This window comes from Ptychodera flava, chromosome 4, assembly GCF_041260155.1.
Source record: "Ptychodera flava strain L36383 chromosome 4, AS_Pfla_20210202, whole genome shotgun sequence".
In the NCBI taxonomy this organism is placed as follows: domain Eukaryota; kingdom Metazoa; phylum Hemichordata; class Enteropneusta; family Ptychoderidae; genus Ptychodera; species Ptychodera flava.
Window position 1 is genome coordinate 8,880,531 of NC_091931.1, and position 72,089 is coordinate 8,952,619.

Consider the following 72,089-nt stretch of genomic DNA (forward strand, 5'->3'; position numbering starts at 1 on the left):
CTGTTGGGTGCATAGCCCCCTTAATTCTCACTGGTGAGCAACGAGAAATGCAATCCATGGTGAGAATCAAGAATGGTAACAGATTCTCACCAGTGAGACTCTAAATTCTCACCAAGCACAGTGAGAATCGTTATTTTCACGGTGTCACACTCACCATTCACTGGTGAGAATCAACCAGGCTGGCCATTCATCGTTGAGAAACAGCCAGACTTGTTCGTTCACTTGTGAGAATTGACCAAACTGATCTCACCAGTGAACAAGATGTTTGGCTGATTCTCACCAATGAATGGCCATGCCAGTCTGGTTGATTCTCACCAGTGAATAATGAGTATGATATACTATCAAAATTACCATTATCACTGTGCTTGGTGAGAATTCTCAGTCTTTTAGGTGAGAATCAGTTACCATACTTGATTCTAACCAAGGTATGCATTTCTCACTCCCCACCAGTGAGGGCAGTGAGAATAACAATGGGCGCTCCAGTCTCGCATTTTTCCTATGGTGTATAAAGTCAGAGTAGTACATGTCTGCACAGTATTGGGAGGCTCAGCGAAGCATAAATTTACAAACAAGTTGACTGTAAAGTGCCGCAGACGCCAATATTTTGGGCCCCTGCCGACTGTTTTGGACAAAGGCGATATCACTACGGTTGATGAGAGCAGTGAGAATTTTGCGGTAGGTTGCAGTATGTTTTGGACATTGATTTCTCAAAACCTCCAAGCGCTGTGAGGTGTTGATCTCTAGCTAGGTGGTCATATCCAGATGGCAGTGAGACTCCACGTGCATTGATATTTGAACACCCTATTAAACTTGGTTTGAATTAGTAGTTGGCCATTTTGTGGGTAATCCAACTCTTAAGGCGTAATTAGATTTGACCGCTGGCTTGGTGACAGTAGACGGTATAACTTACAGCGTGGTGTGTCTCAGCCTGTAAGTCGCCATCAAAATTTTATTTTACACATTGCTTCTTGTTTGTTTCATATGGTAATAATTCATGGCAAGACATGAAATTGGTCATCTAATTATACTTTAATAAAGTGGAAGTGAAGATTTCCGTATTTGTTGTATAGTCAAGGATTAATTTCATATGACAACAAATTTATAAGAAGTAATGTGTGCCGGATAACCTGTGAAGACGACTGACAACCTTGGACATCATCTTACCAAAGATTGAACTCGAGAATACCACAAAAGCAGGTTATTATCAAAAGAAAGAAAATAAGCTGTGTGATGGCCTACAATGTGACCTTTAGAAAAGGAGGCTGAACATTTGACCTCAGTGGCCACAATAAATGCTGACTTCGAGGATCTTAGAATTCAGTTTCTATTGATACCCTGGAATATCTTAGATACCCTTGAGGTCGAAAATTGCCTACATATTTTCAAAGCCATAAAAAGATAGCGTACCTACGTTCAGAGTTTACTCACTTACATATCCACAATGGCATGCGACAGATATGATCATTTTACTACGCGAGAAAGGTAAAGCTCGTCCTCGTTTTGAACGTAGGGGTAAGCGTTGTGAATAAACACAAATTTCATATCTGCGCGCTCAATTTAAAGACCTACAATGCGCTGTCTACGCAAAGTTTATTTATCCAGGAGTCGATTGCTCAACTCTGTGTTACAACGATTCTGAATATTCGACAACAGATTACAATGCTGAAATTTTTCGCAGCTATTTTCGGAACATACTGTACGGATTGAAATTCTACCAACGTTCCACCTAGTCACATTTTCAAAGGCTATTCGTAATTTACATTTCAAAGTCGATGGTTTTCTAAGGCATTGAAGGCGGTTGATTGTAACAAGACATGTGGCCCAGATAAAATTCAGGCTACAATTTTTCTACATGGTGCAGATGAGTAAATATTTTACCCACTTTCTATTATCTTTAATAAGTCTGTCAGTTACGGCTATTTCCCGTCAATGTCGTACCAATTTCAAGGTCTGGGTCAAGGAATGATGTTACAATTATCGGCCGACCTATTGTCACACTTTTTAGCAAAATCTTTGAGGGCACAGTTCTTAAATTCATTTAAAATCATGCAAAGTGTTCCATTTGTGGTTATCAGCATGGGTTTCTTCCGCGCAGATCAACAGCCGCAGATTGTGTCTCCTACTCAAATTTTTTACTGATATTGTTTCGTCAGGTACCCACGTTGATCGTTGACAGCATTAATTATTTGCACTGATTTCTCCAAAGCTTTTGATTCAGTCAACCATAAACTTCTGGTTCATAAATTGCAAGTTTATGCTATACATGGCAAACCAATCTCATGGTTTAACTCGTACCTCGAGGGCAGAAGACAGACGGTTGTCATCGGAGGACACGGGTTTGATTATTGTGTGTTCCCTCCGGTGTTCCAGTAGGTTAATTACTAGGTACGCTGTTGTTTATTTTATACATCAATGATCTACCTACGCCCATCAATCATTCCACCATGTTTCTCTGTGCTGATGACGCGAATTTTGTCGGGTCACCAACACCGAATCAGATTGCACATTACTACAATACGATCATTCTCTAGTGGGTAAATGGTGCAGAACTTGGAAAATCAATCTGAATCTCATAAAATATGATGTCATCTCCTGTTCTAATAAGCGGAACATTGTTAATTTCATTTATAAGTTTCATAAGCAATTAATCATACGTGTTGATGTCATCAAGGATCTTGGCGTTTTTTCTCTAGTAATTTGAGTTTCGCTCACCACAACAACCAGATTATTAAAAAGGCACATCAACTGGTTGGTTTCATTAAGCAGCCATTTTCTGATTTTACTAATACAATTGCCATCAGAAGTCTTTACATTTCTATTGTCAGGAGTATCCTTGAGTACTGTTTTCTATATTCACAAAATTAATCGGGTTCAATAGAAATTTATAAAACTTCTTTGTTTTAAGGAGGGACTGGAGTATAATGTTCATATCTATTTTCATTTATTTTTTTAATTTTAATTTTTTGCCACTCTACATACGTCGTCAAATTTTAGATCTTTGTTCACAAGTGTGCCAAATTGTTTTGGCCGATTGTCCAGATACGTTCCTCCGGGGTGTCTCAGTTCTTCTAACATATTCGGAATACCCAATCATCGTGTACATCTCACAAAGTTTTCATCTCGGGCAATGAACCTTTTAAATAGTGTCCTTTTTGTGCTTTTAAAACCAATGTGTACACATTTCTTTTATTTTGCTGATATGCCTTTCAGTGTTAAACGTATTAGATGTTTGTCGGTCACGTTTTTGATTTGCTGTGTTTTCCTTTGCTTTGTCTTGTCCTAAAGTTTGCTTTGTTATGTACATTTTTTGTTGACTGCATCTAATTATTAGGCTTTGCCTGTTGGATGTCAGTATTAATCAATCAATCAATAAATCAAACAAACAGGCAAACAATCAATCAAACAAACAAACAAACAAATAAATAAATAAATAAATAAATAAATAAATAAATAAATAAATAAATAAATAAATAAATAAATAAATAAATAAACTCCTATCAGAGAGATATGAGGGAACTGGATGGAACAAATGCCTCCAAAATGTGAACTTTAATTGCGCAAATTTGTCAAAGATGAGACAATAGCAGACTGATACAATACAAAATCAATATGTCAAAATCTGTATTCAAACTAGGAAGATTCATGCACATACCCATAGAATGACAGATATAATTTTAAATTATTGTCATTTCCATTATTTCATTTATCGGTACCTATCCTCTGCAGTGATGGAAAATTGTCTTTATTGCTAATATTTTTAATACAAGGTCGTTGTTTCCTCAATTGAATTATCTCCTATAAATACCTTTAAGCTGGAGAATTTCATTTCTGTAGTCTGCAAAAAGCAGAGAATTCAACCACGGTCACTAGACTTACAGTGGCTTGCACATAGAGAAATGCTGGGCCGGCCAGTGCATTGCTTATCTCGACTAGGAGTGTACAGCGCTAACAATATATAGGAGAACCGAGGGAAGGGAAAACAATTGTCTGGTTTCCTCCCCGTATGACTACCTGTTGCTGCACTTTGGTAGCGAAATAGGGTCAGTGCTTTGTAAGCAAGGCGGTCATCAGTCCATAGTATTGAATGAACAAGTCATCGTTGATGACACAGTCCCCACATTATTAATGGGTACTTTAACTACAAGTCCTTGGAGTGGATACTCATGTTAATTAATTGGGTGTGAGATTAAGAATTAGTTCCACGGTGGTGAAAACGTAAAACCAATGTGGGCTGCCACCCTAATTACTAAAGTTCATTAAATAAGTCAATTAGTAATTAATTGACTGGATTTTGCCAAACATTTTTTATCGTATTATAACACTGGCAGATTATCACCCGTACCACATTTCATGCACGATACCGCTATGTATCTATGAATTGTATTACAGCACTGTTAGATCATGGAGGTAGTCTCTACTACCTCCATGGTTAGATCAACATCTGTGCCAAGTTTCATCAAATTGGATGTATTTCTGGACATATCACTAAATTAGGAAAGATTATTAAATATGTTAATTAAAAATTAATTGACATGATACTACTAAGTGTCTTTATTCAATGTTAAAACAATGTGAGCTCACATCACACAAAGTTTCATGAAATTTGATGAACCATTTCTTGACATATTAACCTAATTACAAAAATTCATTAAATATGCAAATCACCGGTTAATTAACATGATATTTCTACATATTTATGCAAGCCATAACACTTCCAAAAGATAAACATCTGTGCCACGTTTCATTAAATTTGATGTAGCATTTCTAGACATATCACACAAATTATGAAAGTGCATCAAATATGCAAATCAGTAAATAACTGACATGATACTGCTTAATGTCTTATGTCTTTAAACAGTATTACAGTACTGAATGATCAACATCTGTACCACGTTTCATCAAATTTGATGCAGTAATTCTTGAGATAGCCCACTAATTAGGAAAGTTCGTTAAATATGCAAATTAGCAATTCGAATGACACTGCTAAGTGTCTGTGTACACTATTATGAGATTGTGTGCTTAAGATCTGTACCAAGCTTCATCAAATTTGCTACAGGATTTCTAGACTTATCACCCTAATTATAAAAGTTCATCAAATATGCAAATGAGCCATTAATTTGTGCAATCCTGACTGTGTGCCATCAGAACTTTGTGTGATGAACATCCTTACAAAGTTTTATTAAATTTAGTGAAGTCGCTCTTGAAATTGAGCTTTTCTTCAAAAAGTCATCGTCAATGACATAGTCCCCGCTCTTTAAATAAAATGTCCGTCACACGGCAATATTGGATCAGATTACAAAACAAATCGACGTGCATATCCTTGTACCAAATTTGAATGAAATCGGTCCAGGCATCTCTGAGGTATCTGCATGCCACGGACGCATGCACGCACGGACATGACCAAACCTATAAGTCCCCCGGTCGATGTCCGTGGGGACTAAAACACTCAAGTAGTACTCAGATTACATACCGAACATATTTGATCGCCTAATAGCTTCCTTAATTGCAAGGGAACTGTATTGGTTTACTACCAAATGGTTACGGAAGAGGGCTCATTTCGTGGTCTCTAAAATGTATGCAAAAGAACAGATTGCCGAACAAAAATTGATAATCGTCTTTTCACTACTGAATGTTATGAATATTATGATATAATAATAGAGCTGGAGGCTTAAGTTTGTAGCAACTTTATGTTTAGTCGTCAAATTTTGAGGCTTGTCATTTTATGTGCGTGCTGTCCCTTGCTGAACACTCCTAAAACATGACACATTTCATGTATGCGCTGGGAATGTGTCCAATGAAGAGTCTCATATCGTTTTCGACGAAGCCCTTGTTATAAGCGACGGGAGGGGGTGGGGATTGAGGTGCATAATGTCAGTCCACAATTTAAAAATTTGAAAGATACATCATAACGAACGTGTTAGCTCTCACTACTAGTACCTACTATCGAGCACACGCAAGCTGGGATTATAGAACAGCCTTCGCTACATCATCCTACAACAGTATCAGCCGATATTGGCCTTCCTAATTAATACGATTTTATGTTAGGAAGAGATTTCAAAGCAAAACAGGATAAAATACAAGTTGTCCTGTCAACTAATGCTAGCATAAATCCCCGTGTAATGTAACATCATAACGAACTTAAAAAAAGAAATTATATGACAATTATTTTTCATGGCATTATTTCACCAAATCTTGTAAAGCAATACTAGTCACACTCTTGACTCTTTTTTGACAGCTTTTCCCACATTCCTTCGTCTGTTGTGTACAAAGGCCATACAAAGCCTCAAATTTATGAATATCCCAAAAGTGGAATTAGAGGCCACTGCGTTGGCGTAAAATTCCCTAGGATGTTGTTTGTTGAGACTCATAGGTGCTGTTTTTTTTCTAAAGCTACAAGAGTCTTATGGACTGCATTCACAACTGAGTCATTTTACCATTGTCAAAAACGAAAGGGCAATAAAGCAGTGAATTCGTTGCTAGGATGGCTCACAAAGACGGCATTATACCAGTCAACAAGTGATGCTTACACACCCTAACTTTAAATGAAATAAACAAATACAAAATACAAACGCGAAAAGCTTGTAAAGAAACAAACAAAGTAAAAATCAGGGCTTGCGCGAGAGATAATGTGGCGCCAGAAGAGCAGTTCAGGGCGTATACTATTGACACATTCTCTTCAACAGAAAATGTCGAGTAAAGATGATAATCATACCAGGGATGCGTTAAAACTAGAAATATTCATTCATGATCATTTATTTGAAAGAACGACATATATCTTTCAACCATTGTCATTTCCATTGCGACAAAGATTTCATCTTCATACATTGTTGGCAGTAATTGGAAAAGTTTTCGTTGATGCACTGAACCTACTGCTAATAATTTAAGTGCATGCTCGTTGTTCGCTCAATTGAACAACCTCATCCGAATGACTTTCAACTATATAGTTTCCCGTCTACAATATGAAAAATTAGAGTAATCAAATCGTGTTTATTAATATGTAGTTATTTCAATTACCGTCAGCTGAGGCAAAGTAGCTCGCATTACCAGCCAGATATAAGCTTGGCCGACCAGTGCTGAGCAAGGCATTCTGCACCACATTACAAGAATAAGAAAGGAAGATCAAAGTCTGGTCCCCCGTCTTATTACTACCGATGGCTGCGCTGCGGAGGCGAAATGCCGTTAGTGATTTGCTTTGTAAGCACGGTCGTCAATGGTTGGTTCATAGTTACGAGAACAGTGGTCAAAGTTACATTTCATTTACCGAACAAAATTGTTGGGTAAAATTATATGAAAATTACTCCTAAGCCGAAAGCTACTCGACTGCCTAAAAGCATCCTTGCAAGGGATTTTTATCGATGTACTACCTACTGGGTATGTAAAATCATTAATTTGGGTTCCTCCTTATATGGGAAAGAATAGATTGCCTGCACAAAGAGTTATAACCGTCATTTCACCACTGAATTTATCATGGAAGAAGAGCCTGAGGCTCAAATGTGAAGCTACTAGGTATTTCATTATCTAATTTATAGGCTTGTCATTATACATGCGTGCTGTCCCATGCAGAGTACACAACAAAACATAACATATTTCGTAAAACACGTAGTGATATGTGTCCAATGAAGGTATTTCATATTGCTTTCGACAAAGCCCTTGTTTTAAGCATTCGGGGAAGGGGTGGCTGAGGGGAATAATATTAGTCCCGAATTTAATAAATTTGAAAGACACAACAAAGTGAACGCGTTGGCTCTCACAACTAGTGCTTTCTATCAAGTGCACAGAAGATGAAATTAAAAAACGGCTTTCGTGATATCCTCCTACAATAGTATTAACCGATATTGACCACCCTAATTGATAAGATTTTATGTAAGGAAGATATTTCAAAACACAGGAAGCTAAAATTAAAGTTTTCTTGTCAACTAATGCTAGCATGAATTCATTTGTACTCTAGGATCGATTGAACTTAAAGAATATGTAGAAATTATTCGTCATGGCATTATATGATCCAGTCTTGTAAAGCATTACTTGTCAATATCCTGACTCTCATTTGACAGCTTTTGATGTCAAGCGAGAGTCATGGTCGTCCGTTGTGCACCAAGGTGATACAAAGCCCCAAATTTATGAATATCCGTTAACTGAGATAAGAGGCTACTGCGTTGGCGTAAAATGCTATAGAAGGTGTTGTTTGTCAAGAAGCACGGGTGCTACTTTCAATAGCCATGAAACCCTGATCGATTGCATTCACAACTGAAACGTTTTACTATTGACAAAAACGAAAGAGCGTTGAAACAGTGAATTGGTTGCTAGGAGGGCTCACAAAGACGGCATGATACCAGTCAACATTTCAAATTAAATGAAATAAACACGGAATATTTAAAAATCACAACACGTCTCCCAAATACAAAAGTGGAAAGCATGTTAAGAACACTAACAGGGTAAGAATCTGGGCATGCACGAGAGATAGTGTGGTACCAGAAGAGGAGTCAATGACAAAGTGTTTCGCATTTTGAGAGTATACTATTGACATTTTCTCTTCTACAGAAAATGTCGAGTAAAGATGATAATTATACTAGGGTGTGTAAAAATAGAAATATCCATTCATATATTTGAAAATACGACATCTATCTTTTAACCATTGTCATTTCCATTATAGCATAGATTTCATATTCATATATTGTCGGCAATAATGGGAAAACTTTTCGTTGATATATTGAATCTACTTCTAATAGTCTATATGCACTCTAGTTCGCTCAATTTAACTACCTCCCGTGAATCCCTTTTAACTACGGAATTTTCTGTCTGTGGTCTGAAAAAGCAGAGTAATCAGTCTTGTTTGATATTTAATAATAGCAATACAGTCATGTGAGGTAAAGTGGCTCGTATAATACTAGCCAGTTAAACGCTTGGGGCTTGGCCGGTCAGTGCCTTATAAGGCGAGTCCGCCAGAGTACATCACCACCAGCAAGAGTATTGGGAAGAGATAACAAAGTCTATCAGGTCCCTTGCCCCATAACTATCGCTGGCTGCGCTGCGGTAGGGAAATACGGTTAGTGATGGGCTTTGCAAGCACGGTCGTCTTTGGTTCATAGTGACTGGGACGGTCACGTGGTCAAAGTTACATTTCATTTACCGAACAAATGGTCTGGTGAAATTAAATGAAAATTACTCATCGTCGTACTCTGATTATGAACCGAAAGCTACCTTACTGCTTAAACCATCCTTGCGAGTGATCTTAACCTGTTTACTACCAACTGGTCGCGGAAAGTCTGGACAATGGACAAACAGTCATCAATGCTGTGGCAATGTATTAATTTTAGAAGTTAGAATCCATCACCGCCTTCCCCGTTTTTCACCGCCATGCCAAATGTAATCTGCGCCATGCCTTCGAGGTGAATATTTACACAGACCGCCACCTTAACATGCCTCATGGTAGTCATAGCGTCTTCTATCAGATACGATATCAAGGGTAAGGTTTGGATTCTGGTGCAGTTTCAGATTTGAATTATAGCTTTAGTCCAGTAGTTTTATTCATTCTCAGCAGCAGTCTAGGGGGCAGTCTTGCCTGATTATGTGTGTAATGTTCGATTAATTGTACTTGCTCTATCATACTTCCTGAAGTGTGTTTTTATGCAATAAAGTTCTTATTATTGTCGTATTCACGATTTTCATCACGGGAAAATAAAGAAAACTTCGAAAAACAGATGCATTACTTTTAGGGTTGGAAAAAATGATGACATTTTACTTATATCCAAATTTCAATTTTGGATCCAAAATTCAATTCTGTTCCGCTCCAAAATCCAGTTGGCGAAAAAAGAAACGAAGAGAAATTAATGCTTTATTTGGTGCGGCTATTTGTTCCGTTCCGTTCCGAAAATCCGTGTAAGCCTTATAGAGGTGCTTTACTGTGAAAAGTTTTATGAGGAGCAGCACTAAACAGTCAAATTACCAACAGGGGAAGCATTTTAGGTGCACAGTTAGCATGCTGACAAGCATTTACTTTGATCATCTTTGCCTTTACAAACAACAATGTGATTCTCTACGAAGAACTGATCCCAAAGTCATTTTTGATGAGCTTAAGACGCAGTTAAAAGTGTTAAAATGGGTTGTGACTCACAATGGAATCTAATTAATCCTCTACAATATATTTTCTGTTCTTCCCACAGGGAGACACCAGACCTGCAGTTGCCAGAATGCAGACCAACTGTTACAGCTCCTGTAACGCTCTCAACAAACGAATCCAAAGATTAAGATAAAATTCAAAGAAAAGACTGTGGGAACCATCGGTGGTTCCAGCGAAGGAGTCAGTGTCCGTTTAAGAATAGGAAAATGGGAAACAGAAATATCAAAAAGAGGGAAGAGGAATCATGACACTTGTGCCACTGCAAATCATCTTTTATCTTGTCATCCCCATCATTCATTGGAGATGTCCAACCTTGCAAAAGAAGACAATGGGACTATACCAATGTCTTATGCTAAAAGGGTTAGGTTGCAGACACTGCGAACAAAATAATTGTGTTGCTTTATGCGAATAAAATACCCATAAGTCTGCGTCTTAAGCTCATCATAAAAGTGGCAGACATTGTCATGGCACAGTGGGCCTCCTATGATTGAATGTCTACCATAAAATTCTGAGAAGCAGTGATACTGCTACAGCTGTACAAGTTTGTCTTGTACAGAGTACAATCAAATAAGCTTATGTGTATGCCGTCAGAGTGTAACATATTATAACAGATATAAGGTGCCATGCACTGGTTCAGTTGCCGAAAAAATCTTGTTGATTACATTGTATTCGTTTTCAGCCTCATAATGATATCACATTGTGCAGGATTGAATAGGGGTGCAGTGAAAGCCTAACAGTAATTTGAACGTTCTTTTCATTCTTTCCCCATTAATTTACTCAGTTGTTTGTGAGAGAGATACACTCTCTGTTTTATTGTTGATGAGACGTTTTCAATACTGGTATCTGTTATTCATAAATTTGATGTCATATATTCGTAAGAATGGAAGCAACTGTCATGTGTATTAATTTGGTTTTCTCAAAAGATTCCCAAACTTTTATAATACCTCTTTGTAAAAGAGATGCACTAAATCAAGACTACGCGACTTTACTATTTCACCCCAACTCAAGGTGAACAGGTCAAAAATCAACATTTATGGCAATGGGTTTTAGCCACACCATTGTGTTGAAAGGGTTAACATGCTAGGAGGGGTGATCAAAATAAGGTTATGCAAAATTGGATACATTTTCATAGGGACTATAATTCCAAACTTTATGCAGTGTTTCATCAATTGACAATCACATATATACCTAGTATTTTGTCATTTGGAAATGTTTTAAATAATTCTCACCCTACTTATTTTCTTTTCCACTTTTCAAGATCTGATTGTCAATCTTGTGAGCTGTCACTATTTACTCCATGCCCTTACAGGGCACAATGTAATTGATTTATTGGTTTTTGAATAAAATCTACCAAAAGCCAAAGAATGTAGTTATCAGTTATTTCAGCGTTTATTCTCATTTCCCTTCGAGGTCATCAACCATAACTTGTGAAAATAACGTGGTAACAAAAGACGTTTCTTGTATTCAGTGTATGCTCACTTTAGAGACTCCTGCAAGTGTCAGGTGACAATGATTTAGAGGACATAAAATTCAACATTTTGCATTTTTGGACGTTTACCATTTAATCTGTGGAGGATGGCTAATAAGCATATCAATGGCAGTAACAGTGACAATGACAACAATAGTGGCTAAAGGCTACTACAAAATTTAAACCATCACTGTTCAAATCTATGAAGTAGTCTAGGCGTCACTGCAAATAAATCTACAGCTACCGGTATTACCTTTTATTTATTTATTTATTTACACTTTTAATGAGCGGCCGAGTTACTAAATGAGTAATTTTCGTCGGGGCTCACTAAATACAACAATGTTAATAATGGCAGAAGAACCTGTAAGATAACAAAGTCGTCAGTTTGATAAACTCTTAGCTTCACCTTAAACTGTATAATATTAGGCGCATGTCTTATGTCGTTCGGCAGAGAATTCCAGAGTTTTGTAGCACGATAATTAAAACTCCGTTGACCAGAATTTAAAACCGACTTTGGAATACAACAATCTTGACGAGAAACAGAACGTGTTTGATAAGGATGAACAACACTCTGAAATACAAAAAACTTACACAGATATTTTGGTGCATTTCCAGTCATACACTTCAATGTTAATACTCCCATGAAATAAAAATTCTTTGTCTAATGGACAGAACATTTAACCGAGAAAATAACTCAAGAGAAGGATAGTCGTAAGGTAATTCAAACAGATTACGTAAAGCTCTCTTTTATAAAATGAAAACTTTGTTGAGATTTGTTTCTGTTGTGTTTCCCCACACAACACAACAGTAGTCAAGAGTACTCTGTATAAGACCGTTATATAAAATGATGCGGTGGCTTATTGGAATAAATGTGCGTAATCTTAACAACAGACAAATTCTCCTACTCAATATTACAAAGGATATCTATGTGTTCATTCCATGATAAACATTCATCAACACTTTTCTCAAGTTTTCATCACAAAAGTAGAGTCTAGTCACTTTCACCAAACATTTAAATGTTTAAAAATATAGCCATGCCCTGTGCCACTTTCAGTCCATCCTTTCTACTTGACCCCTCCCCACTGCTTCTGCTTTGACCCATCCATGTACTTGTACATTGGTCCCTCCCCTTACCGCTACTTTTGTCCATCCCCCTGCTTCTACTTTGACCTTTTCATCAACCTGTACTTCAGCCCAGCCCTCTGCTTGTACTTTGGTCTTTCCCTCTGCCTCTACTTTGACCCTTCTCTGCTTTGGCTTCAACTGCTGTAAAGTGGCAGAAAATACAATGGAGAAACAATTCAAATTCTGATATCCCAGGGGGGATTTTGTGAATTGCAAAATTGCAAGATTATAACAACAGTGTGAATATATTCTTTCAAACAGACCTTGCATGCATTTCTCCAAGTTTCCCAGAACTCCACATTCTTGGGTTTTCTCTTTTCTGGAGAGGTAACAATGCATATATACACACAATTTAATGATACATTAGACTACATTCATAAGCGGCCATTCTTCTATCATTAGTATAAATATTGTAGCCTTTCATGATCTTTGTCTTTGAAAACTGTTTCCCCCTCCTCCCAAAAGTATGTTGTAATACAAAGAATTAGTCTTATCATCTGCTCAGGACTGAACGTGTGGTCAGCAATCACAAAAAGGCTATGGTGACAAATTTTACACGGGGCATTTCAACCATGATATAACTGAACAAATAGCCATTTAGCAACAAACAGAACAACAAGTTACTATATACTGGATCAATACTGGATCGAAAATTAGTTAATAATGGAGCTTTATCAGATATTTATCAAACCTGTGAGAGTAAATTGTATGTGAATATCCATCGCTTCAGACGAATAGAAAAAAACAAATAATGTTTTAAAAATAAAAATTTTGGACATTTTGTCAGCGTGCTGTTCACTGCAGCTATTGCAGAAACAGCGCCCTCAAGTCACAAACACACGTCTGATGATATTCATATTGTATATGGTTTATTCACAAACACCTGAGGGGATGGGGTTGAGAATAGGGGTAAGAGGTCGGATTTAAAAATATCACAGGTATGTGAGGGGAATTTGAAAATAATTTAGGACGTGTAGGGGGACTCGAAACTAAACTCTCTCTGATTGATATGAAATATGTGAGCCTTACTGGGTTGTCTCTTAAATAAAAAGTCGAAAAAAATATTGTATGGAAAATTATTATCTGTATGTTCATTGTTAAGAATACATACAAGCATGCAGGTACTATACACATAGGTATTAACCCAGATCTCTTTGTTCCGTGTGTCAACAGAAACATTAATTTTGTGTTTATAGAGCAGTGCAAGAATTAAAGTTAGCCGCTTGTTGCACAATATTTAGGATTTCTGAACAAGCCCGTCCATAACTTTTGCACCATTCTCGAGCAGAGACTGGAATCCAAACGTTTTAGCTTGAAGTTGTAAAGTTAAATGGCAGCTGTTGATAAGCGTATTCACAACAGCTTGTGATACCCCGTTTCAGGACATTGGCATTGGAACAGTGGAAAAACCACACTGCCTCACTTTTAGTAGGTCACAAATGAAAAAGTATACGCACTCTGACAGGCCTTTCAGAAAGTAACTCAGATTTATGGGTGAGAATCTGCATTTATCGTGACCAAAGGGTGACCTTATTCCATTTATGACTGTGTATCTACTGCAGTTTCCTGTTCTACTCCATTGAGAGTCATGAAAAGTCCAGTTTTCAGCTTATCAACACATCAGTATGTGTACACTCAGCATTGTTATTGTTTAAAATTGAATTCAAGTCCGGACTAGAATTCATTTGTCATCAATGACGATGATTACAGTCTTTACACATATACAAATTATATTGTCAACAAAATGTTTATTATTGTAGCGTGCTGTGGGGAGTAGAACAAAAAACTGTATTCGATAAACAGAACGAAAAATCTGCCACAAGGTATGGCTAATTTCCCTTTTATCCAAGTATATTTATTATATTCAGTTTATCTTGGCAGGTGAGAGAGGTCACCCTGTTTCCAAACCTTTTTTTAAGTGATCGCTGTTTCTCTGTTTTACAAGATGAAATTTTTCTGTGAGAGAAAATATGTCAAAACGGCATCCTCCTTCCCAGGGAAGGGGTTGGTACTAACTAAGTAATTAAAAGATGTGTGTATTTGAGAGATAAACGTCCTTGTCATGGGGTGTAAAATAAATAAAGAGTCAAGAGGCTAGGTTAGGCTATGTAGTCATTTATTTTATTTACTACGATCAGTCAGAGCATGAAGAAAAGGAGAGGAACTGATAGAGAAAACTGAGAAAAACTCAATAATAAGCTTATTATAATAGTGTTTGGGCCGCCTGTGTCAGAAATTGACAGGCATACACAGAGATCACAGTTATGACCATAAATTCGAAGATTACCCTTCAGATGTTGCTTACCTAATTTGACGCGAAGTTTGCTTCAGAGAAGCAGGTCTAAATTCAAAATTCCACTGTACTCAGCGTCAACCATACTTGGCGAAATTAAATATCCGATTTACAAACAAAGACAGGACTACGAAAACTCCTTTGGTTCACAGATTTGAAAATGAGTACACGTGAACAGCAGATCAGAATAGTACATTGAGTGTAAGGAAGACTATCACCCAGTTATAAAATTTTCGCCTTTTGAATGATGGGGCGAATTAATACCGACGTCAACAATGAGAAACGCCTTCTTAGAACCGAAACGTCATGTGAACTCGTAAGTTTTAGGGAGCCTTCAGTAATTACAGGGGGGGGGGTGGGCCGGGGGAATTTCGCGAACACCTGTACCGTAAAATGTGACCCTCCCCCCTATCCTCCTGTCTAAAATGTGACCCTCCCCCTTGTCCGACATTCTAAAACTTGACCCTCCCCCCCCACCCCCTGCGGTATTCTCCCCGGGAATAACTAAAACAGTATCAGCTAATTTACATAACAATTGGTTCAATTGTTAGGGACAAATTACAGAGGGGAGGGCAGTCGCAATTTATCACGCAAGAATTTTTGAAGAGATATGGTATTTCATACAGTGTAGGGAGGGTCACCATATTTTGTGCAACTATAAGAAGGCAAGATGTAGCTGATTTAGTGCTTCATCCAAAAATATCAAATCATAATACATGGAGTCTATACGGCAAATTATTGACAATTTACCCCCACAAAACATGCTATATCTGTATTTTATATATGTTTGATAATGTATTTAAATGTACTTTGCTTGAATTGGGAAGTAAAATGAACATTTGTGTACAAGAAATTGATTTCTGAATTTCATCTAAAAAGTTGGTTCACTATCCATGGTTTATGATGAAATTATGAATAGTTTTCCAATGCAAAAATAGGTAAATCTTTGCATTTGTGTACTCTTGATTATTGACATTAATTTTCTTGATTAGACTAGAGTGATTACAAGTCTATGGTTGTGTAAGAAATTTGATTTTGGAATTTCACCAAAATGTCATTCAATACACTATGTATTGGGGTCTATGATGAAACTATGAATAATTTTTTTTCAGTACAAAATTAGATAAATCTGTGCATTTACGCATGCTTGATTATTTAGATTATTGTTCTTGATTAGACTACAGTGGTACCAAGTCTATGGTTGTGCAAGAAATATGCTTTCGGAATTTCACCAAAATGTCCATACACTATGCATTGGGGTCTATGATGAAACTATGAACAATTTTTTTTCGGTACACAATTAGATAAATCTGTGCATTTATGTATGCTTGATTATTAAGATTATTGTTCTTGATTAGACTAGAGTGGTTACAAGTCCATGGTTGTGCAAGAAATTTGATTTTGGAATTTCACCAAAATGTCGATTCACTATGCATTGGGGTCTATGATGAAACTATGAATAATTTTTTTTCAGTACAAAATTAGATAAATCTGTGCATTTATGTATGCTTGATTATTCACATTGTTGTTCTTGATAAGACTAGAGTGGTTACAAGTCCATGGTTGTGCAAGAAATTTGATTTTGGAATTTCATCAAAATGTTGATTCACTATGCATTTGGGTCTATGATGAAACTATGAATAATTTTTTTTCAGTACAAAATTAGATAAATCTGTGCATTTATGTATGCTTAATTATTAAGATTATTGTTCTTGATTAGACTAGAGTGGTTACAAGTCTATGGTTGTGCAAGAAATTTGATTTTGGAATTTCACCAAAATGTCAATTCACTATGCATTTGGGTCTATGATGAAACCATGAATATTTTTTTTTCAGTACAAAATTAGATAAATCTGTGCATTTATGTATGCTTGATTATTAAGATTATTGTTCTTGATTAGACTTGAGTGGTTACAAGTCTATGGTTGTGTAAGAAATTTGATTTTGGAATCTCACCAAAATGTCAATTCACTATGCATGGCGGTCTATAAGTGTGTGCGTATTTTGTTGGTGATTTCCTATTTAGGAAATATCACCCGGACAATCAAAGTTTTGGCCATAATATCAGCTTCTGTCAAAAGTGACCCTCCCCCCCAAGATAGGTTTATAAAAAGTGACCCTCCCCCTTGAACTGTTTTCTAAAAAGTGACCCTCCCCCCAATTCCCCCGGCCCACCCCCCTTTGTAATTACTGAAGGCTCCCTTATTCCTATCCCAAGACGTAGTGTTTTCCCTGACAGGGTGAATGTGTTTTAAGTTTGTTACGGGGGAGGGGGGGGGGCACTTGAAAAATCTGGAGAACTTTTTGTTGGATTCTCCCGCGCAGTGTTTGTGAATGCGGCCTTTTTAAGCGAACGCAAAAAAAGAAGAATTGGATGGTTTGCCAGGAAAGACCCTTCTCCTGTTTCGGACTAGCATTGAACCGTAGTGGCGACTGTCATTCATTTTTCCCTTTCCCCATTATTAAACTAGACGTTTCCGAGTGTGGCTATCAAGCATACCCGTGTAACGTAATCCTGCATATCTTTAGTCTTCTTCTGCTTACAAAGTCCAAGAGATGTGCACAGTTTTGTTAATTGCAATGGCAGGCCAAGGAAGAATGAATCAGCTTGAATAAGAAAGGCCTAACACACAAAACATAATGATTAAGTAATTTTTATTAATTGATGATTTACCTGTTACAGGCAATGCTAGTATGAGAAAGATATAAATTTTTGAAGTAAGGATGAGTACATGAACAATTCCTTATTCTTTGTGTATATGTATTAGTATACGTGAACCATGACACCGTGGTTAATAGAATTTAGAACTGATGGGTTTTGTCTTGATTGATTTCTATAATATCTTTTCGGAAACTAAATCTGAGCTACATAGTATAGTTCAACCCAATCCGTACGTGACAAAGTTCATTTGTATCGAAAAGTGATAAAATGTAATCGAAACCGAAGGAGACAGAGAAGCCGGTTTGAATTTTTATAAAGTGTTGATGACAAGTGTGTCTTCTTTCTACAATATTGCTAGCAGTTCTTTGGCTGCCACTTCTGCAAATATGACAAACAAATAAACTGCATATCTCCACGGCTGCAGAAGGTAATTTTCAGGAAGTTGTTAAGATTCGTCTGCCAACCTCTTATATGTTCTAGGATAGTTCAAAAAATGTAATAGGGAATAATATAAACCAACATCGGACCAAAACCACTGCCTCTTTCGACAATTTCATTCAGCAGCTACTTAAGAGGCACAGTTTGCTAAATAAAGTACAGGGCTTTCCTGATGTTTGAAAAAAGCTTATAAAGTTACAACTTGCTAAATAAAATAGTAAATACAAGGAAGTTTATGTCTTTTCATTGATAAAAAATGAGAATGCATACACTGTACTGCTTTAACTCATCTTTCAGGCTTATCTGAGTGTTGTTATAGTTACCATGACACTGACTCGTTTCTTTAAAAGCAATAGTTAAGGTAGAATGAGCCTCAAGGAGTTATTCGGACTCTTACATTTTACATTCTTTTCTGATCTACCGCTTGTGGGGTGTATTTTAAAGTCCATGGATGAAGAAAAATTTTGACAGTCTTAGCTCTTTAAAAATCGGAAATTTAATTCTTCTCCCTAGAGTTAACACATGGGTCGCACCCATTTTGATATCAAATATCCATATAAATGTCAGCCAATTTGTTTCTCTTGCCCCAAACTTTGCAAGGTGGGCTCTGACTTTTATTCTCGAACTGGTGAGACAAAGGTTGAAAGTTTCATTGCAGTGTGGAAAGTTTTAGCAACATTTTAAGTCTTTTACTTTCAAGGCACATACTACCTCAAATAGAGCAGGTATAAAAATAACAAAGTAAAGTCACATTAACTTCACATACGCACTATCATAACATGTCATTTAGTGATAATAAAGTTTGATTTTCCGTAACCATCTTGGAACGATAAAATAAGATGGTAGGATCACTAGGAACTATATCTACATGAGAGGATTGGAAGGACTTCATGAGTACTATAAAGCCAATTTCTAAAACTTAGGACAAGGCATTGATACGAAGCTAATGAAAGTCATAGAATGTGTTCCTGTGGAATATTTTTTAGTGTTTCGATCTTTAATAAATTTAACAATCTTTGAATCAATCACATTTGGATGATGATCGAGTTATTTGCTCGGGTACTTTCTCTCTTGTTTTGGCTATGTATGATAAGTTGGGATGCATGCTCTAAACGATTCTGTATGTTACAATTTCTTATTAGTCCTCTTTTTCTGCTGCATATTCTCACTAGTAATGCTGTTTGCTCGTTTAATCTTTCAAATGTCAAATCATTACTGTTTCACTTCCAGCGATGAGTATTTTATCAAGGACATAAATGTTACGTCGCATGTCTGAAATGTGGTCGTTTACATCATCCAGGTCCCAGTCCATTTCACGTGTCGCTCTTCCCACGGGATTGGACATTCGCCAGGTGCATGTCTCACCTTTGCCAACGAGATATACGGAGGGCGCTTCTAAAGTGAATGTCAAGAAGTAGTCAGTGCCCGGAACCAACATCATCTCAATTGGATCACTCTGTAAGCCGACTTCTGGAACGTGTGCCGAAGTCTCCCCACCATTGAAAGTGACTTCATGGAAATCACCTTTTACGTTCAAAGAGCGATCTTTTCGTTTTGCCAGGGTGATCTTGGTGACTTGATATTCGCCATGACCAGATCCTCGACCCTGTTGGGATGTAAAACGATATGACGATCGTTAAGTTTCCATTTAACGAAATCATTTCACTATACACTAAGATTGTGTATGACGATGTGCTCATTCAGTGTCACTATTTTCAACGATGAAACCGAGTGTCAATATGAAACAAGCATGAAGATATTGTTACCTTGAATGCTCTTGTCTTCAAGAGACAAGGAAGTCGTTGTTATTAACAAATTTTAGACGGAGAATTTTCTACATGAACATAGATGCACAAGTTGGAAGATGGAGAAGTATTATGTATAAGCCATTTAACTTACCTGCAATTGTATTTTGACGTAACCCTTGTCACCAAATACATTGGTCGCCAGGAACGAATTACCATCAATCAGAACTCGGAATCGCCCGGTCCATTTACTCTGGCGATAACCCTCACTTCCACTGAGTTTCAATTGTCTATGTGATCGCCATCCGACCACATAGTCTTGGCTTTGCGGGATCGGATATGGTGGTGCAATTGGCTTCTGTTCCTCACCAAACCGATGATCTGTGTTTCTTATCATGAAGGAAGTTATAGCAAAGTTGTTTAGTTGCTTAGCAGCATCAGTAATCGTTGTATCCTCACCATTTATCGTAGGAGGCGTCGCAAAGGGATACCCCATTTGGCGGCGGTCTGGATAACTACTGTCACGTGCTCCACAGTAACTCAGACTTCCACATGATGATCGGATCCGGAGAGAATCGATCGAATTGTCAGATATGAACACTGCAAGGCGGTATGGCTCACCCTGTCGGGTACCCCGTGGAAGTAACATGTTATATGGCCAACCACATTCACAGAAACCGCTCACAGTACGTGCAAGGGGAATTTCAAGGTCGTCCTGAACTGCTGCGTCACGTGGGTCTCTGCGAATTACTGAAGAATGCTTGTCTCGTCTGGTGATGACATCATGTGTTTCATTTGCCGCTAAAATGTACCTGAATTTATCCATTTCTATCCAGCGCCGGTAATCGTTCTGATGTTTGGCAGGACAAATGAATATGCGTATTGTTAATCGCAGTTCCTTTCCCGGCAGTCCGAACCGTTTGATGCGAATGTGATAGTAGAACTGCTCATGGTCTAGCTTGCCGAATTCAAACTGTCGCTGAGGTAACTCTAACACAGTATTAACTGTTTCGCCTGGGAAATCTTTCTTCTCCCAATCACTTCCGGACCACTTAGAAAAGCCCTCTGGAACCTTCTCCGATGTACTTATCAAGATGTCACTTTCAGCTATTCCTACGTCTGGAGCGTCAACTGCAATATCTGTTCTTCTACTGCCATGGTACTCTTCTATGAGATTATCTACGAACTTATGCCACCTGAAGAAAATGTGATCTCTTACAGCATGGTCAGGTGTTGACATATAAGTTCTGTTTCTGCCTTTCTGGCCCAGTCTACCAAATACCACATGACCCATGTTGTGAATGCTTCCATACACATCTTCGAAAGTTCGTGATGTAGCCTCCACAATGTGACCGACCCAGTTTGCTGAACTCTGTGCAGGATTTTCCAGGTCATTATTCTCTTCTAGCCGAATGGGGAAAACATTTGCATTATTGGTGGATCTTAAGATTCCCTGTCGAAAGGCTCTGCGAATGTTTGCTCTCCAGCGTGTAAACCTGGCCACCTCAGATCTTGGCCATCTCACTCCTGCTGGACGTGGTCGTACCCCGCGATGTTGTGGATGGTTGTGAAATTCTTCACCAGCATCACTACCAAGCTCATCGACCTCATCGAATCTCCACGGTTCAACAGGTTCTAACCCCCATGCTTCTCTATCTGCATCGTACCTGGCCAGCATCTGCTTGTGCATGTATGCAAACAACTCTCCCTGTCGATCTAGGTGGTAGGCGTCTGTACCTGGAAGACCATGCGCCCTATATGTTTCGTGCCAGTGGCGATGATGGTCGACGAAGTCTGCGTCGTGTCTCCAATAATTCATCCAGTGTTCTTCAGGTTGACCTATTGGTGGAGCCAAGGCATGGGCAGATGTATCCATCCCAGATGGTTCATCAATGAATTCTGGCACTTTGAGCCCATTGCTTCGAGCTAGAACATGATGAGTAAGGAATATCTTAAATGCGTACTTGATCAGGGTATGATTGTATCGACTGCTGAGCTGTAGAGAATGGATAAATTCTAGTGTTTCAACAATATCTTGGGATTCGTCAGCCTTGCTGAATATTTGCTCAATGACTTCATCAGATGCGAGGAGATGCTGGTCGTCAAATGCCGAAAATTCTGTAATATGTCCAAGGCCACTCTCATCTTCGTCATCATCATCTTCACTATCTGTATCTCCACCCATCCATTGCATAATTTCCTTAACCCATTGTTGAAGCTCCTTAGGTGTGGGTTTGATGTGCCTCCATGTTTCCCTGCTCTGTGCGTCTCTGCCAGACGGAAGGGTACTGATGTCACCACGTCTTATCTTCCATTCCATTTCAATTTCCTTAATGACATACTCTTTAACATTTCGAGATTTTAGGTCTTCGATCATGCGACTGACCTCCTCGTCTGCTCTACTGTGTTGGCCTTTTCTCAGTTTACTCTCGGCTCGAAGAAAGGCCAGACGCCGATACAGAATGTTGCCAGCAGGCTTTCCTCTGTTGTGCAGGTGATCAATTGCTTCCTGTGTTGATTCAAGGACTTCATCTGCAAGCAATGCTGGATCCTCCGTCTCGACAGTGATGGTTTTTGTCTGTGTTGGCATCACTTTCCTGGAGGAATAAGCAATATTTTGGCCACAAATTGCTGCAATCTCTCCGGCCCATTCTTTACTTCCATCGGAAGTTGCGAGTGTCTTAATGAAACGTTTTGTTGCCTCAAATCTTCGTGCACTTGAACCACCCAATGCTATGTACTCCCCTACTTCGTCGGTGAAGAATCTATCGAGCAGGCTGTCATCACCAGAATATTTGTGAATTGTAATTTTCACTGGTTTGGTGACAACATTGTAATTACCAAAAGTGTAGACAGCTTTGATGCGATAATCCCCTGGATGCTTGAAATAGAATCCATCCTTCCCATAAACTAAAGGCACAACTTCACTTACTCTGTCTGTCCCGTCTGTTGAACCAGTTGGATAAAGCGGTTTGATGTAACCAGCGATCGATCCACTTGCGAAAGAATCAACCTCCATTACAGTACCGTTTGGGTCTCTTATGTATATTTTAACCCAGTTCTCAGAAGGATCCAACTTACTTTCGACATAGATTGTCTTTGTATGATTATTCTTCAGTTTCAGTTCAAGTCTAACCACTTCCATTTGCGTGTAAGACACCTTACTCGATTTAATGGTGAACTGCAGTCTCTTCGAGAAGTGGTCATCGTCATCAGCATCTGCTGGCAAGCTGCTTGGTGGCAGATCCTTCAGAAATGGTGACACTCCAGGCTGCACCCAGTTTGACCGGCCATGGCGAAGGAACAGAATCTCCTCCTCGTCGAAGGAAAAGGTGAAATTCTTGAAGTAGGAACCCTCTCCATTTCTCCAGTTATATCGATAGTCGTTGTTCATGAAAGATAGGGAATCTGGGTTACCCTTGTCCCAGGAATGCTGCAAGTTGAATGTATGGCCCATCTCGTGCACAAAAGTATGGATGAATTTTCTCAGAGCAGTAGCCTTGATTTTATTCTTGATCTTATCACGACTTTCCGGGATGGTCATACCATGAAACCACTTGTGACCTGTGAAAAGAGCAAACCCTTTACGGTTCTTGCGATCGAACATTAACCCTGCTGTGCGAGGATCCCTGTAATGAGGAGCCAGCAGAATCCAGATGTTCCACTTGGAGGGGTCCTTGTCATGGTGTGTCTCCATAGCTTCATAAAGTTCAGCCAGAGTCCACGCCGTAGATGGGTCTTGGTCATGAACCTAGAAGGATAACGATGTTCAAAAGTTTTTATTTGCAAATGAAAGAAACAAGATAGATTTTGTGCCCCGTGTTAGCGATGACTCTTGTTATCTCAAACTGACAACCCGGTTGCGATGTGAAATGGACGAAGAGAGCTTATGCACCATTAGAGGAAACATTTGTATTGCATTCAAGACTTGATTTTTCTGGCATTGTTAAAAGGATCAACTGAAAACCCTAACATTAGGAACACCATCATGAACTGTTTGCAGAATTCGTGCAAATTAATTATGATGGGCATTGATCCTTTTAGCCTCTACAGTAATTTATATGTAAGAGAAGAAATTCATGATTACTGATCGCTGTATTTGAACAAAAGTAAGTAAATAGCAAGGTGATCTCTCAGTTTATATTGTTATAAAAGAGAACAATGTATCGAATGGAAAGCATAAGGCAAATTTTTAAGAGTGTAACTTTTTTCGGAATGTTTGTTTGTGTACAATAATTTGCGTTTTCACTAACCCTATTACAGTTAGCGTCGTCAACGGTGATTTTGATGCCAGCATCATCAAGGGCACTGAATACTGTGATTTCACGATCATCTTCGAGGTCCAAGGCCCTTTCAGGGTGGCTCGACGTATTGTATGTTGGTAAAAGCAACTGGTCACTCCCACTGTAGTCTATATCTACTTCAACATGCCTGAAATACTGGAAAAAAATCCCGTACGAAACAGCTGTATTTAATGTCCATGTTGGAATATCATAAGTAAGTGCAGGTTTAGGATTGTTTGGGTCATTAAGGCTTCCATGTACGTCAACATTTATTTTAATATGAGGCGTCTGACTGAATCTTGATTACAATACGTAAGACGAAGAATATTTACCTGGCTATATTTAATGCACTCATAACTAATATCAAGCTGGGGCAATATGATTTCTGCCTTCCAGACACCGTCTTCCTTGTGTGTCTTGACAGACAATTGTGTTGGTACCTTCTTGCCGTCCTCTGCGATAGCGATACCATAGCCCTGGAATAGATTGTCATACTCCTTCCTGAAAAGAAAACAATTGGTTGCATAATGATATTTAGTCTCGTATACATCATATATTTACATGCATGAATCAACGTCACCTAAATAATAACATCTCTCGAAATACAAACTGATGGGAGCTTTTGACTGAGAAAGTCTGTATAAATCAACCAAACAATTACAACTACAAGGAGAAGATATACGTTACCAAATTCCGTGATTTGACGGAACATTTTGATTTGGATACAGGGGCTCCTGGAGCCTGCGCTCATTATGAACATATGTAAATCATATGTCAACATAAGTAATACATATCTACCCGACACCTTCGCGTTTCCTAGGGCTATACTGTGATATGGACGAAAAGTATTAATCTGGAGATACTTGAGTCGTACTTGGACAAAAGTGCGTCTTTTGGTTCAATAGGAAATGGGATCGAAATTGAACGTTGAACATTTTAGAAACCGGCTAGGAGTGATTAGATTTTGGTGTCTGCAGCATATGGCTCAATGCATTACAATGAAGTGGTGGAAAGTGAATGATTATTTATGGTCGCACAAAGAAGCCGAATTGCAGACAATTTGCTACTCATGTACACACCAAGCTGTAGTCCAGTCTAATTATGCTCACAATTTGTGGTATTATCAAACGTGGTTGCCGGAAGCCATTTGTAATCAGAGTTTCAGTGTTCAATGTCTTATAGCCAGATCCTTTCGTTTAAAGACAATTTTTGAACTCAGCAATCTGGGTTCAAAGTTGGCATATGCACGTCAATTAGTTTTGCTGCGTGATCCTATATGACTACCATTATAGTATGACATATGATTAGGTCCTTTCATCAACTTGGAAAGAAATCAGGCCATGCAGGCTTGTCTGAGTTGCAGCTCTAGACATGAAACTATTGAAAGAAAATTGCCGCATGGTGGCCATACCTGATTGAATCACGACACATCTCGACATTCATGTGTACAGGCAGCATAGGGGGATATGTCCCTCTACCAACTTTAAACAAATATCCATTTAGGCATGTCTATAGGCCCTAGACGTGAAAAATGAGGCAAAATGTCCGCCTTTTGATATTAAATCATGTTGCAAAACAAATCGACGTGCATAATTATGCGTGACGTTTAGGGTTTTGCCTTGAAACCATAGACAGTAAAGAAACTATGTTGAAACCAACGTTGAAAGATATTGCGTATAGAGGTATATCTGAGGATGGGTGGAGGCAGATTAGACGCAGACGGACATGAACAAAGCATTCATTGACCGGACTCGACCGCGGGGACTAAAAACATTGATGGAAAAATGAACCCTTCACACGACAAAAGATGTGCGCAACTACCTGTTCCTATCAATTGCCAAGTATCGTGGGCCTGCCGTTCCTGTCGTAAATTTTGATAGGTTTTACGGTCAGATGTCCATGGCTAAGCTGTAAGTGTTGAAAACTAAGGTACTTATCCCTTGCAGTCACGCCTACTGGGTTAATGGGCTTCTGTAACTGCTTTTGGATCACTTTTTGTTGGTCTCGGAGTTCTGGACGAATGACATCTATATATATCTCAGAGCAAGAAGCTAAGTTCTAACTTTATTATCCCTCGCTTTTGTTATCCACTCAATGGCGTAAACGGAATTCTACTTGGGAACATGAGTGGTGATAAAATTGGTGGCGTTAATTACCCTGTACCATTCACTACGCTCACTGGCGAGTGGGAGGTGTTCCTTGCCAGGTTGTCATAGACCCTGGAAGGAGATTGTTTAAACGATAGAAGTGGGACTCCGCACGGTTCATGTTTAAACTATTCTCGATACTTTCACTGTCAACTATCTATTTATAGATGTTTAATGCTGAAAGTAAACAAAAAGTCAATAATATGTCAATGCTTCCATCGAACATTATTCTGTCGCGTCATCAAGCAAGTGCGAATTCGATAGAAAGTTGTTGCTTACTAAAAAAATAAACAAAAAAACCCAAAAAAACCCCCAGCACTTACGTGAGTTTTGATGACTGGAAATGAACTTTGACGTTACTATGTTGTATTAACTCCCCGCTGATGACATTCAGAACTGGAGAATACTTCCTGGGTTTGTCGACATCAACACGGAGTTCGAAAGTTTTTCCGTCAGTCTCAACACTCCGGTAGCTACCGCTGACAGGGTCACTCGTGACATCTGAATGTCGAGGAAAGACTACAGTGAAATAACCTTTACACTACGGACTTTAATTCATATCAAACTTTTCTTATCGACGGAACCATCTGTCAGACAATCAGTAATTATTGCAGTGTCACACTCCCATTTGTATTTATTGAATAGTTTTTATATTAAAGAATTATTATAGTTTTTATAGGAAAGTTTGTGACACGTAAATGTAATGTAAGCCTATAAGGCTTTACTCCTCAACATGGAAAACTGTGAATGTACGAGGCTAAATAAAATCCAAGCTGAACACTTGAATATGGTAAATAATGTAGCTCAAAATTTTGGGCTATTCGTGAACACCAAACCACCGCCAACATAGACTGGACAAACGTACCGATTCTGGACAATTCGAAAATAACAATGCCGACAAAAAGTTTCAAGGTCATAAATGAATATTCAATGCAGGCTTATAGAAAATAAACCCAAAACAGTACAATAAACTGGTATTCCGTGATAATATAAAAGTTGGATATAAAGTTTGTTGTTTTACATGTAAGAAGTGTTTGAGACAACATATGGTTGATGTGATAATGGTGGTACAGAGAAATGCTGATGGACTTTTAATTCCCGGATGTTCACAATGCTCGGACATATGTGAACACCCTTATGCTAGAATGCACAGCAGGTTCAAGCACTCAAGTTTACAGAATACTTTTCTAGTATGCCGCCTGGGCCTGAAGCCTATGAAGTGACTAAAACTGTAGTCTTATTTTTTTGGTGAATCAGAAAATATAAGTTTTATTCCGATAGACTTAGCACAAAAGATATCGGCCATTTAAAATGTCAAATATCGGTAAATCTGTAAATTTTAGATAATGTGTTTTTATATAATAGAATTTCCAGGGGATTCGCTGATTTTCATGCCTTGGTTGTAGAAGATAATGTTTCTTTGAGGGAAGTTTGAACTAAAAATTAAAACCTTCAGTTTGTAAACCTGTATCACCTTAAATACACAATGTAACTGGAGGAAGGGAGAGTGTCTCATTGCATCTCATGACATGACAAAGCAAAACGACACCTTTACCGGTTCGGTATAATAAAGCACGAAAATGATCGAGAAGATGATTAAAGTTATATGATTTGATCTGACGAGTCAGAATCACGCCTGTCTTCGAGAGATCGCTTGCACGTATGCTAAGTTAAATGCACGAAAAAGAAACTCCCATGCCGAAAACTAAAATCACACTTACCTTTTACGCGAGTCTTAATACTTCTTGGTGCAGCTGTCGAAAGTTAAAAAAAAAAAGATGAAAAATGAAGTTCAGATTTTAAAGGAAAATTGAACAGTCAGCCATTAATGCGTCCATAAAAACGAGGTATAATTTGTCGTGTTTCCATAGTGTTTGTGTTAAGTATGCGAAATGTTTGAGAAAAAGACATCGATCAAAGAAGTGGGAATACTGTAAAACCTCAGTGTCTTTGTGAAAGCAATTGGCCCTTCTGCAAATATGTAAAAATTAAAATTTGAATTCAATGTTTTTCAGATTGATTTTTTAATTGATATCAGTGAAGAACTTGGCTATTTTCTTCAACAGATTAAGACAATAGAAATAAATATCTTAATTTTACACTTTAACACGATTGCAACTAATTTGGGATAATTAGAGTTTTATATTTTGCATATTTCTCAAAAAGTATAAGGTGCCATATAGCTGAATGTTACAGTATCGCAAATCACTTATAAGAATAAGTGTGTAATATAAGAAGAAAAGCAGATGAGCTTACATTTGTAGATAAAATAGACATAACTTCACCATCCAATTATCCCAAATTAGTTTCAATCGTGTTCTTTCTTTTATGGTACAAGTAAAGCAAAGAGTTACCAGGACGATTGTGAGAATAATGGTAACACGATCAGACTCTGACCATCAACACATTTACACAATTTATTCTCAGTTGCAGAAACGTCTGTTGAGTCATCAGTCACTCATCGTTGATGATAGCCACTTCCTCTGAATCTGATTTTATAATACACTACCATGGCTTGAATTTAATAAAGTCATATCATGGTGACAGGCCGGCTTATATTTCGAAGGTCCGTTAAAATGACAGAAGCAGCGTTGAATTTGCGCTGTTCAAGAAAATTACGCGGTTTATTTACACTATAGTTGAAGAAGTCTGACCTCATCAGGTACATTGTTTTCTGTAATTAGATGAGGATTTATAATTATTGTTATCTGTGTAGAAATTGCACTAACTACTGAGTAAAGTTTCGAAACGCACCACTGTGAAGTGACAGTAGTTAATATGTTTGCACTGTCCTTCGGGACGAGATCTCAGAGTGCCACATTGAGCATCGTTTCCGAACCATTTTAAGCTATTACGTTACTATCGGAACATTGACACGTAATTTTCTGTAATAGATTAAGCGACACTCCAACAACATTGTAAACGTTGGAAAAATGTGACACCCCCTTTTGAAATGTGGTTCTACGGTATATTCAAAGGACATTTTATCACGTACACTTCTGCGTCAACCGCCTTGCCGTCTCAGTGGCTATTCAGCTCTTGTTTGTTCGAGGTCAGAGACGTTCGCATGCAACAATTTGCGGTATTGGGACAATTGAAGGCATGCAGAAAAACGGTTCAATGAAACCCTGTCAGCATTGTCGACGGGGAACCTTGAACGGAGTTTACGTGTTTCAGATGACAGTGGCCCTAGTTTAATTGGCTCACACCTTAAAATAATCAAAAAGGTTAATTATCCTGCATAGGCCCGCCTTTACTCATTCTTTATTTAAAGCATTTTTGGAGACGAAAACAAACACCTTGATATATCATGATTTCCTATTTGAATAAAATAAACATTTCATGATGCAACTTGATCATTTGATATATCCTACGTGTTATGTGATAATTTTCTTTTAAAATTATCCAAATTTCCCTGCTTGAAAGAGTGAATCTTTCACTGTTTCACCCCAGACTTAAAAGATTTTTTGAAAATGGAAAACTATCTACACCAGAGAGAGAGAGAGAGAGAGAGAGAGAGAGAGAGAGAGAGAGAGAGAGAGAGAGAGAGAGAGAGAGAGAGAGAGATCAAAATGGCAAAGCTTAATGTAACGGCATTATTATTTTTCACAGGCTGACCAATAGCTTCTTCATCGACTAAAGGTTATTTCAACCACGTTCTTACCGAGAACTAGCTTGTACTGATGCTGACTCCCTTTCTCCTGGATTTTTCAATGGATTTTGCAAGTAACTGGATGCCCGACATTTTGTTTGATATTACCAACAGCAATTGAGCGAAAAACAAATCAAGAAGCAAAACAACAAAAAACCCTAACATTTATTTTGAGCAAAACAATAATCACCAAAACATAATTTTATTTCGCGGTGTGTGGCTCTACCGTACCGTTCCTCATTGGCGATCGCTTAAGCCTATATGTATTTCACTACTGCAAGATTATTTTACGCTTTCATTACAGCCGATACGTTACCACAGAACGCCTGATAATATCAAGTTTGTATGCAACGTCAGCGAGAACTCCAAAACAGGAACAAGTCAAGGTCACCACCTCTCTACAAAATATCATGACGGGTCAACGAATGGCATGATAGTCGACGTCTTATTATCTTGGTGAAACACATATAATCCTGCGAACAAGCGTCGAGTCTGTCTAAATGTGTAAAAAACACCGTCTTTGTGCACTGTTTATCGCCCCCGATTATAATCATTAGCGTGGTTATCAACATTTCAATTGAAAAAGCAGTAATCGTGTCAATATATCTACCAACCTTGCAAGGCAGTACCAGTCGCCATGTTTGCACTCGCAGCACAGTTTGTACTGAATGAAAAGACACTATTCCTCCCGGCTTCTCTTTCGTTTTGTATTACAGCGACACAAGGCCGTCACTTATATAGATGCCTGTTTACCATATAATTTGAGGTTAAGGGTCGTTGCCATGGAGTGCTTCGTATCTAAAGAAAGGGAAATGATATTTTTTGCGAGACTCACATTATTCAAATGGGAGAATTAATCAAGGATCACAGCTTATTCTGAAAAAAATGCATAAAAAGGGGGAGGCTTGCTCTTGTCGTGGCAGTAAAGGTCAAATGAAACATTTGTTTACGTCAGTGAGGTCGTTGCTTAGGTCGTAAACAAAGGCGAAATACGGGTCAGCGTCATGGAATAAACCGACATAGTTTACCGCCGAGAACTGAGCTGCTGTTATGCGCTGTTCACAAACATATCTGAAGGGAGAAGAGGCCTGCGGCATTGTGAAAAGATTCCTCTTTTTTTTAGATCCTCGACAGACAAAAAATAATTCTAGTACATCCCTTCCTACAGGTATTTGGAACTCTCCTGCACCACCTGTCGGTCTCAAATGACCTGAATGCTATAATGAATGGGTACATTTACTGTGTGCTTTTACTGTACACTGCTTAGAGCTTGCCCAAGCTTTGTCAAATGTCAACCTTTTATTTTTATAGTGTTGTAATTTATCCCTATAAATTAAATTTTATCAAAGTTATACAAATTTACAAACACTTAAAGACATCTTAGGCAAGATCGCCTGTTAGGTATTGATTCACTAACTACAGGGATTGAGCCGTGTGGTTGTAGGTACAAGTGTCATAGTTAGTTTATTAAGTGCCAATGGCCGAAAAATGAAAGTGCATTACTTTTGATAATGTTTTTACTGTCTTTTTATTTTGTCAACGACATGATGATTTATGTTGCACTCCCTATCAAAGTAGAACACACCCCAGGACAAGTCATATTTTCAGAAAAATGATAATCGTTCAAAGGGACCACTGCCTTGAAATATATAGCATTTGGTTTGTTATCGTCAACAGTTGATTAGTCCAGCCCTTCAGCAAGATGTCGACAGTGACTTGTACTGGCCGTGTATGGTCTGGCTGTGTTGACAAGCTTAAAGCTGAAAGTGATTTATTTATGTAACACGTTTTGTGAAGTATACTTAGAAATTACATTGAAAGACTATTAAACTATCACAAAAATTTGCTGCTACTTCTTTAAATAATTTTATTTGTCATTCATATGAGAAATCTTGCGCACCTCTAGTACTGTGTTTTCTGCCGCTTTTGTCCGTTTTTTCATGCTGTTTTGTGTACCACAGTATCTGCTGTTGTACTGAATCAGGATTAGAGATTTCGAAGTACTCAGTAACCTCCTTTATATAGTGTATGTTTATTCTTTCAGTGAAGCTTCATACAGAGTTCATTCCAATAGTTTCAAGTAAAACAACGCTTGAAGATATAATAGCCTACTGCATGCAAGGAAATTCAGCGGTCCTTTAATTCAATATAAGGCAAAAAAGACATTGATGGTGAAAATAGGAAATATTATGAACGCAAATGTATTTGCTACTGAGAGTCTTGGAAACACTATCCACTTTCACTTTATTCAGTGTTAGAGTTTAGCAGTAAGGCGACACATATTTCCATGTAAGGTATGGCGACTTATTCTCGAGATATGAGATTTATCCTCTTGACCTTTGGAGGTATGCTCAAGATGTGATTTAAAAGTCATCGTTCTGTCTGCCCACAGACAAGGAGCTCCTTGTCTATGGTCTGCCTTTACAAAACGACGAACAAATCTGTGAAGAGGTATATCTAATTTGTAACATTCACGTGATGGTCAGAGAGAGAGAGAGAGAGAGAGAGAGAGAGAGAGAGAGAGAGAGAGAGAGAGAGAGAGAGAGAGAGATCAAAATCCCAAAGCTTAATGGTAACGGCATTATTATTCTTCACAGGCTGACCAACAGCTTCTTCATTGGCTAAGGTTATTTCAACCACGTTCTTACCGAGAACTAGCTTGTATATATGCTAACTCCATTTCTCCTAAGAAACACTGGCAGGATTATTTTTTTCTTATTAGGTCGCGTCTTTGACTCCTTGTTAAATAACTTCGAATAACTACCATAGACATAGTACATTGATGGCCTTATTTGCGATACCAAGCTAGTAGGCGGTTGCGGTTTCGAAAAATTTATCAGCAACTATGTTAGGACGCGACAAGAAATTCTCGAAAAAAGTCAAAATAATTTATTTGTACACATAGAAATAATGGAGTAATGGTCTGTTTGTCTTCCCTGGCTTCAATATAAAACTTACCTAACAACTGAAAAACGTGAAGGGACGGCTTACTGGCAGTTGCACTCGTAAATTTCAATGATGAACGTTGAGGGCACCATATAAAAACATCCGATAACTGGAGACGTTTAAAAACTATGAATAGACTTCAATATTGATGCACACTGTGTTAATAACAAACTCAATATTTTGTCAATGGGCATTCTGTGTAAATTCAAAATTCAAGGATGTCGCATACTTTGGTTATTCCTTTACGGTGCTTTTTTCTGTTCTTTGCTACCAAAAATGGTTACAAATGTCTATGTCTGCAAGTATGCCATCACAATGTTTGTTTTACGTTTAAAATACTAATGCAAATAAATCGGATACGTAGCACTTTAAGAACAGAATTCAGAAACATAAGTATTTTCATAGTGAGATGCTGGTGTACATGTTCACTCTGTCTTATATAGACCTCGTACAACCAGTGTTAAATGTATTGCCATATAGGAAGGAGACATTTTATGACGTATTTGTACATTTTGGGACAAGTATATGTCAGTGCTCAAGAGGTTGTAGGACTGTCAAAACTGTTTGTATCAGAACTTAGAAAATTCCCTAGCGACGCCTATTAGGTTGGTCCGTAAAAGAAACTTTTTGCCTATTTGGGTTCCAGATCGTATACCGTAACTGTCAGATGGTTGCCCCCTCACAAATATTGGCTTGATCTCCTTTGTTAATTCCCGCGTCAAGCTGACCTCTCGGCTTTACCGATTCAATAGTCACTGAATACTTCACGCATAAGTAGTCCCGTGGCGGTGACCTGGTAACCCCGGCCTAGTGCCTTTACATTTGTACGCCCCCAAAAGAGAAGAAGCTCGAAATGTGATGGGATGCTCTTGTAAGTTTAAATTAGGCCTATTTCATGATGATCAAATGTCATTACAGAACAAATATTTTAAACTATTTCTTAACTTCAGAAACTGAGAAAACTGAGAATAAATAAACCTCAGGCTGGTACATGCATAACTTTGTAGCAAGTTTATTTCCCAATCTGCACGATTGGGGTATACATAATAGCTCCCTAGCTCATGCTGCCAGAACCACCCTCTTCGTATGGCAGGGGTGAGCGCACAGTGCCGTCTCGTAATTGTTTTCGTCCTACAGGTAACCATGATCAACGCAGACTACGCCATTCGGGTATAATCCTCTGCATTCGCTTTCAGTAAATGATGGAATTTTGTCCTCTTTTCCTCAACAACTTCCATGCTGACTGAGCTGCGGTGACATCTGCGGATCTCCATGAAAAAGTTAGCCCCGTGTTCTATCAGTTTTTTCGGTTTGAAAGCAAACATTTCTTTATAGTGGCGTAGGCGCCTGTTTTTTGAGTTTGTTGTGAGGAAGCACATTTGGCCGACGGGACATATGTTTGTCAATGCGTGTTGCCGACCTGATTTACAAAATGTGTGACCTTTCTTTAACATCTAGATTGTACTTAGTCGACAGAAATGAAAGAAAATTAGGAAGTACAATTTCCAAAAATAGTACAGAAGATAGCACATAAACATGAGGACAAATATGGCCTATTTTTCGGTGTTCAAAGTCATCTGAGTACTACCCAATCAATATTACCAAAACCACTGTCTTTTATAGAACAGGTTAATAGATATCTATGGAACAATAATTTATGTCGTATGCGTGTGTACTGAACATTATAATAATAACCATACAGCTAAAGGTGTGCAACTATAGAGCATACTTAAAGTGCGCCTTCTGTGTTAGGCCACAGAGTAACATAAACAGAGTGGCAACACTTGCATGCCTTTTGTTCCATGGTCGTCTCGGTAGACTATTGGCTTTTCATACTAAAATGAGCTTAAAAAGTGTTAAACTTTTTGGAGGCTTGGTTTGTGGTTGATAATTACACGAGATTATGCGAAACATACGACGAGATGGCATCGTACTGCCAGTCGCGTAGCAACCATAGTTACTTTGTGAGCTCTCAGGCCAGAAACACTGCTTCACGCCAATCAAAACATAACACGCCAGCAGTTTCATAAACATGTCCTTTCTTGGCGCACGTGTAAAAGACGGTATGACTGACCGTAAACCATTGAGTAAAACCAGACAGTATCGATAAAAGACTTTCAAATTTGGTTCAAACACACTCATTATACATTCATAAAAATATTAGAGGAATTTTTAAAACGGTAAAACCCACTTTCCTGAAGCTCAAAACACTCCCGTTTTCGCTAGCACATCAATTCCGATCAGCACCACACGACAACAACAACACAAGCTTTGTCGAACATACTTTCGCTTAACAATTGGTGAAAATCCGAAAATTACCGAAGGGTGCATGGTCGGCACTCTTCGGAAAAGAGAGCCAAGAGCTTCGTGAGGCGAGGCAAACATGGATTGCTTACGTAACCGCTTCACGCCTTAAACAATAGCTGTTGCCACTCTGTCTGATATTACTCTGTGGTTAGGCCATTTAAAGACAGTTCTTTGTTTGCCCTCGTAGGATTTCTGAAAACCTACCAGCCAGCCAAGGAAAAAATAAACACAGACAAAAAGCACAAGTGTATTAAGATAAGCTCATTTTATATTTTTTTTCTTTAGGAAAAATGATATTTTTGTTTGTAACAGTGTTAACATCGTGTTTGTTTTCTTAATTTTCTCTGAAAACCTACCAGCACGCAGACAGCAAACAAAGAATTTTATTGAAAGCGCCTTACTTTAATAATTTGGACCAGGAAAAAAATACGAATATTCTCAGGGAAGTGAGACTATTGGTATAGTTATTTCAACAAGTGAATGTAGGTCGTGTCGTCCTGATTCATAGCTGGACGTAGGTGGTGTAATGTAGCATTGACAGAGTTCAAGCACCAGTGATTTACAACTCGAGAGTTGTTTGGCACCGCAACTTTTCGCGCCTTTGTTGCTGTATGATCTGCGTGTAAAGTCTGGTGATTCCTCCTGCATACCTATTTCGGCCCATAGACTGTCATTAGTTCAAGTATCTTGTGACATATGATCAACTTTCTGCTTGAGGTAATATCGAGTGATTAAGACGAAAGTTATCAATGCCTTTTTATTTACAGTACAAAGCACGACCTGTGTGTACGTGTGTGTGTTTGTGTGACTGTATGACTGTATGTATGTATGTATGTATGTATGTATGTATGTATGTATGTATGTATGTATGTATGTATGTATGTATGTATGTATGTATGTGTGTATGTGTGTATGTATGTATGTATGTGTGTGTATGTATGTATCTGTGTATGTATCTATGTATGTATGTATGTTTGTGTTTCAACGATAAAATGAGTATAACTTACAAAGCAACTGTCAAAGGGATTCAGCAGCAGAAAGTATGTTGGTAACAATATTGGTTGCAAGAGATTACAGACACTTTAAAATATATTCACTATCCTTTTACCCTATTATCAAACCACTGTGACGGTAGTATGCAATACTTTTGTAATTATAATTCGCATTGTGTGAACAGAGTTGAGAGTGAGATCACTGAATGTGTACTGCCACCAGTAGCTCAGTCTAACACACTTTTGAGGCCGCGTGTTAACTGTAATTACTAAAAATGGAATGAATTAGTATCAGTGAAAGCGGCAAATATCAAAGATTAATCACACAGAATCAAAAGTGACGGTTAGTACATTTTTCATTTCTAGTGAATGCTACTTTTATTACAGGTAATATAACTGAAGTATTGTCATATACACAAGCCAAGTGTGTTCTCTCCAAATAAACAACACAGGTATAGGCTCTATTCGTTCTATGTAATCACTACCCGCTTTTATGTCATTTTTATGTTTATTTTGTTGTACCGGATCTTTTGTGCATATAGATCTTGACATGTTCGTCAATGTCAACAAACAACATGGCGAACTACATGTATGTTTCTCTCGCGATGAACCTCTGGTATCAACCTTCAAGTTAAAGTCGTAAAACTTGGTCATCTCTATCAGAGTCAAAGAAGATAATTCCTCTTTTGTAGTGTTTTAGTTTTCTTGACAATGCGGATTGTTGTATTCGTATGCCTAGATCCAGGGATTCCGCGTTCAAACTTTCAAATCACACTTAGGCCGCGGGTAAGTCAATATTTTCTGACCAAACTTTGGACATCAGAGTGTACTTCTGTACCTGGACGTTGTCACCACAGAAAAAGGACACTGCGATGGGGCACATGAAAAGCCTTCGAAGTCGTTGTAGCATCGCTATTTTCATGAACTACGACGAAAGTAACCCAGACAATGAAAACATAGCGAGTAACATACGTCATGCTTCATATATTTGTTGACCGGATCGTTGATTTCATATATTCCAAAATAATCGCACGAATAATCATCGGAAACTACTGGCAGCTGGTAGTGTCACGGTATTGTATGTGTACACCAGCTTTGAGTCTCGGGCGTTACAACTACGATTTTCGAGTGTTGACCCTGGTCAATTGAGAACAAGGTTACAGTGTCCGCGCGCACAGTAGAGATTTAGTTGAATTTTGTTCTTGAAGAAAGCGTATCTTTGTGTGATGTATATTTCTGTTCCTAAGCTTCTTTTGGAATCGTACATAGCTTTGCGGTGGGAATTTAAAGACTGTATGTATCTTGTGAGTGCGGTTTCTCGTTCGCGACACCCCGAAAATATTGAAATGTCAGCGGCGTAAGTAGTTTGAAAGTTTGAACGCGGAATCGACCTATAACTAGAAAACTCCATTTATTTTGCTAAAATTGAATTCTTTGCTTGCGCTGTGATAAGTATACTATCAACAATAGTTTGTCTTCATTTGGCTCGGAAAACACTTGCGACGTTATGACCGAGTCAACAACTTGTCTTCTACTGGTAACACGGTAACTTCGTCGCTCGTGTTTGTTTCGAGATACACAGAAAATATTTGAATATAATATGTAAAAATCCGCCGAAAAGCAGCGAATTGTTTGCCATAGAGTACTGTGAATCATGAAGTCGTGAGTATATTGTTTTAGTTCATACTACTCTTGTTATATGTGTCATAAAATGAGTTTAGTAATCCTATTCTACAAATTGAACATTTCAATTGATTGCATAGAGTTCATTATATAACTGTAGGATTCTTCTAATCGTAGTACAAGACTATCCATAGAATTTGTAACAGGATGAAAATATTAATTTGTATAATTGACGATGCTCTTTTCAGAAAATTAGACGCATCTTTTCAAGATACTATAAGAAGTAAGATAGGATAACAATCCACGGCAAAGAGTACTTGTCGTGAATTGTTTATGATAATTTAACTGCTGTTGTGACAGAGAATCTTTAAACCATAAAAACTGATCATGAGTTTGAATTTATATCTTGATAATAGTACCGACAAATATATCATAATACTGTCTATATTTCTATCAGTAGCACGCCGAATCACTGGTTGCTTGAACACTGCCCTCACCCTGCTGGCCATACACCAAAGATAATGACTTGCAATTTAGACTGCCTCAATAGAAATGGGAAGGGTTGATGTTATTGCGGCCACTGATTCAGCGTTTGCCCTAGGTTTAATCTAGATTACTAATAACATATTTTGTCCAGACAAAGAAACAAAGTACAGTTTCGCATGTGATTAACGTTGATTATTTCGGAGTGGTTTGATCGTCTTTTTTAAAGTGGACTGTATTCGATTCAATACTTGACGCTTCATTTTGAAATATTTTCAATGATTCTTTTATGTCTGTTTAACTATGACAAAAAGTAAAAACAAACACAATCAAATAATTGAGATAAATGAGTAATTTATCTATGGTATTAATGTAGAGACTATTCGTGAGTCTGTGATTTGGTCCTGTACGTCACAAGAGCTCCAGTTTGATTTACGTCACGCTGGAAATTCGCGATATGTGTACTTCTTTCTTGCGACGGCAGTACGCAGACGGTGTTTCAAAAGCAGCCGTAACGAAGTTGTGTCCAGACCAAACTTATCTGTATGGGTTCACTTTCTAAGTCATACTCTGGTACCTTTGCTTTACCATTGAAAGTAACTGCGCGTGGTGCTTTCAACATTCATAGATTAGCTTTTTCTTTCTTCTAAGGTACCAGTTACCTTGATGACTCGATGTTAACCATGACGAGATCATCGACTCTGGATAAGCAAAGACCGTAATGTCCGACTTTTAAAAAGTCATGATGCAACAATTAGAGCTGCTGTATGATTACCAAATGGTTTTATCCTGATTTTCTGCACGATAGAAAATTGCTTGGCTGCATGAACTAAAAGAGTAATTGAGGATAAATAAGCGAGAAAACATGGACTATTTATGCATAGTGTTTAACTTGCCTTTCTTATTTAATGTATGTTTCATCTTCCTGTGTATCAGTTCCCAGAAATGAGTAACCATTGATTTGGACTGCAAAGGTTCAACTATCAATTGGATGACTATCCATTACCACAGGTAATCAACTGAATAACGAAGACATGTACAAGTTCATGATGGACCTTATAGGGTTTCTGCGAAGTGGACGACTAGCTCCCCGCAGCCTAAGGACAGGAACCTAGACAGACGTCACTATCTCCATGGGAAAAAAAGAGGTAAGAGTTTCAACATCAACAAACGTCTCTTTATCGAATCTTAATCAAACTAAAACACCTTGAAGTTGATTGTGAAGTCGAGAAAAGACAGCAAGCATTAAAATATTTCCCAGAAGTGGGTACAGTTGTAAAAGACTTCAAGTACAAGTCAAAGTTCGTCTAACAGGTTGAAACAGAGAGCGATGGTTTCATCCGTAAGTGCATACCATTGAGCGGTTCCTTTGCAAACTCTGCAAAAAATGCCGACATTTGCCAAAACACTGCGATGGACAGGAAACTACAACCGAACAAAGCAGAAAAAGTAGAACAAAGCAGAAAAAGTACTACATAACTCTAACAAAAAAAAGAGAAAAAACAAACAATAAACAAAAAAAGAAAAAAAGAAAAAGGAACTCTGTTGTTACTTTTTGGCAATGACCCCACAGTCAAACAACACATCGGTCATTCCCTTCCAACCTTTTCTGTAAATCTGACGTATCAGCTTGTCCTAGGATTTCCGAGCCACTCTCGTCCATGCTGTAATGTCTTCAAAGGTATAGAAAATTGCAACGCTGTATTACAGGGCTTGTCCGATGCTCAGTTAGAGTGTTTACAGACCAAAACACAGCCGCCAGAATTGTCACTCAAAACAAACAAACAAAAAATTGAAAATCCCCCTTTCTTAAGCAACTTCGCTGGCTCTCTATATTATTTTCAAACTTTTGTCATCACTTACAAGACCCTCCAGGGACTCTCTTTACAATATCTCAGGAATTTAATTACAACGTATTCGTTATCACGTACTCATTGTTTATAACATAAATGGCCTTGAAAATTTTTACCGTCGGAAATCAAAACATCTCCAAATGTCAACACATTAAAAACTTTAAAAAGGTGATCTTTCATAGGATATTTTCGTTTTCCTCATCACTCGTACGGCTTCTGCGAACATTAAATTTAGATATTAAGCGCTCTATAAACTTTTCAGATCGATCGAAAGATAGATAGACAGCTAGATAGACAGGTACATCTAGATAGATAGATAGATAGATAGATAGATAATATAACAGTCGTGCAACACAAACAAGAGAAGTACAAACACTCGTAATAATAAAACATACAGCAAAAAGTCAAAGCAAAATAGTAAACTAAACGAATAATCGCTCAAATCCTCTCTTTCTAAACCTCCCTTGAATTTAATGTTTTCAGGCCATGAGTCCGCCAAATCGGAACACGTTTACAATGGCCATCCAACACCGATAACAGCAACAGGAAATTCAACGGACTACAAACAACTTTACTAGAAAAGAAATGAAAAGAGAGAAACGCACCAGTTTTACAACAGCACACAAACTCAGATATAAACAAAGATTTGTAACTGTGAGAATTTCAAAGTCATTAGAGATCCCTCTAAACTCACTATAAATTCCAGACATAACAGACAAGACAATGCTTGCGCCAAGAGGTACAAGAGATCATCGACAACAACAAAGATTACATTCCTGGAATGAGAGCGTGAAACAATCAAAGAGTCATCATAAAACAAAGGCAAAGAGGAGATCACAAACAAGCAAAATCTTAAGCTCGTACACTTTTAGGGAGTAGCAAAACTATAAATCCGTACATAAAACTTAACACGACGTCAGCAAAATACACAGAACTCACATTGTACTGAGGTTACCCGCAAATCTCCGTGATCTGTTCACACGGACATTGTTTGCTGAAGGATTATTCATTTTCATGAATTTCCGAACAATTTGAAACTAGAATTTCATTTCAGGATTATATATTGAAGTACATGCCAAAATTATTGATTATATTTAAGATTCAAGAGTAAATTGAATAAGAAGCCGATATTTGTAGGTGCTAAGGTTTTACGCTTTTCAAGATAAGTTATCAACAATTGAGATGGTCTAATCAGACCACCTGTCAGATATGCAAATGTCCTTTGTCATGAACATTAAAAAAATCACTTTCTTTTGCCAACACAGATGCAACTTATTCCTTAAGTTTCCTCGAAAATATTGTGTGTCTGTCAAAATATTTGTTGACAAAAGTAAGAATATGCTATCATAGCTATGAAAATCGGGTCGATCTCATTATTCCAGGTGGGAAATAGGTACACACAAAATTTGCTTCAGTTCAATGAGTGATCTCAGAGTGAACATATTAAGGAGAATTTTTGATGATAGAAATTACTGTGACACAGTCAAACGACAAGAAAATCTAAAATTTCTAGACAAAGAAAGGAAAATAGTACCAATGATTGGTGTCAGTGAATGCAACAGACAAACTGAAACAATAAAACAAGTGACAACACAAAATGAGCACACGTGACTTGGATTATATCAGCCAAGAAAATGCACAAGGTTGTCACACGAACATCCCACAATAACCAAATAAGCGCTGAAAACATTGAAATATCTGAATCCCATCTAGACAAAGTTACAAATGGCACCTATTTTATAGGACATATAATAACCTAAAATCGTTTAGGCCCTACACAAATATAGGACTATTTAAAAAAACACAAATAAACCTAACCAACCCAAACAAAACAAGACTCCCCAACAAAAACGATCTTTCAAAAACCAGCCACTAAAGATACAACTACTTATGTTGACAATCCTAGTATAGGTCAAACACAATTTACTACAAGCAGTACCAAAAAATGTCAAACAAAGTACATCGAGACACCAGAAGCTGGAGTTATAAATAAGTTTTAAAGAGTTGGCCAAGATCACAAAATCGACTACTCTTCCAGCTTTCATTTTGAAAGTGCATTTCCATCGTTACTCATATTTTCGCTCCATTATAAAATTCATATATAGCCTGATTTTAAGTTTTCATTGGTTTTGGGATTCCATTTTCAAATGTGAATTCTTTTCGTTTTCAAAATTGAAGTCGCGGTCCTCAGCTTTTGATTTCCTTCTTTTCATAAGATTTTGATTTTCGTTTTTGAGATTAAATTCATTTTTGTTTTCATCTTTTCTTTGATTTTCATCATGATTTCAAAATTTGAATCTGTTTTGGCATTGACTTTTTAATGATTGTTAAAGTCGGGTTAGCATTTCTCTTTATTTCAGAATTAAAATTCATTGTCGTTTTGATATTTTTTGTTTTTTCTCTGATTTCAAAACAAAATTCAACTTCCGTTGAATTCCATTTAAAAAGTAATTCTTGTTCGCATTTCAATTATATTTTTAATTTTTGAAATGAAAAATGACAGTTGTACTCACTAGCTTTGAATAAAATTCCCTCGCTGGAAAATATTATCTTAGCAAATCGTCATCAAATTTTATGGTGTCCCGTGTTTGTACTAAAAACGCACAAATGTATGATGATAGTTGGTAATATATGCAATATTGTTTCGCGAGAATTAAAGGGGTTACAGAACTATGAATGTTAGTCTGATTTTCATTTCATTTTGATTTCGTAATCGCTTGTCTGTAAGTGGCTGCCAACTGTTGATGAGAATAAAATAAAATGAAATAAAAAGTAAACAAAGTATGCATTTCATGTCATCATGGTGGACGTGAATAAACACTTCACATTTATGAATAACTTTAAGCTATTACAAACGTACTTCAACTTTGATGACGTAGGTGAAATGAAAAAGGAAAGCTAATATTAAAATCAAAATGAACTTAATCACGAAAAAGAAACGAGTCACTATGAAAATGCGATTTGACATCACTATAAAAATGAAAGTTAGAAGATTTGTTTAGTTTATGATATTGAGAAAAATTTTAAAAATGATATCATGAGTCTATCTGTTACCGTAATTTTTTTACTTTGTTAGTATTTTCCCCTTGATTAATTTATTAGTTTCAATAAATTTATAAAAGAAAATCGCCGACTTCACCGCTGTCAGGTGACTCTCTGCTGGAGAAAGGTCAGACGCCGCTAGACATATTTCCAACGGGTTTCCCCTGGCTGTGTAGAAGATGAATAATCGCTAGTAGGTCCTGTTGATTTAAGACCTTTACTTGCGAGCAACTTTGGAGCTTCTTCTTTCTGAGTCGAATCCTCTTGAGACTTTTCTCCCCTTATAAGGGCTATTCTGGACGAGTGAGCCATATGTTGATTACAGATTGCTGTGACCTCCTTTGCCCAGTCTTCGGTTGCATGTTCTTTTATTAAGTCTCTTTCCGTCGCAAACCTCTGCGAGATTGAACCACCCAATGCTATAAACTCACCTACTTTGTCAGTGAAAAAAGTATTGAGCAGGCTGTCATCACCATTGTATCTCTTGACTGTTATATTCACAGGGTCCGTGACAACATAGTAATCATCAAATGTGTAGGTAGCCTTGATGTAATAATCCCCTGCATGTTGAAAGTAGAATCCACTCTTACCATAAACTAAAGGCACGACTTTATTTATTCTTTCTTCTCTGGCGAGTTTCTTGATATGACAAGTAACTGACGCACTTGCAAATGAATTAACGGCCTTAACAGTACCATTTGGATCTTTGATGTATATTGTAACCCAGCCTACTGAGGGGTCCAGCTTACTTTCAACTTCGAGGGGCTGAGCGCCATCATTGTGAAGCTCCAGTTCCAGACTGACCACTTCCATCTGCGTGTACGACACCTTCTTTGGTTTTATGGTGAACTTCAAGCTCTTCGAGCTTTGATCAGTACTTTTCTCCGGCATGTTGAGTTGTGGCGAATGCAGCAAGAATGGCGAAACTCCAGGCTGCACCCAGTTTACTGGGCCGTGGCGAATAAATCGAATCTCTTCATCGTCGAAGGAAAACATGAAATTGTTGAAGTAGCTATCCTTTTCATTTCTGCGGTTATAGAGATAGTCGTAGTTCATGAAAGAGAGTGAATCTGGTTTGCCTTTAAGCCAGGAATGCCACAAATTAAATGAGTGGCCAATCTCATGCACAATGGTATGGAGAAGTCTTCTCTGAGCAGTGGCTTTGATCTGACTATCTGGGGAGTCCAAGTCTTTAAACCACTCGTGACCTGTGAAAACAGCACACCCTTTGCGGTTCTTGATATCGAACATTAACCCTAATAAGTCAGGGTCAATGTAACGAGGCGCTAGCAGAATCCAAATGTTCCATCTTGAGGGGTCCTTTTCATGATGTGTGGCCATAACTTCATAAAGCTCTGGATCGGTCCATGGTGTGTACGGATTAGGGTCATCAACCTATTATTGAGAGGGACGGCAAAACCTCTTGTTTTTGCACATGCAAAGGCACAAAAGCTTTGTGTTTAACACTAGCAATGAGCAAAATAATATTATGATTCTATCGATTCTTACTTTTGAAAACAAATGGTATTCTCGATTAGAGGAATGATATGCAAAGGAGAATTTTCTACCGCCTTTTACGCTATACTTTAGTAAGCTACTCAAGTTTACTGTAACAGTTGCACTAAAATAACAACACGAAAAATAACAAAACGTTTTCTTTGAAATACGTGTACTCAGGAACATTGCAACAAAGGTTCTTTCTGTCGTAATTTGAAGAACTCGCATATTAATATTAATATTTCTGAGTTGATGCACATGAGAAAAAAGAGAAAAGTTGTTAAAATGATAAGCTTATTGATAATTTTCAAAAGGCGCCCCATTGTTTTCAGAGCGTACTACCGTAGCGTATGAGCTTTGAAAATATCAAAAAATTGTGGTTGACCAGAAAATCTTCAAATTAAAGAAATTGTATTGCGAAAGAGGTAAAGAATATAAATTGCAGCCATTCTTTTTATCCCTGTAAATGTTGATATGAAAACATTATTTTATGGTTTGTGCTGAAACATTGCAAAGCACTCCTTCGCATTTCTATATGAAAGAGAATCGTTCGGCGTTATTCAAGGAATCAATAGCAAAATCCCTTAGACTGTCATTTTCAGATTATTGTTGATGATTACATTTTGACTAACCTCACTTGAATTGGTCTTATTATGCGTGATTTCAATACCCGCATCTTCTAGAACACTGAACACCGTGAGTTTACGAGCGCCGTCCACAGCCCCTTCAGGATGACTTGATGTATCATAAAGTGGTAGCAGTAACTTGTCATTTCCACTGTAATCTATATCAACTGTAACATGCCTGAAATACTGGAAAAAAGGCCAAGTACACATAAAACAGTCATTACATATTCAATGAAAAGCAAACGTGTATTCTGTGTCCATGTAAATAAAGGATTGAGTAGCAAATAGGTTAGGCGAAGTTATCATGATCTTAACATACGTTTAAACATTAGCATTTGAGAGTGTTTCCGATTACAATATGAGAGAAAATGAAAGAATTTACCTCACTATATCTAGTGCAGGTATAGTTGATATTAAGCTGCTGCAATTTGATTTCTGCTCTCCAGACACTGTCTTTGGATATCGAGACCGAGAATGCTGTCGGTATCTTCCTACCATCTGAAATAACATTACCGTGCCCGATGAAAGTGCCATCTTTCCTTTTCCTTAAAAAAATAGAGCGTAAGAAAATGCCGTATATATTGCCTTTGTTTGGAACAGTGAACTTTGAATTTACTAAATTTATCAGCACTCAAGTACCATGATAAAATGTGATATCACTTTTCAGTTAATTTTATTTATTTTGACTGGGGTTTTCAAATAAAGATTTCCACTCCACACCGTCTGACCGTATGTTACTAAGTGTATGACGGTTGTGGTATTGACATAAACAATTAACCCGCTGATACGGACAGCGGATTAGCAAGTTGGAAATGTTTACGGAGTAATTACAGTGGCGTATACACAGATGTGAGAGGAGATATGGACTTGTACTAATAAAGAAAGCAGTCAGACGGTTTGGATTTGAAATATTTATTTGAAATATCACAGTCAAAATTAATAAAATCAAGATAAAGTAAACCAATGAACAAAATTTCCATCCCTCCCCACCCCAGGGGACTGACTTCTCTACCCTGTGATTAGATTTTGGTTAGTGTGGCTTGCATATTAATGAGGCTATCATTTTTTATATAATGGTTTCCTATGGAGACAGTAATGACAGTGTCGACAAATATCAAGAAAATTCGGCACGAAATTTCATGAAACTTTTCACAGATGACAATCTCAGAACATGTTGATGATAATGTGAGTGTCATGTCAATTAAATGGTCATTTACTTATTTAATAACCTTTTGTAACTAGTGATATAACTCCAAAATTCCTACACAAAGTTTGATAATATATAATACAAATATTGATCTGATAGATATCTAATTGTACTGAGAAGCATTGCGCACAAAACAAATCAATGTGCATATGTCTGACATAGGTCAATGTCCTTGTACAAACTTTGAATAAAATTGGTTGAGATATGCCTGAGTTATGGATTTGTACATGAAAAAATCGTAACAAAATGGCCGCACGGCAGCTATATTGGATCATATCACTAAACAAATTTACGTGCATATGTATGACATTGGTCAATCTCCTTGTACCAACTTTGAATAAATTCCCTTGATACATGCCTGAGTTATGGCTCTCTACATTAACAAATCGTAATACAATGGCCACCTGGCGGTTATATTGGATTGTATCACAAAACAAATCGACGTGCACATGTATGACATAGGTCAATGTCCTTGTACCAAACTGAATAAAATCGGTTGAGATATGCCTGAGTTATGGCTCTGTACATGAAAAAATTGTAATAAAATGGCCGCCTGGTGGCCATATTGGATTGTATCACAAAACAAATCGACGTGCATATGTATGACATAGGTCAATGTCCGTGTACCAAGTTTGAACAAAATCGGTCAAAACAGGCCTGAGTTATGGCTCTGTACATGAAAAATCGTAACAAAATGGCCGCATGGCAGCCATATTGGATCGCATCACAAAACAAATTGCCGTACATATCCATGTCATTGGTCAATGTCCTTGTACTAACTTAGAATAAAATCGGTTGAAACATGTCTGAGTTATGGTTCTGTACATGAAAAAATCGTAATATAATGGGCGCCTGGCAGCCATATTGGATCGTATCACAAAACAAATCAACGTGCATCTGTATGACATATGAAGTAATTCTTGTACCAAATTTGAATGGAATCGCTCGAGGCATCTCTGATATATCTGCGTGAACGGACGGACGGACGGACGCAAGCACGCACGCACGGACATGACCACACCTATAAGGGACCGAGCACAATTAACGGCAGGGGGGGGGGGGCGGAGGAGAAAATGGGGGGCCACGAAAAAAAAAATGAGTGTTCTTGGGGTGGGCCATGAAAATTCCAGGGAAGGTTAGGGGTGGGCCACCAAAATTTTTTACACCATGACAGACAGAGAATAATTTTCAGCATTTTCGTTCCTTGTTGAAGCTGGAGTTCCGTGTTAAACTTCTTGTAGCATGATGAAATACCAAGTCTTAAACCTCACAATGCAGTTGTTATGTGTAAAATGAGCAATATTCTTATTGAAAATTGACTTCATTTGTCAACAATAATAATGGTTGGTAATGATACAGAGGCTCGGTTGAAACTTGTGATTTCATCATACTATAGGAAGAACTAGAATACGTAGTGGACACACAGGAAAAAAAAATCTGAAAAAAAGGAGAAAAATGGCATTAATTGGTCTTTTATAGTTAGCCCATGAAGGACTATTCCAATGGTAGACTGTCATTACAGTGGAGTAACATTGAATATCTTGGTTAGTCATAGAAAGGCAGACACTGGGATGTGGAAAGTGCATTGAAATCATAATGGTCATGTTATACATTTTTCCCCAACATCTGAAAACATCATACAGATACTCAGTTGAAGTAAAGCATAGACATACCGGTAATATGGAATACTAAACATGCATACCAGCAAACAGACTCAAAAATAATTATGCAGTTCAGTTCAGTCTTCTCAGTGACAAAATTGTCGTAAAATTCTTACTCTTTGCTGTATCATACTTTGGAAATTAAAAAGACAATGCATTCATTCTATATACCATGGGTAATATGTACATGACCCCTGTGCGACCATTTGTTCGGATGACTTTTGAGTAAAGGGTTAATTTAAAACTATATTAAACTGAAGGGGGAAAGTTACATGGAATTTTGCTCATAAAACACTTATCTTTTGGGTTGTGCAGGAATCTGTCAAAAATGTCCTCCAAATGTCTTTTGTTTTGAGGGTATTCAAACTAAACACACGACACACCGCATGATAACTGAACATTGTTATATAGGGCAGGTTAAAGGTACAGTAGCTAATTTCTTAATTTCCCTGGTATTTAGTCTCGGTATAAATTGACAGTTATTGTTCAACTCCCTAAAACATGTGGCATTGTCCAGTGAATCAGATGAATAAATCTTGATGTACAGACTTCCTGAGAAGTCTAATTTTCAGAAAATTGTCTGTGACCTTAAATAACCTATATCAACCAAGAAAGTGTTTTAAACGGTATCATAGTCATAATGTAGTTGTATTTCCTATCAGTTTGTAATGAAATTTGATCCAGAAAACACAGTTTAGGTTATTTTTGAGACAGCAGACCATTTTCATTCAATATTTCTAGTATGAGCCACACTTAAAGTGCTATTGTGTCATAGTAAACAAAAGACCTTTGTACTTAGTCTCTGCTTTTATGCTGTGTACCTCTTCCAGGCCATTCATGTTTATATTTGCTTGAGTGACAATTGTTGCTCTTTTTGTTCAAAGTGTGTTCTATTTTGATATCCTGCCTTGGAGTATGCATCATTTGGAAAGGTATTGAGGGTCAGTAGCTGTACATAATTTGGCTATTTTTTAGTATTTTGTGTTCTGTGTGTTTCACTTGAAGTTCTTATTTTACTCAGAGTATGATGAAATGCACAATATTGAGCTTGTTAGACTAATTTGGAGATGTGCAGTGAGCACTGTCATCATTAAAAAAAATTCATGTCTAAATCAATGCATCAACTATAACAACTATAACAGCACTGAATGAACTTGTAGATTGTTTATAAGGTATTTGGTAATTTCATCATTCTTTGAGATTAAAATTGCACAATACAATACTGAACAGTAGCTGTAGGTGTTACAAGTAGTAAAGCTTGAACATATGTTATTTTGTTTGTTTATTATTTATATATGTTTTTATTTATTATTTCAAGAATGCAAGAATGTTCTTTTCACTAAAGCATATGTTACAAGTTATAAGGATTATATATATATGTGTACAACTTTGAACCTATGTAATCTTTCTTTTTTGGGGGAGGGGCACAAAAATTTTGTTGCCGGTGATGGGGGGGGGGCCCACTAAAATTTTTGCTGGTGTTAGGGGGGGGGGCCTGTAAAAAAATGCACCACATATTTTCTCTTCCAGCCCCCCTGCCGTTAATTGTGCTCGTTCCCTAAGTCCCCCAAACCGTGTCCGTGGGGACTAATGAACTTTGTAATTGGTGATATTACTCTGAAATTATGGCACTAAATTTAGGGAAACCTGCTACAGATATTGATATGATAAAGATCTAATTGCCACGTGAAGCACTGAGCAGTACCAAGTTAACAAATAGCTCATTTACGTAGTCAATTAAGATTTGTTTTTGGTCATATAACTCCGAAATAACTATACCAAGTTTGATGAAATCAGTCACAGATACTGATCCGACGGAAATCTCATTGTGTTGAGAAGCATTTAATAGTAAAAAGTTAAGACTTCATTTGACTTTTGTAATTAGTGATACAAATCTCAAATTATGTTGCCAACTTTGGTGAAACCTGCAAGGATATTGATCCGATAAATGGTCACGTGAAGCACTGAGCAGTGTCAAGTTAATTAAGTGTTCATTTGTATATTGAATGAACTTTGTAATTTGTGATATTACTCCAAAATTACAGCTTTAAGGATGTACGAGCGGTACGCACGCGTGGAATTTGTCACTTCCCGTAGGATTACATTGAAATTTGTTGGAAAATCAATTTCTACTATTGTCATTTTCATGAAAATTTGCACAAAGCTCAGTCTAAAGAAATAAATAATAGTTATCAAATAAAATGATATGGTCACTGTTGTGTCGGAACTGTCAGTTATACATATTGTTTATTTTGCATGGCCTTAACTCCCAGAAGGCTTTGTGTTTGAGCACATGTTGTTCTGTACTTTGGTGATCGACACACCGCATTAAAGCTGTTCTCTTACTACATGCTGTAGTGTTTCCTTGACTCATCCGATACCACATTTTGGCGACGAGGATGTTTGAAGCGCACCTCCCACCACCAGCTCCGTTTCTTTCAAGTCCTGGCGACCCACCAATTCCTTGGAAAAGATGGTATGCAAGCTTCAAAACTTACATGACGGCCACACGACTAGATGAGGAAGGAGTAGCAGATGGTAGAAAACGCGCGGTCTTACTCCACTGCTTAGGTGTGGAAGGGCAACGAATATTTCACTCTCTTGGAGACTGTCCGACGTACAAGGATGCTGTGGACAAAATTGAGTCTCATTTTGGTCCACGGAAATCCATAATCGTACAGTGCCATCGCTTCAGGTAAAGAGGCCAGAGACCAGGTGAGTCCACGGCAAGTTATGTCGCTACCCTGAAAGAGCTTGTAGCCCAATGTAATTTTGGCAGCCTCGCCGATGAAATGGTCCGAGACCAGTTAATTGAAAAAACCAACTCAACTCGAGTCAGAGAACGTTTACTGATGGAGCCTGACACCCTAACCCTAGAAAAAGCAGTAACACTTGCTGAGCAGATCGTAAGTGCCCTCGCTGATTCACATGTCATTGGGATTGATTCTACACCCAGTATTAAGCCAATCAAAGTGAAGCAAGAGCCAGAAACAAAAGTACAAGGTGTCTATAAAGGACAATACAACAGGGGTAACAGCCGCCGGAAAACCCGCGAAAAATGGTCTGCAAATGGCGATTCCAGTGATAGGGCCACACAAAGTAAAAATGTTGTTTGCGGCAACTGTGGGGCTGATAGTCATATCACACGTCATCCTACCTGTCCCACTCGTGGAAAAAAAATGCAGTAAATGTCACAAGGTTGGTCACTTTGGACGAGTGTGTAGAAGCTCTGCAACTCGCAGAGTCAGGCAAATCGATACATTGGATGAACCGACTCAAGAGACATATGTTTACACAGTTTCAGGCAGTACACCTGACAGTAAATTTAAGTCCTGCGCTACTACAATAAATGGAGTCAGTCTCAGTTTGATGATCGATCTTGGAGCTAAAGTTTCTATAATGAACGAGAAGCTGTACCAGCAACATTTCAGACACGTCCCACTCACAGCTACAAACCAAGTACTGACTAACTACACAGGGGATACTATACCGGTTATTGGTATCGCAAAGCTGACTGTGCAGTATGAAGAACAGAGAGTAGACAACTTTCCGTTCTACATAACAAGACAAGGCAGCAACCTCATGGGTATCAAAATAATCGCAATCATACCAATCCATAATCCAATAACACTAGGTCAAAATTTGTAAGACAATAGTTGTAAACATAGACACAAAACAGCACAGAACAGACAGTAAATAGACGGTACAAACAAAGTCAAATTCATGAAAGAAAGATATATGGACCTCTGGCCAAAAGACCAAGAAGTGATGTCAGGTGTTTCGAAAATAGTAAGCGCATCCTGCCCCACATGTGGCACCCGCCATATATCAATCTGTAAGTCAGATAGGTAGTGGTCACTAACTAAGGCCCAATGTCACCGATGCCATCAGTGATCATTTGTCGAAGAGAGATATTGTATTTATCTACCAGCTTGCGATACCTGCCAAAAAAGCGTTTGAATGTAGAGACAAGTCTTGCTCTGGTGTGACCTTGATTTAACAGTTTGAAAGAGAGATGGCCATGTCTCTCTACAAAATCACCATATGAACTGCATGCTCTTGCATATCGTATAAGCTGGGAAATGTATACCCCATAAGCAGGTGAGAGTGGAATATTACTGATGAGGTGTGATCAACTTATTCAACGCACTTGGATTCCAGATCAGCAGATATGGTATACCAGTGAACTCAGTAGGCTCTGAAGTGAAAGACAAGTTTCCTCAATTGTTTACAGGGCTAGGTAAAATCTCCAGCTTTGTACACAGACCGCATGTGGATGCAAGCGTCACACCTGTATCGCAGAAACTACGTCCTCTGCCATTAAGCATCCGGGCTGAAGTTTCGGAAGAACTACGCAGGCTAGAGAAACTTGACATCATCGAGAGAGTAGACTCATCTCCCTGGATTTCAAACCTAGTGGTAACTCGGCGTAAAACAGGAGAGATTCGCCTATGTATTGATTTACGTGAGGTCAACAAAGCCATTATTCCAGACAAGTACCCATTTCCTGACCTTGGTGAAATGACAACAGAGTTTCATGGATCTACGGTATTTAGCAAACTTGACTTGCGTCGCAGCTACTTACAAGTTCCGCTGGCTGAAGAAAGCAGATACCTCACTGCATTCATAACACATGAAGGCGTCTTCCAGTACAAAAGGATGCCATATGGACTGTCTTCGGCACCAGGAGCTTTCCAAAAGATACTCGCATCAGTGCTAAGTACATGTGGAGGCAATCTGCACCGCATCGATGATGTCGCAATACATGGTGTTAATCAGGACAACCATGACGAGAACCTCAATGCTGTACTGAACGAATTGGCAAGGTATAACCTCACCCTCAACGAGGAGAAGTGTGAAATCTCAAAAAGCGAAATAGACTTCATAGGCTATAGAGTATCAGCTGCTGGGGTGTTGCCACTTCAGTCAAACACGAAAGCTATCATGGACCTACCAGAACCGACAAATGTCAAGGAACTTCAGTCATTCCTGGGCACAACAAACTTCTACTTGAAGTTCGTACCCAACTATGCTGATACAGCTGAACCACTTCGCAAGCTTCTCAGGAAGGAAGAGACATGGGTCTGGACAGAAACACAGCGTGAGGCATTCAACAACCTGAAGCGACAGATTGCATCACCTCCTGTGCTTGCACATTTCAATCCAGATGCCGAAACTTTTGTGACCACTGATTCTTCTGGTTATGCAGTCGGTGCCGTGTTATCACAATACGTTAATGGGGAAGAGAAGCCAGTAGCGTTCGTGTCAGGAACACTGTCTCCAGCTGAGCGTAAATATTCCGCCAGTGAACGAGAAGCATTAGCTTGTGTATATGCATCAGAACATTGGCATATATTGTTGTATGGCCGTAGGTATACACTGCGTACCGACCACGAATTGCTGAAAACACTACTAGCAACAAAAGGATCTGGTCACAAACCTCTACGCATTTACAGATGGACAGATCGTCTGCTGCAGTACAACTTCAAGGTAGAGCACCTACCAGGCAACAAAAACTTTGTCGCAGACATGCTCAGTCGCCTGTCAGCCAAAGATGACTCTGGGGAAGAAGAGTCAGATCAAAACATCCTTGAAATAAATTTGGATAACCTAGTCACACCAGACGAACTGCGCACAAGTTCACACATGGATCCAGTGCTGCAGTCAGTCAGGAAGTACATCGTGAATGGTTGGCCTAGAAGTGTCTCGCCAGATTTAAAAGGGTTTGCAAAACTCCAGGACGAACTTACCATATGGGACGACTACTGCATAGCAAGGGGATCTAGAGCAGTTATTCGCAACTCTCTCCAAGAGCGTGTACTCCACATGGCTCATGAAGCTCATCCAGGAATGGTCAGAATGAAGCAACGATGTAGGCAGAATGTTTGGTGGCCGGGTATGGATTCACAGATCGAAGACTTTGTCCGTAACTGTGAAGCATGCGCCATCAGTGGCAAATCATCAAAACCGTCACATCCACCTCTACAGCCTACTCCCTGGCCAACTAGACCATGGCAATCTATACAGATAGACATCTTTGAAGAAGTAGTTGCAGCTCCTCGCAGCCAACGTTTCTTAGTAGTAGTCCACGATCTCCACTCTAAATGGCCGGAGATAACAACTACAGAAACAGTCACCTCTACTGTGATTATCAAGATTCTTGACGAGCTGTTTGCCAGATGGGGCCTACCTGAATCCATCACTACTGATAATGGTCCTCAGTTCACCTCATATGAATTCGAAAACTACCGCTCATCACTTGGGGTCAAACACAACCTAACAGCACTCTACAATCCACAATGCAATGGAGGAGTGGAACGCCTGAACGAAACGCTGAAGAATGGTCTTAAGGCAAATCTCGCGGAAGGGAAACCATTCGCAAAGTGTATTAGCACCATACTTCAGAACTATCGAGCAACGCCACATGCAATCACTCAGAAATCTCCTGCAGAGCTAATGATCAATCGTCAGCTACGCTTACCACTTGATTAGCTGAAGCCACCATCAGCGATAAAGAAACAAGAAATAGATGATCTAAAGTCAGAGATCCACCGGCGTCAGCAGAAGATCAAAGCATATACTGATATGAAACGTCATGCTAAATCATCAGCACTTAAAGTTGGTGACTTTGTGAGAGTCAAGCGACCTAACCGCAGTCATAAACTATCAGCTACACTTTCAAAACCTCACTGTATCACCAAATCACTAGGGCAGTCAACGTTCAGACTGGATGATGGAACTACATGGAATGTTCGACGGTTATCACGTTCCTATCAACATGCTCCAGCCACCGCGCTATTTGACTTCAAGTCCACCCACCTGATGGTACCACCAGTTTATCCATCGGAAGGAACATCTACCCATGATCAACAATCTACAGGACGACCTCAACGTACTGTTCGTCTACCAGCGTATTTGAAAGACTATGTTCTTACCTGAGACAGACCTTGATTTGAACTTACTGGGACACTGTACTTCTGACAATAAGTTCATAAATTGTTGTTGATGTTTACTGTGTTTATTCGCGTTATCTGCATGCACTTAAAAATATGTATTACTCTGGAGGAGGAAATATGTTGTGTCGGAACTGTCAGTTATACATATTGTTTATTTTGCATGGCCTTAACTCCCAGAAGGCTTTGTGTTTGAGCACATGTTGTTCTGTACTTTGGTGATCGACACACCGCATTAAAGCTGTTCTCTTACTACATGCTGTAGTGTTTCCTTGACTCATCCGATACCACAGTCACCGCAGTAACCTTTGAGATAAACAGCATTGAATTATTTCGTCCATAGAAAATGCATTGGTGAAAAAATGCTGACCCCTATATTTTATCACACATTTTGATAATACTTACAAAGGAGAATCCAAAAAAAGAGAAATGACATTACTTTTAATTTTACTGATCGTACATCCTTAAATGTTTGAAACGTTCTACATATGTTCAACTAATACATATCTAATTGTTCCATGAAGCACTGAGCAGTGTCAAGTTCATGAACAGCTCGTTTGCATATTAAATGAAGTTTTGTAATTAGTGATTTAACTCCGAGAGTACTGTGCGAAAGTTGATGAAACCTCCTGCATATAATGATCTGACAGATATCTGTTTGTTCTATGAAGCATACTACTATTAATGAACCTTTTGTAAACCACGTGAGCACATCCAGTTCACATCTGGTTTTGGCTTCCTTTGTAAAATTCGTTAGCACTTTCCTGTTTGCTATGGTGGTGGACATTTTTGCTAGTGTCAATATTATAATAAGTTCAATTTCCTGTTAAATTGAGCAGCTCTAACCTTCTTCATCTGGCGAGAAAAATATTAGTTTTGCTGTCGCCACGGGTGCTGTCATGGCTGCCAAGGCATTCCTTTTCAGGTAGTGACATACCAAATAGACTCCTTATGGTTTTTATTTTTTTCACGGTTATAGAAGTCCCAAACCCCAATAAAGTATATATTTTCTGAAAGCTTTGATATTAGGAAATCCGAATGTGCACAGTACACAGTCATTGTTTGCATAATAGTCACGTGACAAGCGTTTCGCTGAATCTTCCAAAAATTGGTTTTTCCTCACTTAAACAAACACGCTGCAAGATTACTGGTTGAAATGTATGCATTGACAAGCCTTAGCAATTCCCTTCAAATCCGTGTCTGCTATATTTTTCTCTGAGCCTCCATTCAAATTATGGCACGACAGTTACAATTCCTTAAAAAGCACCTTTGTATAACACCTTCAATAGATCAAAAAACCCCAAACCCCCAAAAACCCTAAAACTAAAAACAAAAAAATAACGAAAGGAAATCGCAGATACGGATTTGAAGGATATTACCAATTCTATTCACCCACCGATATTTACCGATTTTGCAAATAACAATGTTGCCACCAAAGACACGACCAAACAAATTTCTGTTGCAAAGTTGTAAATACTTAATGAGTTTACAGGCACCTTTTGAGCTCAAATGGTCTGTTTGCCTTGGAGAATGAGATTATATTAGAATATTATCACAGTATTGTTTTGAAAATTCCAATATGGTCGCAAATCAGGCAATTAACTGAAATCGTTTTCCCAAACTTGCAATTACTGGCACGAATGAATGAGATGGTCAGTTGATTTTTGAGAAGAAGATATTTTCGGATATTATCTCATGATCATTGTACGTTTTGTGCCAATACATATTGCTACCAAACCATATGACTGATTTACACTGCCTTTTGTAAGCTTGGGAGTAGTTACAAAAAAGATGACGTTAGTAAAATTTCAGCTTCAATAGTCAGTTGGTTCTCGTGAAAGTGATTTTTATTGATTTAACTGGCTGTTTTTATCAAAACCCAATACGGCGGCCAAATTTGCATGACCGCTCGCAATTTGATTAGCACATTTTAGTCATCTCTGTGCAAGCTTTATACAGAAAAATTTGACAGTTGTCTTAGTGGTTTTGAGAAGAAGCCATTTGGTGACCACTAGTTTATGACAAGTCGGAAGTTTAAGGTCAGGTGCACGAGTTCTCATATGATCCTGTAAGGCCTCCAAGTTTGAGAAGTTTACATGGAATGAGTTTTTGAATTCGATGTTGACAAAGAAATGGCAGCTTCTGAAGAAGAAGAGAAAAAAATATATGAAGAACTCGAGCAAGAACATTATAGGCCCAAGCTTGTAAGATTGCACTGTTTTGGGAGAGTCCCTAGCCCGTTTAAACACAATATATGTTGACATCCTAGTAAGGTCAGCTAAGATTTTTGGTACCACAGGTCATGCAATATTCTCTCTGAAAAACAATTCCCTCACTATCATCACAGTCTCGGTTGCAGACGACACTGTCATCTTATCTTCGCATTCTACAATGTGTAGATGTGTAGACGACCCTTTCATCTTTTCCCAGTCAACAGTTGTTCCCGTTCGCAGTTTGGAAAAAGTCAGTGCCAAAATCACGCATACCACATTACCATAAATAAACAAATCACAAGAGATAGTTTGAACGAGCGTTACAACTGGCGATGATGCATGCAAAAAGACTCATAGCAGTCAAAAATTCAAAACTATCAGCCAGGTGACAGTTCGAAATAAATTAATTTTGGAACAAGTCTTGACTTGGCAAGTATGAAAGCGCCATTTAGGCATGTGCATATTCTAGAACAGAAAATACGGTGTCGTCTGCAACGAAGGCGAGTGACAACTGAGAAACTTCTCCAATTTTTCGGTTATTCAATTGAATGGGATGTTACAAGCCAATTGACTGCAATATTTTGGTAACAGCATATAAAAGTTTATTCCATCCCTGGGTCCGAGAGTCACGTGCATCCAAAAGCAGTCCATTTCCTTAAGCCGACAGATTTTTGCAACGGCCCACGGCACTCTGCCACTCAAGCCCTCGGACGGCAATTGTATGCACCCCACGGCACATGGCCATCAATGTATGCAATATTTACATGTACTTTTCTCTGTTATCTCAAGCTTTGCGCTATTGCCGGGAAACGTGATACACTTTAGATAATGCCACGACAACTCATATTCTAAAAGTAAAATCATCAGAGCGAGTGGCGGGGGTTGATTGAATTACCGGTATGAACCATCCAAAAGTTGATCTGTAAATATGTTGTCTTTCAACAGTTCTATTGATAAAAGGTCAACGTACACAAAACGCTTTTTTGGGAATTCATGTTCATACTCTGAATTCTATTCAAGCAATAACCCCACGGCAAGTGGTTATATTCGTGAGTCTGGGTACAATTTGCAAAATGTATTTTTACCCACCTCCGATGGGCGATATACAATTATATTACACTAATTCGTAGTTGTCAACATTTTACACAGTTTTGTAGACCAGACGTATACTGGAAGAGAGTTTCAGCTTCTGTGACAATAGGGATGCAGTGGCACGGCGAAGGAGAAAAAGAAATCGTTACAAAAACTACTTGCTAACATAAGACAAAGAAACCAAAGCTGCAAAGAAAGAGGTTGGTGGTATAAAGGTCTAGTGAAATGGTCCTGTTCTTGTGACTGAATATATTCCAGGGGGCAATACTATTACAATAGCAACAGAATTGCAACCTAAAAGTACGCGCGAGTGTTAATTTTTTTGATATTTCTGTGCGCGGCTTTCATCAGGTCATTTTGTGACACTCAGGTTACGCCCTCCGCTGGGATCATGCTTGGCCATCTGTGACGTCACAGGTGGTTTCATTTACGCTGCCTTATCTCTGCCCGGTATCTGCTAACAAAACAGTGTTGGCACTGCCAATTCGCCACATTTGCCAATGCGAATCAAAATCCGAAGTGGCGAAAAAAATCGATCCTAATTCGCCACAGTGGCGAAACTGATTTTTGTTTAAAATATATGGCAAAATAAAGAAATATAATTTTTTACTATAACCCAAACGGGATTCGAACCCCCACACACTCACGGCAACATCGCCTAGCTGAAAAACATGGCCTTTTTTTAGTCTTTTGTTGATCTGCGAAAAAGCGTGGCCTTTTTTAGTCTTTTGTTGATCTGCGCTTCTCTCTCGGCGATTCATAAAAACTGTATCTACTTCTGTATTATTGCGTTCTTTCCGTCGTACGCATTTGCAATCAAGCCAAGTCTCGCAAGAGATTTGACGTCATTTAGTCTAGTGTACAGCAGGCATAAATGGCTCTCGCGAGAAGTGAAACTTAGGCACACGCAATTGAGTCCTTGCAATAAATTTGACATCATTTTGTCTGGTGTACAGCAGGCATAGGAATGCTCACTGGCAAGAATTGAAACTTTTGCTATACATAGCAGACATACACATTTAAATCGAGGCCACAAGGTTTGGTGTTGCAGTTGATTTGCATGGCGGTCCAGATGTTTCCTTGTTGCTGCTGTCGATTTGCATGGCGGTCCTCGTGGTCCGGTATTCTCCATTGTTCTTCATTTTAATTGCCGTCCCAATGACGCGTTCCGTGTTGCTGTCGATTTGTATCATGGACGACTCTACCTCCATGATTTGTATTGCGTTCTCTACGTTCTGTACTGTTGTTCATTTTAATGGTATTCTCAATGTTCAGTGTTGGTGTTCATGCAACTGATTTGCATCGCGGTTCCAACCTTCTGTGTAGCAAGTAGCACGGCAGGCTCAGCCGATCGTAAGAACCAGAAGAGACAAACACATTATGGTTCAAACACTCAACACTTGACGGGAACTTGAAAAAGTTTACAGTTGAGCCATTCATGTTCTTGCCGCTGTCACAGTCACCAAAAGAACAACGTGAACACTGTCCTCATCATGTAAGCGGAAATCCTAGAAGATACCCCCGTGGGGAGCTTACGGAGGTGTGAAATACTTTACTTCCCGATATGAGATACGGCGTTGGGCAAACTTCGGAAAGCCGAAAAAAGTCAACTGGAGAAGCTTGGTGGACACGCCCACATTGCATTTTTCTTTTGCCATATTTCATAATCATGTGCGCTAAGCGAAAAAAGAAATGAATGTGACTGTTTTATAGACCATCAACTGTATTTTTGTATTTTGCAACATGGGCATTTCACCAGACCTATAAGTCTTTTTTGGCAACACATATAGCAGTCAAACGTATTAAAATAAACCATAGCAAGAAGAACCCTGCGCTGACACCCCTACCCCAACCTCAACCCCTGGGGACGGACTTTTGTGCTTTCCCCTATAATTCAGTACGGATGATTTTAGCTTTGCCGTTCAAGGTTTTAGCAAAGTCTAGCAACCACTGTAAGTCTTTGCGATACTCCTTATTAACTCTTATCCTGTGATAAGGATGTTTGACTTTTCATCAAATAAATGATACGTCTCGCAAAAGGGAAGTACAATTACCTCCTTGGATACCCCTATTGTTAGTAATCTTTCAAGTGTTTCCAATCAGACTGATTATGAATGTGATCACCTGTTAAGTCAAGTTAGATATCACTGAACAACAAAGGGAATGATTACAAAATGTACTGTTGCGTAATTCAGATGCATTTGTTGATTCTATGGGTCGATTGGGTCATTGCATTAAACATCAGATTAAGTTGAAAGAGGGTACCGTACCGTTTAGACGCCAGCCTTACCGAGTTACCCCGGAAAAGAGGGTAAAACTTGAGCGCCAAGTTGGTCAGTTATTAGAACAAGGTATTATCGAGCCTTCTACCTCCCCTTTCACGAGCCTGCTCGTTTTGGTCCAAAAGCTGGATAATTCATAGCGTTTCTGTACAAACTTCCGGACCTTGAATGATTTAACGGTTCCTGATTCATTTCCCTTGCCCAGAACTGATGAGTCCTTAGAAATGTTGGGGAAAAACAAACCTCAGTACTTTTCTACTGTAGATTTACAATTAGGGTTTTTCAATTAGATTTGGATGAAGAGAGTAGTCCGAAAACCGCTTTTGTTACACATCAGGGTTATATCAATATAAACGACTTGCCTAGGGGTTGCGAAATAGCCAAAGTTGTTTTTAACGTACCATGCAGCATGTATTACGTAATGTTATGTGGAAATATGTTCTATGTTATATTGATGACATCATTATATTTAGCGACACCTTTGAATCACACCTCCAGCACATCGACGATGTCCTATCCAGGTTACGGCAGGCTGGGTTAAAGTTAAAGCCAGGGAAATGCCAATTTATGCGCAAGAGTGTAAAATTTCTGGGGCACATAAATAAAAGGGAGGGAATCTCTGTTGACCTGAGTAAAGTAGAAGCTGTACAAAATTATCCCGTCCTCACACTGTAACTCAACTTAAATCGTTTTTGGGACTGGCTAATTATTACCGTAAATTTATAAGAAACTTCTTAATTATTGCTAGGCCCCTACACAAATTATTGACAAAGGATGTTAATTTCGAGTGGAATCACCAATGTGAAGAGGCTTTTGAGGAATTGAAAAGGGTCTTATGCGAGGTGCCTATTTTGGGGTATCCTAATTTGACGGATTACTTTGTGATATGCACTGATAGTTCCACGCATGCTCTGGGATTTGTGTTAGCCCGGCGGCAAGATGGAGTGGAACGAGTGATTTTGTATGGGAGACGAAGTTTGAATTGTCATGAGAGGAACTATTCCATTACTGAGCTTGAGGCGCTTGCTGTGATACATGCAATTAGGTATTGTGACCCATACATAAGGAGTAATCATATCGTCATAGTAACTGATCATAATAACCTCACTTACATGTTCAAACAGAAAATTCCCAGGGGTCGAATTGGTCGCTGGATCATGACCTTGCAGCAGTATGACTATGAGATTATTTATAGGCCAGGCAAGAAACATATGAATGCCGATGGGTTGTCCAGGAGGCCATATCAGCAATGTGAGGGATACAAATCTGATGTAACTGATTTGGAAAACGCCCCAGAGTTTAAGTATCGTCCTAAAGAACAATTCCCGCTAGTTGATAAGGCTATCAATACTGAACCTGTCCAGCCCCTTGATATTAATACTTTGATTACAGAGCCATCTACCGACCCCGACTTTGATAATTCCCTCACTTCTGGATATGGGACCCTGGTCTCAGAATCTAAACAAGATAGTAAAGGCTCTCAAAGTCAGATAGCAATCACTGACTCAGATCCCCACGTGAACTCTGCCAACGACAGATTAGATTTAGAGGTAGAAGTTCAAGTTAAGGCACAACAGAGGAGTGATTCTTATTTAGTTAATTTGTTTAATTATTTGGAAAGAGATGAATTACCAGCTGATGACAAGTTGGCTCGTAAAGTGACCAATATGGCCCCTAATTATGATGTCGTTGATGGTGTCTTGTACCACTATTGGAAACTGACTGGGAAAGCGACTACCAAAATAGATTGTGTAAGACAAGTTGTAATTCCAAAGTTCTTAAGAAATTACGTAATTAAACGAGCCCATTATTGTGTATTGGGGGGACATCTGGGATACTCTAAAACATTAGGGGTCCTAAGACAACGGTATTTTTGGGAAAGAATGCCAAGGGATGTCAATTTATATGTTAAGACTTTTGCCCATTGCCACACCCGAAAGAAGGCCAGCCCTCCTACTAATGCTAAATTATTACCAATTCCTGTTTCGGGACCTTGGGATCGGCTAGGAATGGATATTGTTGGTCCCCTGCCTCGTTCATAAGAACGACATAAGTATATTTTGGTCCTTACTGACAATTTTCTAAGTTTCTGTTAGCTTTTCCCCTCCAGAATGCTCGGGCTGAAACAGTAGCTAGGATACTGTTTGATGAGGTTATAGCCAATTATGGCAGTCCAAGGGTTTTGTTGAGTGACCAAGGTTCCAATTTTCTTTCTCAAGTCGTGAGAGAGACATGTCCTTACTTTAACATCAAGTGCAAACACTCTAGCCCATACAGGCCTGAGACCAACGGGCTCACAGAGAAATTTGATGAGGTCTTGGTCAACATGCTGTCAATGTTCGTTGATAGCCGGCATAAGGATTGGAATCACTATTTGAGTTCTGTTTTGTTTGCGTATCGAGTTAGTCCCCAGGAATCAACGGGACTGTCCCCATTTTTCATGTTGTATGGCTGGGAGGCCACCTTACCCATGGATGTCGAACTCCAGCCCGTTGACTGGAGAACTAGAAATATCGACACTCATTTGAAATCCCTTGCTGACAAATGGAGTGTTGCATATAAATTAGCTAAAGAAAATATCGCAAAGTATCAACAAGATATGATGGCAATATTAAGAGGTCTCAGGAATTTAAGATAGGTGATACGGTTTATCTCTATAAACCATCCGTAAAGCCAGGTGTCAATAAGAAATTTGTTCACAAGTGGACGGGACCTTATGTCATATCAGATGAAGTAGGCCCTGTCAATTACAGATTACGTCAGTGGAACAGTGACAGAAGTTACAGAAAAATAATACACGCCAATAGATTAAAGAAGGCTTATTTGCGCCCATCAGAATTTAACTCATCCGACAGATCTTGCGCCCAAGTTCACACCTCATCGGAGTCCGATGATGAAAGAGCAATCCCCCATAATTCCGGAGCAAACTCACACTCTGACCTTAATCGAGCCGAAAATTACGGTAGCCGTGAAAGCATATCAGATGCTTCTTCCCCTGATCAAGATGCCGAGGGAAACTCACAAAGTGACGCATCCTCAGAACCATATTATGAAGTTGAGCGGGTTTTGAAGGGTTGTTATAGAAATGGTAGATTACAATATTTAGTGAAGTGGAAAGGGTATACGCATAGATCTAATACATGGGAAGATGCCAAAAATTTAAATGATGCAATGCGTGAACATTTGGAAAGGAATCCTGTCAAAATTGCTGGCAAGGCCATTATAGCTGCTTTAAATGTTTAACTTCTTTTGCACTGATGATTATGCAGCATTGTTGTCGCGTGGATGATCGGAATGGCTGATTGGTATGAATGAAGGGCCCATGTATGATTGAGATTGTATGAATGGCGTGACTCAGCCTGCTAATCTGATTGTGTGAACGATTACCTAAGTCAAAAACGTTGTTGCTCGACCCCGCCTTCTGAGCTGTCCATCATTCTACTCGTCTTCCTCTCTTTTGTTCTATTTAGGGGACCCTGGTTAGAATTCTATCTGTGGTGCTACTTTTGTGTTTACCTGGTGTAAATGGCCAAGTAAATCCTGATATGGTCATTCGACAGAATTCTGGGGTAATTTTCGAACCAATAGCTCTGGTAGAAGTAGCTTACTCTCAGTGGCATGTTACCTTCTCTATTCCTCGACTATCCTTTAATGGTTTAGATGAAATGATTACTCAAATGCCTGACTCATATTCTTGCACCCATTCTTATAATACATGTTCATGTTCTCTCCATGATAAATCTATGCAATCATATCAACACGAAACCGTTCAATTGCTCCGAGATGCCAGGAGGGTTCAACATGAAATTGACAATGTTATAGGAATGATAGATCTTGAAGATGATTTCGATACGCGGAAACGACAAGAGGCCATTTTGCCCTTTGTTGGGAAATTGTCAAAGGTTTTGTTTGGTACCGCTACTGCCAGTGATGTTCACATTCTAGCACAGCACGTACAAAAAGTTGAAAAATCCCAACGGCGAACAACAAAGATTGTTTCGAGTTTCGAAAAAGATTTCACATCTATCGTTTGTTTAACAAATAGTCGACTTGATAATCTTTAGAATTCCTTCAATGATACTCATCAGGACATAATGACTCTTACATTGTCAGTTGGATCACTAAGTCAATTTATAAATGCTGGTCGGCACACTCAAGAAATGTTAGCCGTAGAAATCCAAATGATACATGAGGTATTGTGCATACGTATATTGAATTAAATCGGAGGTCTACATATCTACTACGAATTTTGGGTTACTCGAGGGACGTTTGGTTGCGTTAAAATCTTTAGTGCAAAATCGTCTTCCACCCGAATTAATTAGTTCTGCCGATATAAGGAATACACTTCAGTCTGTCGACTGGCTATTGAAAAGGCAGTACCCTCACTTCCGTATAGCTCAGAAACACCCTAAATACTATTATGAACAAGCTCAAATCATTCACTATCACACTCAAAAAAATTATACGTTAAAATGTTAATTCCTCTCACCAATTTGAACACCATACACCAGCTGTATAGGGTTATCACGTTTCCAGTGCAACTCCCTGATTCGCCACTCCACCAACAGAATAATTCCTTTCCTAGGGGTTATACTCAAATTACGGGACTGTCCTCATACTTTGGCGTAGCGACAGATCTGTCCACGTATTTCGAACTCGATGTGGACCAATATTCTCGTTGTCAGGGAGACCGGATTAAACGATGCCCAACCCAATTTCACATCTACAAAGATACATATAAAAAGTGTATTTGGCACCTCTATCAAATCAATGTCAAAGGAATCAATGACCTTTGCACAACTAATCTCGTATTAAATCCCAGCTCGGTATCTCAATTTGTTCAATTGCCCCAGTCACAAGCGCTGATTCAAGGTTCAACCATAGATTGGGCTTTACACTGTCGTAATCAAACTGTTATATCAATCCCCCATTGCAATTTCTGCTTGGTACGAATTCCCTGTGTTTGTGAATTACACTCTGTTGATTTCTTCCTTCCCGCTATGATTACCACTTGTCAACCAAATACTTCGTTAACTATTGTACACGCCGCAAATACGGCTTATCTTTCGACTTTTTATCCCTTCGATGATGTTGTACTCTGCTATCTCTACCTTTGATAAGCCTTGGGTAGCACAATTGCCGGACACAGCGGTCCTTCATAAACAATGGAATCGTTCTTTGGCGGTCGATCAGTCTATCAGGTGTTTTGTGGTGCATGAACAGGTGTTTATGTCTCCTGTCGATGAAATGTCATACTAACTTTCCTCTGATTTGTTCGACGTTTTTATTGACCCGACTATACTCCCTATTACTTTGTCTGTTGTGATTCTATTCGTTCTTTCACTGGTAGGTCAATTGTACTTATTCTGCAGATTCAGAAATTTATACAAAGCTTTGGTATTAGCTGGTACTATCAAAAAGGCCAGAGGTAATCTGGATGTCAATAAGATGTATTGGCAGTCCACGGTTGCACCGACGAACGCCACTATCTCTCGATGACCCTCGGACTTTCTTGATTTTGACGCTCACACATTACAGACCATAGTGATCACTATACTCGTCTTTGTGATTGCGTATCAAGTGTTTAGGTACTTCAAACACATTTTTCTTCGTCTTTTTTGTAATGCACGTGTTAATCGCCTTGACCTCCAATGGCGAACACAAAAGACGACTCTGTTTCTTGAAATTACGTCCCCCGATCAAGCCATGTTTGTGTTTGTCAAGGATATTACACATGCCCCTTGTCAGCTACGAATAAATAAGGTTACGAAACAAGACCTACTTCTGAAAAAGGGGACATGTTTCTCTCGTTATCTAAAGGTAAAATGGGACCCTGTCTTTATTCATCAGTGTGAGATAGGACGAATTCCAACTAATAATAATTGTTACCTCCCGCCAAAAATCTCTCTTTCATTTCGACAATATTCACAACTCAGGTCCATGTGCGTCTTCCCTCTCAAAATTCGCCTTTTAGCAGGATATCAAAATTTCGCCATATTTTCCGAAGTTCAGTCGATTAATTGCCAGGATGAAGTTGTCCAGTTACGCAACATACCCACTGAATTAATATATTTGCGCAGTGAGATCTTGAAATTACAAAAGAAATTGGGAATAACTCCCATTGAAGGGGACCCTGTCACAATAGATAAGAAAGTCCCTTCCGGGTCAGGAACCGTTAAAAAGGCCATGAAACAGGGATCAACTCTAAGCCGACGATTATCCACTGAGACCAAATCCGGCGCTATGAATCCCTTGACCCCGATAGATGAAAACCCCGATGCAGTGGTTATATATGAAAGTTTGGAACATGAAACCCCTAAATCCTCAAAAGGGGGTGTTCGTACAATGGACCGGCAAGGATGGTCCTCAAAGAACCAGAAAAGAGAAAAGGAAAAAAAGCGCTTAGTGAAAATCGAGGGAGCAAGTAAATCCTCATCCCCTGAGTTTATAAGGGTGGCCATTGAGCAGTATCGTACGCCTCCTTAACTCAAGAAATCATGCATTGATGTATGCTTGGGTGGTGGTATAGTTACATAAGTATGGTATTATGCTGACGTCACATTTATCACAATAGCAAGTTGAATTTGTATGTTATTCGTATTTACTCGAAGTACTATGTAACCTTGTGTTTAATATTCAATGATATGTCTTGTAATATTTTTCCTTCTTGTTCTCTTTCCTTTTTTTTACAAACTATGCTATGTATTTTTTTCTTAATTTTCCAATTTTAATAAGTAAGCACCCAAAAGTGTTTTTCCGTGGGGATGGAACTAAAATACTCCCCATGGTAGTTGCTACTTTTCTTTGATTCTAATAATGTTTCTGTTCTGTAATTTCCATTTGTGTCCCAATGCGGGATGCATTGCTTTAAAGGAGGGAAGTGTTACAAGGAAAGAATTATGTAGTTATTATATTCATACTTATTTACTCTTATGTATCGATATATTCATATTTATTTACTCTTATGTATCGAATGACTACGGAATCTTATTAGTCATTGTTATAGGTCAATCACCTTGCACTTTAACGGACTTCAAAATGAACAAAGCTCAAGGTGTATCAGTGATTCAGCAAAACATTTATCTTGCTGGAGATATCTTGCTTGAAATAGAAAGTATATCTTAAGGAACAATCAAGGACTGTTACAAAACCGGCTTGAATTAAGTGCAAACCAATCACTCGATGTAAATTTGAGACCTTAACATTGTATGGAAATATATTTCAATCTGACCATTTTAGTAAATCAATATGATTAGATTGTAGTTTCGCTCATTTAAGGGAGAATTTTATGAGAAAGAGCAGAACACGATCCTGCTGGGCACGTTACTGTATGGTAAACTCAAGCCAATAAACCCTCCTCATACCAGTCTAACTCATTGTGAGCCTCTGCTTTGTTGATCGTCCAGTACCTCATCGCACAAATTCCCCCAGGTAGACGATTCGTCAGTATCAAAGGAAATCGTCTAAATTGTTCACACTAGTAAAACCACGTTTCTCATCATACGTGCGATGGAGTTCGAGACGCGAGTGAAAATACCAGGTGCACAGGAAAGACCATTTGAAAGCAAATTAAATTGTCAATGTAATGGAACTGCTTAGCATCATAAGGTCCGAATATCCACTTGAAGCCTTGCAAAGTGCGGTGCTTTGGGTGTACAGGTATAGACTTATACGCCTTTGAAATGTCCACAATACCAAAATAACAATTTTTTGCATATACTGTCCACTATATCGTTGATCGAACTGTAGATGGTTTTAGGTGGAGACATGTGATCACCTTAGGCGTGCACACAATGGGGATTTTGTGACCCTGACATGTAGTTTTCCCTTGTCCAAGTTCATGCAGACAAAAACAGTTTGTCAAGCTTATGTTTGACTTAGGTTTTGCCCCTGAGTTGTAGCATTGCAAATGTTACTGATTTTTGATAACTCATCAGCATCGTTTTTCGACGATGCTGAAAGGCGACTCAGTGATTGCACACCACTTTGTGGCTGATTCTGACCTTTCTCCCGTTTACTTGGTTTCACGTCATCAATGTTGACACTGTTGGCCGACGCGCCAAACGATGGCTGAAGTTTTGGCGGGCTGAGCTGCGATCGAGTCGACTGTTGGTGGATAACCCGTTTTTCCCATCTTCCAAGATGTAGGACTGCGTTCAAAAATTGGTGAGGGTGAGGGGCTGGATTAATTCAGGGGGGATTTGAAAATTCTGTGGGTCGTCGAGGGGGGACAGTGAAACATACATGTACAGAAGATCAGGCCAGAAGACTAGGAGACTTAAAAATTACCATGGATTTTTGAATTCTGGCATATCAGAAATAGATAATAATCAAATATTAGAGAAAAAATGGGGTCACCGTGCAGATTTTTTTCTCAAATCACTTAAAATCAATATATAAAACCATTCATTTAAAGTTCATGCAGTGAATGCAATTTTCTCATCTCATCGTACAATAACACAAAAGTAAAATTTTGAACAGTAAAGACTCTTAGACTAAAAGAAAAAAAAAAGCATGACTAAATGGAATCATTCACTTTTTTACCAAATTTGCCATTATTACACCCAAAATTTCTGAGATTGAAAATTATTTGATGGGATATTTAAACCTTCCAGTATTGTCAATTTTGTAAAACATTTGTAAGTAGCATCTACGTTGTAAATGTCTTGCACTTTTGAAAAAAAAATTATCGGTAGGTCACTGTTCTGTTTTTTTACACTATGGTAAAATGTAGCCAGGAATTCACAATTTGCATACTCTCTCATGATAATCATTTTGTGCGCTCTTCGGCTTATGTAATTCATCTGGCCAGAGTTGGATAAACTCAAATCGGCTTAGACAGATAAATGCAAAAAGTCCACTGATGCATTTAAAAATGAATAAATTTAAGAACTGGCCTGTAATAGGAATATGGTTCTACAACCTGCTGATAAGGGGTAGTGCAGAAGTACGCAATACTTGTTTACTGTTACTCTGCGTGCATTTCTAATAAATATGTGGCTATATGATAATTTTTTTTGGAGGGACTTGTAAAGTTTTGATCATATAGATGGGAAGGGGTCTTGAAAATATTTAAGGGTGTTGAGGGGAAATCTGAAAAAAATAAGATTTCAATCGCAATTCCTCCAATCCCCCCATTGTTTTTGAGCGCGGCCAAGGTGTACTTGCCTCATCGGTAGTATGTAAGGAAGTAACTGCCTCATCGGTAGTAGACGGTTGCTTGCATTGAATAACAAACTTGATGTGATTCTCATCATGTTAGATCTGTCAGCGGCATTCGACACAATTGATCATGAAATTATGCTTCAGAGACTACAATTTCGTTTCGGTATAACGGGCAAATGTCTATCTTGGTTCCGTTCGTACCTCGTTGATCGCCAGCAATGAGTCAAGGTTGGATCTGCATCATCCCCAATGTCTCGCATGAAATACGGTGTTCCGCAAGGATCTGTTGTAGGCCCCCTCTTGTTTACACTCTACACTGCATCTCTGGAAGACATCTTCGTACACCATGGGATTGATTGCATGTTATACGCGGACGATACGCAAATTTATGTCATCTGCAATAGACCTGACGATATTCGTAATAACATTGAACTCTGTGTCGACGACGTGTGCAGCTGGATGAAATCTAACATGCTTGTTCTGAATGACAACAAAACTGAAGTTATCCACTTCTCATCACGTCTAAAATCTGATGTGACAAAGCTAGACAGTCTGAGAATTGGTCAATGCGACATATGCCTTCAGTTTCAGTCAGAAATATTGGCATTACTTTAAGTCGGGATGGTAGCATGTCTGTCCATATCAATATGTTGTGCAGAAATGGTTTCTTCTAGTTGCAAAGAATAACTGAGATTCTTAAACTTCTTGACAGATCTACAACTGAAAAACTAGTCCATGCATTTGTGACGTCCCACGTAGACTATTGTAACTGTCTTTTGTTTGGTATCCTTAGAGAACAACTTGCTCGATTACAGTCTCTAAAGAATACTGCAGCGAGGTTAGTTTCTCGTACGCGCAAAGTCGATCATGTCACACCCGTACTCAAATATTTACATTGGTTACCGGTAGAGGCCCCGACGGATTTAAAATTCTGTTGCTAACATGCAAAATTATCCATGGAAATGCACCTGTTTATCCGAGAGATTTATTAGATTTATATGTACCAGCCAGAGACTTGCGATCTAGGGACAAATTATGCTTAACCCAGCCCCGTGGAAACTTTAACAAGACATATGGACAGAGTGCGTTTTCAGTATGTGCACCCTTACTATGAAATGATTTGCCATTTGAAATTAAGACCGCCAGAAGTGTAGATAGTGCTAAGCGCAATTTGAAAACCTACCTTTTTACTCAGTTTTATGTGTAATTTTCTGTTTTACTTTTCTGTTGTTGTACTTTTAATTATTTTATCCAGCTATGTACGATGTGCTGAGACGTATGTGTAGTGCATTTTAAATATATTTTAATAATAATAATAATTATAATATTAATAATAATAATAATTATAATAATAATAGACAGCAATGCCGGGGCAAAATGTCACGAAAGTCACGAAAATCTTGTCTTGTATGGCTTGTATCGTTCTTGTATCGGGTGAGCTGCCTCTGATGACGATGGCTTCGTATCTCGTCGACGACTCCAGGCAATTTTGTCGTCATTTTATTCATAAGGCATAAACTCGTTAACTCTGAGCAAGACTCAGGCTGTACTGCCAAACTGATTCAGATCACGTGACCAACTATAAAACGTCATCATTAATAATTAGGCTCATTATAATATTTCAAGCAGGCTTATACTATGCATAAATAATCCCGGCTCCCAAATGGTTCGCCTTTCGCATCTGCATTCGGACAGTTTGGCTATGTCAAACTTTTAAATGACACCCATTAAATTTTAGCATGACATTTTAGTGATCGAACGTTCACTGCTTTTGATCACTAACGAACCTCATTTTAAATTGAATTTCACTCTGCCGGAAGTCACTATAGTAACAATTGTGATTCAACCACAGGCTAATAAGATAATTCTTAAAGGGCCTGTGTCACGCCGTTTACTGCAGCCCATCGGGCCTTGAAGTGAAGTTTGTTCGCTGCGAAGCATCGTGTATAGTTTGATAATTTGCTTGTAAAATTTTCTTATGGGGACGTACACCTAAGTCAACTCAGTTGACTTTTTTCGCCTTTTCGAAGTTAATCCTACAACATTACAGACTATCATGGTGCGTAATGCATGCCAAAATTAACATCCGATTTCCTACACCACTGGCCGAATTTTTCCACTAGTCATCCACATTCGGGTGGCGATTTCTGAACCCACTCACTGAATCCTTCAAGTACTGAACTCCCTAAGCTCAGCTTCATTAGTTTCTACTTATGA

General features: G+C 38.5%; 2 protein-coding genes across 3 annotated transcripts; one reads left to right on the forward strand and one right to left on the reverse strand.

Moving 5' to 3' along the window:
• Positions 1 to 17,641: 17,641 nt before the first annotated feature.
• On the reverse strand, positions 17,642 to 30,827 carry LOC139130837 (uncharacterized). Of its 2 annotated transcripts, XR_011551993.1 has the most exons (8): positions 30,545 to 30,683; positions 28,000 to 28,032; positions 26,602 to 26,779; positions 24,464 to 24,632; positions 24,102 to 24,287; positions 20,003 to 23,599; positions 19,023 to 19,709; positions 17,642 to 18,967 (listed from the first exon to the last, which is right to left on the reverse strand). XR_011551993.1 is itself a non-coding variant. In XM_070696634.1 (7 exons), exons 1-7 carry the CDS (start codon positions 30,567 to 30,569, stop codon positions 19,308 to 19,310), a joined length of 4,590 nt encoding a protein of 1,529 aa, XP_070552735.1. In that variant the 5' UTR covers positions 30,570 to 30,827; the 3' UTR covers positions 17,642 to 19,307. The 2 variants fall into 2 exon arrangements, 1 of the variants encoding a protein (XP_070552735.1); XM_070696634.1 differs by having other exon boundaries at positions 17,642 to 19,709; positions 30,545 to 30,827.
• Positions 30,828 to 61,864: 31,037 nt separating this feature from the next.
• Positions 61,865 to 63,345, forward strand: LOC139130586 (uncharacterized). The gene is made up of 2 exons (XM_070696335.1): positions 61,865 to 62,458; positions 62,818 to 63,345. Exons 1-2 carry the CDS (start codon positions 61,865 to 61,867, stop codon positions 63,343 to 63,345), a joined length of 1,122 nt encoding a protein of 373 aa, XP_070552436.1.
• Positions 63,346 to 72,089: the final 8,744 nt, after the last annotated feature.

Excerpts from the sequence above, each read along its gene's own strand:
- LOC139130837 (XM_070696634.1), bottom strand. The coding sequence starts at position 30,569 with ATGGCGACTGGTACTGCCTTGCAAG. Across the intron at positions 26,780-27,999 it reads TATTAAGACTCGCGTAAAAG|ATGTCACGAGTGACCCTGTC; the intron begins GTAAGTGTGATT and ends CTCGACATTCAG. Across the intron at positions 23,600-24,101 it reads ACGACGCTAACTGTAATAGG|GTTCATGACCAAGACCCATC; the intron begins GTTAGTGAAAAC and ends TTATCCTTCTAG.
- LOC139130586 (XM_070696335.1), top strand. The coding sequence starts at position 61,865 with ATGACCTTGCAGCAGTATGACTATGAGATTATTTATAGGCCAGGCAAG. Across the intron at positions 62,459-62,817 it reads CGACTACCAAAATAGATTGT|AATGCTCGGGCTGAAACAGT; the intron begins GTAAGACAAGTT and ends TTTCCCCTCCAG.